This window comes from Opisthocomus hoazin, chromosome 5 (assembly GCF_030867145.1).
Source record: "Opisthocomus hoazin isolate bOpiHoa1 chromosome 5, bOpiHoa1.hap1, whole genome shotgun sequence".
NCBI lineage: Eukaryota > Metazoa > Chordata > Aves > Opisthocomiformes > Opisthocomidae > Opisthocomus > Opisthocomus hoazin.
In genome coordinates, this window is record NC_134418.1 from 21,485,255 (window position 1) to 21,539,127 (window position 53,873).

Below are 53,873 nucleotides of genomic sequence, written 5' to 3' on the forward strand. Positions count from 1 at the left end.
AACGCTGTCGCAGCTCGGGAGCGCGCGGCGCCGGTGCGGTCCGAGAGAGCGGGTCTGTTTTTGTCGTGTTTTTCTCCTTATCTGTATCGTTGTTCCTGTTCCCTCTGTTTGCTGTTCTGTTAAACTGCCCTTATCCCGACCCACCAGTTTCTGCCTGTTTCTTTCCATTCTCCTCCGCACTCCGGCAGGGGGAGGGGCGGCCGCGTTGCGCTTTTGTTGCCGGCGGCAGCCGAAACCAAAACAACCCATTATCTTTTTTCTCTCCTCCTTCCCTTCTTTCAACTTCTAACTTTTAAACTTTCATTTATTATGACCTTTATGTTTGCCTATAAATGATTTTTTTTTTTTTAATTTCCTGAGCTTTACAGTGACTCGCTATTATTAGGATGCAAAATATCTTTCACACATGGGCCCTCAATTCTTTTTGCATTCAAGAATGATACACATCTGATATGGATAACAATAAAAAGGCTCTTGTTTTCTCTAATTTCTGACCACTGGGTGAATATAAGATATACATTTCTAATCTTATCCTGCTTCCTTTGTAGGCTTGCTCACCGGACTATTAGTACTTGGTGTTAAACATACAAAATTTGACATGCTGGTTGCTAGGGAAAATTTTGGTCATTTCTCTTGGTGTGAAGAGCAACTGCGTTAGCTAAGTGAGGTGTAGCTGCAGGCCCCTGTCACATGGCCACCTGTGCTCCAAAGCCAGCTCTGCTGCTGAGTTGCTCAGGTTATCAACGCCTGATCTTTTCAAGTGAAAATGAGCTCAAGTAGCTCTTGAGCCAAGCAATTGCTATTCAAATGACCTTGTCTGCAGGTGTTTGCATGGAATAGCTGTGGTTGGAAGAGGATGTACAGTCAAGCCTTACTAGGAGTTACTCATCAACTAAACTTTCTGGGCTCACATCCCACAAACCTTTCCTCTTGTTTGAACAACAGTGCAATTCCCAGCCCAAGAAACCTTTCTTTCAGAAGTTTTATCGTCAGAAAATGTATGAATCACAAAGAGTTTTGACAAATCAGCATTCCCTAAGTAGTGGAAGGTCCCAAATACCTACCTCTGACTCTAACCTCCTTTCCTGACTCTTTGGGGTTTTAGGCAATGCTTCAGAAAGGCAGCTGGAGTGATCTGCTCCCATTGCTCTTGAAGTGCTCAAATGGCAAATCCCTGAAGATATGGCCAGTGAGACACTGGAATTTTATGTTGCTCCATCAAGCTGCGATGAGTGGCTTGACATCTAATTTCAGTTCCAAGTTCTTGATTACCTTTTTATACTTTATTGTTGACTACAAGCCCGTGTTTACTGTCCTATCCCTCTACAAAATAGAAGTGATAAATTATACAAGGTGTTCTGAATCAAATGTAAGAAAACCAAGGTTAACAGAAAGGGCTTAAAGGTGGAGGGTGGTAAGGTGGCTTACTTCTTCTCTAGGGTCCCTGAGATCTGCCATGCTGGCTCTTCTACCCAGTGATTTCTGTATTGGGAAACGCTCAACTTGTGCCGGCAAGCCCGACCAAGTTCCCAGGAAAGGTGGAGGGCTTTCCTGTAAGACTTCGCAGCTTCTTGTTTTGTATTCAAGGGCTATGGAGTGGTTTCCTCCTCCTCGGAGGCTTCCTCTGTCCTGGCCTTTTCATCTTGAGGATGGGCACAGCAGGCCTGCTGCTGCAAGGTTAGCAGCCACCCGGGGCTGGCTCTGTTTGCGTGTGGCTTGGGCATTGAGCAGTAGCCCTGAACTCAGCAGGCACCTTTCAGAGGTGCGAGCTGTGTGACTTGGCACCAGATGAAGTCTATGCCAGGTGCTGTGCGTGACACACGAAATAAAATTTCTCTGCTGTCAGTTTGGAAAGCATTATTTACTGTAATGACTGAAAGCATCCCCCATTGTGTTTCTCAGGCATTTTGACACACTGCTTTGTATGTCACTGCATTTGGTGAATAAGGGTTTCCAGCGAGTTCCCATGCTGCACATGCGATCCCAGATACAGTGTGCTCTTACGTGTTATTATTTGATGCAACAGCAGCTGAGGTGATGACATGCTCTGTAAGGCAGTTCTCGCCTCCCAGATCTACCCAAAAAAAGAGAATTTTAAAAAGTGATATCACTTTCAAAAGCCTAGAGCCTCAAAAGGCCCATGAGTGTAAAACAGAAAAAATCCTCCTTGCAACACTTTTCTGGCCGTGGAAATGATACGTGTGTGGTTTGTCTTTAAATAGCAACTAATTTGTCTTTACTTATACACCTAGCATGGAAAGGATCTACTCCACGATGGGCTTTAGGTAACTAGATTTGTTAAATGTTGCTCAAATGGTTTCTTTCTTTTTTTACCACTAGAAGACATTTGGCTGTGCGGGTATCTGTGTCTTCTGTTGATCACCAAGGCAACAGTGCGTCTTAGATGGGAAAAAAGGAGAAGACTACTCCTGGGGGAAAATGTAGGGTAGATATTAGGGTCAGAGGTGTGGGAATATATGGACCACATCTGAAATGGCAGCAAGTGCTGCAGTGTGCTGGGGAGGCTGGTTGCTTGTGAGTCAAAATTCTGAAATAATGGGCGGAAGGAATTGTGGGTCAGATGGCTTGAATGTCTGCCTGTCCAAGAGGGAGACAACAGGACTCTTGGTGAGTGTAGCACGTTGTCCGCGTCAGAAGGGAGAAAACGGGATCAAACCAATACAGGTTTGTTGTAGTGTGCAAGGTTTTAGAACAATTTTTAAGGCAAACAAAGTAAAGTGCAGGTAGGTTCTACTAACCCACAAACTTTTTGAATAAAACCATTTATTTTCTAGGCCTGCTGATTTCTTTATCTCTGTTCCTGTGAAACTGTGAGTATATTCTCAGAAACAAAGTAGTGTCTAAATCTGGAGAAGTGTTAGTGTGAGAAGTGTGACATTGGTGAAGAACTATCTGGCAGATGTATATCAGTCAATCAGTATTGACAAGGTTCAGAGTATCATACCAAAAAAACCTGAGGACTGTGATGCTAGAGATCAGTCTTAATATGTATAAAATACAAAATGAGCGGACAGCAAGAATCTTAGCAGTCAACTCTTGTTTACATTAGCTGGAGAGGTAAGTCTAGAGAGAGTAGCTTACCTAGTCAATTCTTGCTCCCTTCTCTTCTGTAGCACTGAAGGAGTCATCTTCCAACTCTGGGAACCCCACTGTAGCTCTAATACCATGTTTTAACTTCTTGACTCTCAAGCCAAGGCTAATACTCCTTTAGTGAGGCTTGTTCCACCTGCCAGAGTTAATACAGTGGCAGAAATGGCCTTAGCATTCAGACCATCCTAATTCAGAACAGAAAAAATAAAGAAAAGGTGGAGCTGTACCTTGCAAGCATTTCTTGTAGTCCCTGCAATCCAAAGCTCACAAAAACCTATGCATTTTCTTATCTGTGAGCAGTTCTACTGTATCGCTGGGGTCTGTGGACTAGACAAAGCACCAGCATGTTACGCTATGAATCTCCGGGTCTGTGAACCTTCTTTCCTTCTGGCTGGCTGTAAACTCTTCAGGGCAGACGAGAGCTGCACGTCTTACCCTGGGCGTTGGAGCCGGTGAACTTTTCTGTGTGGCAACAAATGACAGCACAGCTGGATTTGCTGGTGGCTGAGAGCAAGGAGCAGCTCAACTGTGCAGCGAACATCTCGGCCCTCATCACCCTTCCATCCCTCTGTGCACGCCTGTCCTTGCAAACCACAGCCAAACTGTCAGGCAGGCGGTTGATGGAGCTGAGTGTCACTGCGGTGCCATTCCCCGGCCCTGCCAGCTCTTCCTCACCACCGAGCTGCGAACCCCCAATTTCTCCCCAGAGCATGGTCCACCTCTGCAGGCACCGGTGCATTACGCTAGGACGGCTGCGCAGGGTGGGCAGCCCCGATGTGCTGGGCTGATCCCACGCCCCACGGACCAGCAGCTGCCCGCCGCGTCCAGAGCGGTGTGATCCCCGCCACTGCTCCTGCCCGCAACGACCTCACCTCTTCTGCCAGCATCGGAGAGCTGAAGGGCGGGCTGCCCTGGGACCTGGCATGGTGTGCTGTGGCATGGCTGCCTGCGCAGAGGAGGAGGAGGAAGAAGGTGTTTGGTGGGGGGACGCTCTGCGCTGGTGGTGGTCTAGGGGGTCCAGCCAAAAGCAGAGCGTCCCAGCAAGGGTTGTGGCTGGGGCAGGAAGGTTTCCACCATTTCCTCACAGCTTGTGCAAACTCAGACGTTGTCTCAAACGGCGGCAGCGAGAGGTGGGGTGCTGCAGGCAGCCTGACTGGGTGTCCCCAGGGCCTCAGGGAGCCAGGGGAATGGCTCCATGGGTAGAGGCGGCCTGATGCTGTGACCTGCCTGACAGAGGTGGCACATTCTGAACAACTCAGCAGAAAGTTCTTCAGCTGTCGCAAACTGGCCACCCCAATGTTCCTGTGCTTACTGGCATGGATAAAACTGCCACTAAACCACTTATTTTAAGAATCCATTTTTAAGGGGAGGAAGTTCTCAGAAATTATTGTTCCAAATGAGCGTCAACCTGTCCTCCCCTTCAAAGAACAATTTGAAGCTCGGGGACTACCTGCAACCTGAAAAGTTTAAAACAAAGATACAAGAACAGAGGCGTGTTGGTATTTCATGTATGATATGGTATCCATCCCAGGCAACATTAACTTGTCCTTCACTAGGAATTACTCTTAACCATTTATACCTCTCTCAATCTTACATCTTCAACATGCTGTAATAGTTTAATCCCCTTCAATGTGAAATGCGCTATACAAACATCAGATGTAATTATTGTACTACTAGCAGACATAATTGGCCTTATGTATTTTGTTTACAAAACACACCAAAGGTGTCGGAAGCTGTTCTGTATGCCCCCTCAACAGATCGTGCTGGATTTGCAATGATACAATTTATGGTCTGCTTTAATCTTCAAAGTGCAAGACCAGTAGCTGAATCTGCCACACAGTAAATACTACACCTTTCAGAAAGCGGTGGGACTGAGAACAACAAGAAGCAGTGACTTTCCAGAGGAAATATCAGTAAGTTGTAGAAGACATACAAAAATGTGCTTGATTACACGTAAATGGGTCGTAGGAGCTCTTGCTCCTTCCTCACGCTACCCTTTGCTGTGATGGTTTGCTGTCTTCATCTCCGTAATACCCTGCTAGGCAAGAGTGCTGCATCTTTGCAGGCAAGTGGATGACAAATCACAGACATGAGAGTCAAACTGCAACTTGTAACAGCATTTATGTGGACTTCTTCTGTCGGTAAAAGGGAAGGGAGCTGGATCGAGTCCTGTGCACTCGTTTGTTGTGTGCAATCCACTTTAACCTCCACTGGAAACCTCGACAGTTCACCTTGTTCCCATCTTCCAGAGCTTGTATTTCCTCACGCTGCTTTCTTGTTCATGAGAAATAGCCATGTGTTTCCCGAGGCACCACACCTAGAAGGTGCTGTTCAGTTGCCCCCGGGCCCTGGTGTAGCCGTGGGAGCGGGCGTGAAGCATCCTGGCAGGAGCAGGCATGGCTGGGCTGGGGCAGCGTGTGCAGGCGGGCACAACCTTCCCACCGCATCCCCAGCACCCTTCGTCCCGGCTGCGGCTCTCCCTTGGACAGGCTTTCCTCCCCAGCACAGTGCGCCCGGTTGTCCTTAACGCACCTGGGCTGAAAAAAGTCCCGGTCAGTATTCCTGACGCTGAGTCTCAGTGAAAAGAATAACTGCAAGCATGGAACAATTAAACCTGATCAAGAGCTTCAGTGTTATGAGAAAATAAACATAATAGCTTATCTGAAACGTCTGTTTTGAAATACCTCTGAATAGCCCAAGTTCTATATTTCATCCTCTTTCTTTCAATTATATTTTTCAAATAAAGCAGCCTTATGGACTTTTTTCAAGCTCACGTAATAACAAAACAAAGGGCTACTGTGGTAGATGGCGTGTGAAAACCCTCGCTGTGCCTGAGAGGGGAGAAGGCTGGTGAGTCAAAGCTTATTTCCTGTAACCAGCGACAGATCATGAGGCCTGTGGAGAACAAGCCGACAAATAAATAGCAGACCAAGCATGATATGGAGATCGATCCAGGACAGCACATAAAGTATTTGTAAATGGACTATACATAATTTATTGAAATTAGCATAAAGTTACAGTTTTACAACTCTGTGAGTCTTGAGTTACACATCAGCTGTAACAGAGACACCTCTTTAAATCTTAATGTATGCAAAATGACACTTGTTACCTTCAGGTTAAAAAAAAAAGTCCTTCCAGTACAATTAAGATGCAATTCTTGCCTTCTTGCTGCACTAATTTATGCTTGTTACTTAAACAAAGAAACTATTTCAAAGTAACAGAAGTCTTACATTTGCAATATTGTCATTTTTATTGATTCTGCAACATTTTTAATGAAAGTGCATTAACTAAGTAATAGATTATTAAGTCTGTGTTCTCACAGATTGGTAGAGATACTTAGCCAGACCCAGCTTATCTGGGTCATATTATGCCAGGATATATATGGTTGTCAGTAAGCATACTATTTGGGCTTAAGTTTGAAGAGGGCTTAGAGAGCAGCCAAACTACAGATCCAGAGGTTTACCAATCAGTCTGTTTTAGAGAGGTAAAATGATATTTCCTATGCAGAGGAATTGTTCATAATAGTTTTGTACTTAACAACATCCACATTTTACAGCAAGAAGATGGTCTCTGCTGTAGTATTACCTCTTCTGACTTGAGCGATCAGCCAAAGTTTGGATCTGTTTGCTTTTCTAGGAAAAATAGTTAGTGGTGGAGTCTGGTGTCCTTGAACTATCCCTCTGTATTTCCAAGAAATGTTCAATTCCCGTTCCATTGATTCATCTTAAGAACAGGGCAGCGAACATTTTGCTGTGGTTTGATTTTTAAATCCCTTGTTTGCTTTTCCCTGCTTCATCACTCCAAGCATCTTCCTGCCAGCACTGAGCCTGGGTTCAGAGATTTATTCAATACCTTTAAGTTCTGCCTCATGTGTCCCCACATGAAAGGGTATCATATGTTTTCCTTGTAAAAAGATGCAATGGCAGTAAAAACACTGGCATCGGTTTCTGTTTTTTACTGGAAACAGGCAAAGAAGTCCCTGCATATTGGCTAAGGCTGAGGGCTGTGAGGAAATTCTCTCTGTCTTGGATTCCTCTTTAGGTTTACGTTGTATCTATTGAAGTCTTCCTTTGCAAAAGCAAATATTGGTCTCATTAGTCCCTTAATTACCCCTTATAAAGCCAAAAGTATTTGTGTAAAAGGATGAACTGTAAACAATTAAAAAGCAGCTACTGCCTGCGTGCCTTGGTCCATATGATGTCTTACATGCGTGTATGTATGTACTCCTAAGTCAACAGGAACTGTAATTATGTGTCTGTGGTAGATTTTAACTTTCAACAGTTTTCAAGAAGCTATGCCATTGTCACACAGAGACTGTTGTCTTATTCCAGCAAAGCCACTCACTGCACGCATCTTAAAGACCGGCACCTGAAGTCTGTAGGAAGCCCACGGGAATAGGATTATGCTAAAGAAAAAAAAAAGCATTACATTTCTCCGTGTGTAATTTGTTGTGAAGGCTGAGGACCAACACCCAATTTAAACTGCAAGGAGACTGGGGATTGTTCCCGCATCACGTCCAGTGTCTGTCGTCTTTCCCGGAGTAAAATCCTCCAGAACCATCCAGAGTTTTTAGAGGTGACAGTAGGATTGGATCAAAACAGTTTATGTACGTGGCACAAGCGTCACTGGGAGAAGTTGCTACGACAGGAGGAGAAAATTTTTCCAGCGTGTGGCGCGGAGAGGTCTTCTAATTGCAAGATCTCACAACTATGCAGCAAAACTAGTTTGCCTAATGCAGTAAGAAAATTACTGTAGTGCTCACTCTGGAGAGGGCTGTCCTTGCACCCGACTTGACCTGAGATCCTTTACTGATTATTCTGGCAGAAATATTAGATGATAATCACGGGTAATTGCTCATGAGCTATATATTAAGGAAAATTACTGTATTTGAGATTTCTTAAATACCAAAGAGTTTAATTTTGCTGTTAATTTTTCAGATTTAGTTTAAAGATATATACAGAATTAGCGTGTTGGATAATTAGTTGTGTGCAAAATAAGTTCAAAGAGAAGAGATTTCTTCTGTCACCTAGAGTTGCCCAAAAGGTGCTTCAGGGGTGAAGACCCAGAAAGGAGACACTGCCAAGCGTTTCACAACAATAAGTAACAATCGGTGTCACTGACAAAATAATTTGCAATGTTTAAACTCGAGTTTGCGGTGTTTAATGCTTTATTGGGAATGCACAATTCTGTATGGAAATAGTGCATGGGAGAGTATTTATTTGGGCAAAAGTCCTCATTTTAAATTGTTCTCAAACCCGTCTTTTAGGCAGAAGCCTTTTAGGTAGAAGAGAAACACGGGTCGTGCCGTTGTTGTGTTGTACACTTGGCTGTTGCAGCCGAGCAGCCCCTCCGTGGGCAGCGCGTGGGGGCCCGCGGGCTGAGCCTTCTCTTCAGTGCAAGCATGCCCAGCTGGCTGGCCGGTATCTACTCATCCTGCTACCGGCAACACCATGCCCAGTGTCAGCCAAGGGTTGAGAAATTGCGTAGGAAGAAAACAATGGGTTTCTTTAAAAAAAAATTATTTGAACTGTCTGTGAATAATAAAGGAGTCAACAACGCCTACTTTCCTGAAGCACTTTGAGATCCGTAAATTAAGGTTTATGTAAAAGTGTAAATATTATTATTTATTTAAGGGCTCTCACATTTCCCTTCACTTCTTCTATTCTTGCTCTTCCCCGTTACTTGTTTGTTGGGAAGATGCTATTTGCATTCATGAATATGTGCCCAAAGTGGGAGGCAACTGGAGGATGTGGAGTATAAGATTGGTTGAGAGAGTGAACAAGAGCGGGGAGGAGAGGGGGTGTGGGGTGGGGGTGAGGGTGAGGTAAGGGGAGAGACTATAAAAAGAGTAAGAAAAGGTTAGTGAGAGGGGAATAATATTGGGTTTCTTTTGTGATTAAAAATTTCGTACCCTTAAGCATCAGCAGATCTTTGCTTTGGGTTTGGGATTTTTTAGTGGACATTTCTTGAACCTTTTAGTTAAACAATAAAGGTTTAGAGCAGCTGTGATAAAATTGTTTGAAAATGTATATCTGGGCTTTAGTTTTCAATGCACGTGATACTAAGTGCTAAAAATTTGTGTTTGTAGCATTCTGGCTGAAATAAAATTCAGACTAGTACAGGCACACCTTTTTTCACATGTGCCATGTTTTAGTCGGTGCCTTTTTGCCTCCGAGCCCACGGTGGCCCTATGCCTGTGCTGCAGGCTGTGGACGAGCAGTCCCTGACGTTTTGGTAAATGTTGAGAATGGGCACTGATATATGTTAGTAGCAAAATATCGAGTAAAGAAGAAGTTGAAATAAGATACTCCAGGAAGAATAAAAGCAATTTTAATATGTGGCTTTAATAGAAAACATGGCTATCACGGAGGATGTGAAAAAAATAACCCCACCAACTTGTAGCCCAAGGGTGCATTTGTATTGCCAAAAGCATTTGAGGCATGGCTGTAAGGAGAATAAGCTGGTTCTGTGGAGAAGGGGCTGCTCGATTGTTGTCAGACCAAAACAGAGTCCCGTTTTCCTTTCAAACATGGCTATCTGCCTAAGCTTGTTGGCCATATTATTCCTTCATAAAAACTCTTTCTTGTATTGAAATATTTGTTTTCCTTTGTATCTGTGAAAGCCCTTCCTGTAGTTTTTGTGACTCCTTCACTTCACATTTTATTTCCCCTTCCCGTTCCTGGCACTGGCTGTGTTGAATGCTGCCTCTTTACGACTCTATTCATTACCCAGCTCTGGAAGTATGTTAAATACCGTAACTCCATTAATTTTTTTGCGTATCGTTTGTGTGAGACGAAGTGGACAGTATTGTAACACACAACCTTGTGACACGATCCAGGTTGTTTATACATTAAATTAGGTGTTTTCTTATTGCTGTCTAAGTAGTCTTAGGAGTTCTTCTTAACTATTTCCAACTATAGAAGAAATACAGGGCAAAAAATCGGTCTGAGGATGCATCCCAGCCATGCTCACGTAAAGCAGAAGAGTAGCGGATAGCCAAAAGGAGACAATATCCTTGTAGGCATTGGAGCTTCGAAGACAAATTCACACTTCTTAATGGAAAATAGATTAATTAATCAATGACAAAGTTGTAGCATTTACATTCTGTTCCAAAATCAAAGCATCCTAATGCCAGGGTCAGTGTGCTACAAACACTGATTCCTAGTAAATGCGTGGGCGTATATCAACGTGGAATTTAATATTCACGAAACATATCTGACTGGGCTTTTTCATTAACAAACTGCATTGTTAACATGTTTACATGCAGAATATGTTTCAGACAACAGAGAAAGCCAGAGCTTAAATTCTTCCAGGTAACTGCACAAAGAAGGAAGGTGTTCTTCAGCTGAGAAGGGGTAAGTGCTTAACCAAATAACTGTTCCGGCTGTAATTCATATTGAAATCAGCGCTGGTCTCTCACTTTAATCATCAGGGCTTTGTGTTTTCTGTATCCAGAAGAGGGAAGGCTAATGTACACTCAAGCAGTTCCCAAATGTAGCCAACTAGATTTGTTCAAGGTTTCTGAACAAGTTAAAGTAGACAATGTTGTTTCCAAACAGTGGAAACAATACCAGTTCTCTTCAGTAAAGAGCCGCATAGCTGTTTTCTAGAGTCCCAACATCTTGAGTGCACAGTAAGTGTTTAGCTGTGCATTCTTTGCGTTTGTGGAACATGAAAAATTAAATAAAACTGTAAGAGAGAGAGTTTCTCTCCTGCTGTTAGCCGAGAACCTTGCTCAGGCATGCTGTTTTTTGAAGCTGTGTCTACTAAAAGAGCAAACCTCATCATGTGAATAATATTGTTAGGGAACGTATGTCTTGGGCTGCTCTGATACCTCTGCAGGATGGATGACCATTTCCTTCACTTCCCTTTAATTATTTTTAATTTAGTTGTAACTTAGGTGCACACAGTTTACTGTACTAGGGCCTGCGTCTAAAAGAACAATGGGGTTGGTTCTTGCACAGCGAGTATCCCTTCAGTGTGGGAGATCTGTAAGCGAGCTTGTAGCACAGGTCTCTGTTGTGTAGACATGTTTCTTGCCTATGTTATAACTTCTTGCAACATATAACAGTGACTGGACAGAGTTCACCTCTCACAGAATTTGCACATGCCAGGAATTTTTTCTCCTTCTGTGTCTGAGACATTTTCTGCGGCTGCACCTCCAGTTAAACACCAGACTATAGCAGGTACTATTCCGAGTAGCTGCAGAGTAATCCAGCACCTTTGTTTTAGGAAATCAGGACCCTTTGAATTTTCTTGCTTGCTTTGTTTTATTAAATGTTCCTTATCTGAGATATTTTTTGAAATTAGGTCAGTTGCTTCAAAGTAAACCCTAAAGGCAGAAGAAAGAGCATTGGGTTATTCTTCCTTAGTAACATCATCTTTTGAATCTGTGCTGGATGCACGAAAGGCACTCTGGACTGTTGCTGTGACTGCTCTGGTGTCCCAGGAAGAATTTCATCCCGTTCTCCTCTGATCCTGAATGACGGAAAGGCTTCTGAGACAAACAACAACCACCTCCATCCCTCGTGGCTAGCTCCTCGTGGAGACTCTTCTCGACTGCCTCTGCAGAAGGGCCACCCTGGGCTTCCAAAGACAGACCGTAGATCGCCTGCCTTTGTCTGAGTGACTGGTTTTTCTTCCCTAAAGGCTTTTTTGGGAATACGATGGGTCTGATCTAGGATTGTTTCCTTCCTAAAACATTAACGTGGTCAGCGCATAGGATTGTGCTTAGCAAATGGAATGAGCAATGTTGGAATAAAAACGCTGTGGAAGACGTCACCACGCGCTGGCTGAGCCCTAACTGGGTACCTGGAACATGCCCATCTCGTACCTTCTCGCTGTCAGAGCTGGGTTTCAGAAACAGTGACTCAGAAGAGAACAAGCCACAGCTCAAAGAAACACAAGGAATCCCAGTTACAAGCTTCATGTGATTTCCCACATGCAGGGCATCAATGAAAGCTTACTATTTTTTGATGCAATGTTAAAGTGCACTTCTGTTAAGAAAACTGAGTTTGTGAAGCACCAAGGTGGACCTTGGGTCCATTTTCCATCACTTCTTTCCGCTTCAGACTGTTCTCCACTTCGCGCAGAAGAAAAATCTGTCTCCTTTCCGTAGCCTTCTCTGTGCAAGCTGCAGCTGGGAGGCAGGCTTGGCTGACGCTTTCATCCTTGGGCTGCAGCATCAGCTGTGCCCAGGGTAACGAGGCGGTGGGGTCGACACCAGCAGAGCCACCGCAGCTGGGGAGGTGCTTGCTGGGCCCGCTGCCATGGTGTGATGCCATGCACAGGGCTGCGGAGGCTTTCATGATCACCACTTATTAAACATTTCTGATGCCAACGCAGGTGAAGAGTAAGTTCTGACTCACAGCTCCAAATGCTGGGCACCTCTGCGGGACCAAAAGGTGCAAAAAGCAAGAGTTTTATTTTTCTAGGTTACTAAGTCACTAAGTTGCTGGGAGATATGACCGTGTACACGCAGACAAAGCAGTTCTGCTGATTAGGCTGCTGGTTTACAGCTTATTTTCTCAGTATAAGTTGCCTGCTGAAACAGAAAAAATTCAAAGATAATAAAGCTACAGTGCCTAATGCAGCTCCCCTGCCCCCCCTAACCCCCCATCAGTAGAGCAGACAGCAGTGCTAGTGGCTCTTTGTCTAATCTGTAACACCATACTGTATTTATTGAATAACTTCTCTATTTATCATACCGTCTTCTTCCTCGCTAGCATTCTGAATGCAATTATCAAAGGTGTCCTCACATCTTTAAATCTCATTTAGAAGGACAGCCACAGCCAAAATGCTAATGAGCTCGCTTTAATTGTAAACATTGAGCACTGATAAGAATGAAACTCCATCCTCTGTTCTCAAAGAAGTTCTTACGTGTTTCCTACTTACACCGCTTTTTATCTGATTCTCCTTCACTTCAGTTCTGAGGCAGATTAATAGGCACTTGAACTGACAAATAACAGTACTACATCTGCTTCCCAGCCTTTTGACAGACTTTTGAGATTGTGAAATATTTTGGGAAAATTATTATTGGAAAAAAGATTACTGAATGATCAGGTGGACAGCAATTTTTCAGGCTGGAACAAACCGTTCCCCAGCATTCACATGAACACATTGGTAACTTGTACTTAAATGCTGATGGGACATTTTTTAGAATGTGATAAGTGTGAAACAGCCTGGAGTTTTATCAGTCTTGGTTGCTGCCCACTCCTGCTAAAAAAAGGTTGATTGTGATCATTAAGCTGCAGGTAGGCAGTGCCTCTGGACTGTAAAATAGGAATGTTAGTGCGCAGTGATGAAAGCAAACTTTGCTCAACACCTGTCTATATATATTGCAGGTTGCAGTGGCTGCCCAGTTGATCCATTTGCTCTGTTGTCTGGGAAGAAAGAAGTGGTAAGTAAGAACAGCTAAGACCAAGTTTTCTTTTCTTCTTTTTTCAAACTTATTTAGATTACAGCTGCTTTTGCAGCTCAAGGAATGGCAAGAGAGAGCTAACGTGGGGAACTGGCGTGGCATGTGAAATGTCACCCACTTGTTAGCATGTTCAGATTGTATTCTTTCAACTGCATTTCTATTTTAAGGAAGTGATAAAAAAATCGTGGTTCTAAAACCAAACTGGGCTACTTTTTGTCTGCAAATAACTAGATTTATTTTTGTGGAATATGGTGAAGGAAAAAAGCATGGTATTAGAGCTGTCAGAAAAAAAATACAGAAATGACTGCCTAAAGCATAACAAAGTACTGTTTTAACTGTTATTTGGATTGAAAAGAAGTGAGATTTTACGTCATGATATTCAGTGGTATCGGATACTGGAAAATGTCGAGGATATGATTAATGAAACATTGGAAGGGAATACTGTCAGTTCATGTGTTAGCACAGATAGCGTGTAAGGTCTGTGTGCTGCACTGTGCCTGTGTCAGGCGATTCTTGATGGAAACATTTTCTTATGCCAATTCGGTTTGATACACAGAGGTAAAAGGAATACATTAGTCCAATGTAGTTAGCTCAACTATTGTGACAGTACGCAGAAATCAACTGGTTTCTCAGTAACTTATTAGCAGCTCTTCCATTCGATCAGTAAGTCTTTTTCATGTCACTACTTCTTCCTCTCTCTATTCTTTACTATGTGTTTTATGTTTGGGATGGGGTCGATTTGTTGTATTTCCTTGTTGGTGGGATTATTGGGGTTTTTTGCTGGTTTATTCTAAAAAAGTAATTGTTTTATTTGAATACCTAGTAGGCATTTCAAGTAGTTCACTGATGTTTCCTGGCTCCAGCTCTTCAGTGGCACTGCCCGGTGCTTTGCTTGGTTGTGAGTGCAAAAATCCATGTTTGGGACTCCTTTTCTCTCTGCACTAGCTTAGAAATTAATTCTCTTTATTAGTTTGTTTTATCTGTTATTTAGTTTTGCTGTGTGTTAAATTCAAGCTTGTGAGCAAGAAGGCTCAGGGATCCATAGGAATTAACAGTGAGCACAGTGCTGGGGTTTTTTTAGCTTTCACGTATTTATTTTTTCCTTTATTACTAAATTAGTTGAAAATTTACATCCTGGCTAAGCCTGATAACTTCTTAAGAGAAAAAACCCCAAGGAAGTGGCTGGTGCCAGAGCAAAGGCAAGACCTGCTCCTAGCAAGGCTGAATCATTGCTGGTATTTATTTAAGTTGTTGCCTGTTCTGTTGCACCTCGGGCTTTGTGGCTGCCGTGGAACAGTTTCTGGGGCAAAATTATCAGCTCACGTAAAGCTACTGAATGAATTTGTGCTGGCTGAGGGTCTTTCCTTTCCTGTCTCTACATAATGTGCTTCTGTGTCAGAAATTATTCATTTTGAGGGGGAAAACCCCCACGTTTCTTCAAGCTGCATATGAGGATTGCTCTGTAACTTGGTATTTACTCCTGTGAAGTATGTGGTACATATTCATATTTACCAAGTCATACAGTTAGATATCAGGTCAGCTGATAAATCCCTTTTTGACATAAAAGCTGTAGCACAGTGATGAATGACAAGAAAGTGATCTGTGTTTGTAGAAAAGCTGATAGAGAAGGAGACAGTGAGATAGAAAGTGGGGGGGGGAGGAAGCCTGGCTGAACCCAAAACTTGTTTTGGAGCTGCTTAAGCAACCTGTAGGCACATGTACGGTCACGTTGGTGGTTGTTGCAGTTATTACCAGCTGGTTTTGAAAATACTGCTGTTTTCTCGAGTGCTTTTATTTCATCTTGGTTTGACAGGGTCTGTTCCCCTGGAGGTGAGATTTTTTTAAAGCTTGCTGTTTTGTAGCTCTTATTTCAGGCACAATGTGGCCTTTCCGTGAGCTGTCACGGGTGGAGAGGTACAAACAATACTGTCCAGGCATGTGCAAGTGGTAGTTCCTATTCTCCTTGTTAAGCCAAGCAAAATCAATAGATTTACGACTGTTTCTGGTTTAAAACTGAAAAGCACCGACAGTCTAGCCCTGCAACTCCGGCAGTGCTGTTACAGTCCAATGAGTCACTGAGGAATGCAAAATAGGGCAACTGCATGACACCTAGTGTTGCTCAGATAATTCCCCGGAAACTTTAACTCTTTGAAATGCTGCAGTGAGAGACTGAATATCGTTATAAAAACCAAGGGAGCCCGCTTTGGCTTCGATTTTCTCGCATTTTATTTCAGAATCTGAATGCCATTGATTTCTGTCTGTCTCCCCCTTAGGAGCGGGAGGTTTCGGTTTCTTCTGGAGCTGGAGAGGATGTCACACCTAGTTAGTATTTTCCGAAGGCGAGGAAAGACTATACTTATAACGAAGGGAGCAGACACGATGGTGTGAGAGGATTTGCCGCCAGGTTCATGGAAACGGACTGGATTACAGTTTGCGCAGGCATTAGTTTTCAGACCTTTGCAATATGCATAGCGTATTTTGACTTGCCACTTTCGGGAGGAAGCTATCTCCCATTTCAGCACAGCTCCGCGCAGGCGGATATCCGAAGCGCCAACGCTTCCCCGAACGCGAGCTCCCCGGCTGAGCACTGGGCGCAGGCACCCTGCCCAGCACCCTGCCAGCTAGGGAGGGGACCGGGCACTGCGGCACCTGGGCTGGCACAGGGACGCGCAGAGCGCATTGCTCCGGGCGCCTCATCCGGCAACGGCAGCTGTCCTGCCTTTGGACCCGGACCGGTGTCTCCAGCTGAACAGAGCTCCTTGTTGCGGCGCGAGTCGGCACTAGCTTGTCCTCTGCCCGTCAGCTAACACGATCCTTCCCCGCGTAGTTATGTCTTCGGAGTTCAAAAGTAAACCACTATTGGGGTTTTCATTGCCATGCATATCTGGCGTCAAGTGATGCTGGTCTTTTACAGCGCGCCTGTCGTCAGCCTTCCCACAGGCGCAGCTAATACCAGCTGCTGGGGAATGACGCAGTTAGCTGTGTCACCCCACTGCTCCGCTCCTCTGCAGCACCCAGGTTTTCTTCTGAGTGTTTTCTCAAGATGTTAATGTCTGTATTTGGGCCAAGGTAGAATTCTTTGAAGGGACAACTGTAGCATGTAGATGATCCTTGTTGCCCAGCGATTAATTAACAGTAAGTAGCTGTGGCCAGGGCTCTAGCAAACAGAGTATCAGGTGGCTGTAAACTATCTTCTCAGCTGTTCCTCTTAACAAGAGTCTGGATCTGGAGAAAGCTGACAGCTTTGGTAGCACTTCAAGGATCTAGACGGTTCTGCTTTCATCAGTCCTTGATACCAATCATGCAGGATGGGCTGTTCTAGTAATACCTCTGCAAACCCAAATGTACTAGGCAAACGCTGTAAAGACCTCCAGTATTCAAGCCTACCTTCGCAAATCAGAGGTTGACTAGGGCTCATATGAGTAATTTTATATACATACCTATAAAAAACTTCCTCCTCACAGGTGGTCAACTCTTATTCTATGCTATTTAGTCACATAAAGCAAAACCAATAATAATACAGGACGTACCTGTGGGATCCTGAGCACCTCAGGAACAAGGGAGATGTTTATTACGAAAAAATGTCCTGCTGAATTCTTGAATGAGGAGAGTTTATTTAGGAGACATAGAGTTCGTTTGTCTGCTGAAGTTTTCAAGCTCCATTTTCTCCAGTGAATGCATCACCATATAGTAATCATGCAGGCAGAATCCTTCGTTTCCATACTGAGCGTAACAGAAGAGCTGTAAAAGTACTGATGGCATCTGTAGGGCTGGTGGTGTCCAGCTTATTCTGTGTCTCTCCATGGTGAGAATATGTTGCCAATGCAACTTCACATCTGAATTTCCAACGAACTTTCCTGATCGCGTTTCACTTAAGAAGCATTTGTGCTGAGCAGTTATTTTCTTTTAGAGCTCTTTAAATGCTGAACATGTATAAATAAAACTCGTTTAACAAGATGGAGGTGTTCTGGCATGGGTGGGGTTGGGAGGTTGTTCTGGCATGGGTGAAAATATGAGAATTTGCTCCAAGCAAGAGGAAACCCTTGTTGAAACAAGCAAGAGTGATTTTCTTCCATATGTTCTGAGATCTTTGTGTATCTTGGGATCTGCTCTGGATCTCACGCCACAGATAAAGAATATATAAAAGCATAGTTTGTGCTAATGGAATTACAGAATAACTTTTCCTGCTAACGTGGAAGGGGAGGTACTCTTTTCTTTGTGGAGCGCCAGAAAATAATATCCTCCTCTGCTGCAGTAAGACATGAGTGATTTCGTCTGTGACTTTTCTTTCCCAGCAAGAGGAGGAGGAAGTGCGGCTTATTGACGTGGGCAGGGATAAAACATTTTCACCATCAGCTATATAAAGGATTATGATTGAAGGAGTGATTAATTATACTCCCTTAGAGTGGCTGCTAAGTGCAGGCGAACCTTGTTTACAGGAGCATCATACCAGCTCCAGGTGACCCTGCTTCAGCAGGGGCATTGGACTAGATGACCCACAGAGGTCCCTTCCAACCACTACCATTCCGCGATTCTGAGCTCTGACACTGACTTCTGGAGCCTGGGCATGGGTGCCCTGTCTATGAGCGGCATTGCAGGCAAATTCTGAAACATCTGGCACTGATGTTTCAGCCGCGTGGGTGCCAGATGTGACGGCTGCGGGGCAGCTTCACCTGCAGCGCTGACCGACCTGTGTGGCAGAGGGAGTGGAAGAGACAGACCCTATGGTGAGGCTTTTCTGGGTAGGATTCACTTCTCCCATCCTTTCCACTGAGTTTTTGGTCACACTGGCTGAGCTAATCAACAGCCTTAGAAGCCTGGAAAGGTAGAAGTATTATCCTTGGCTCCCCATGGTCACCTTCCCCCTTTTAATGTCCCTCCCTCTGGCTTCCGATATTGGTGAAGCAAATAAGTAGGTCTCTTCTAGGTTTTGGTTTAACGAACAGCTGCTTCCTCCTCTTGTACCTGGGCTAGGTCTGTCACACGTGCCTGGACCTGTGCTGGCAGGATTTAGCCATATAATGTCTTATTTTCTAAGTTATTATTTGTTAATATTACAATACATGTCAAATGTGCTCAAAAGGGGTCAGGAAGGAAGAGGTTCAAACAGAGAACCTGCATGAGATGGGTGAGCCTGACCTCCCTGCCCCTGACTCAGCTTCGCCTGCAGCACCAGCTGCGATAGACCTGCAGATGCCCACTGCTGTCTAATTACACTTACACTCTTGTCAAGTCATTCAGCAAGCATCATTCTGGAGCTTGAAACTCTGGGGTCTTCCTCCACCTTGTCCAGGGTCACGTTCCCCTCCATGCTTCCACGGGAATGAACCAGTAAAGACAAGAAGAAGATTGTGTTTAGCACACATGACCCAAATTAGGCAATGCTTTGGGGGAGAACTTTCTTTACTAAGGTCTGTATATTTGATTGCCTGTTTGGTAAAGGCAGTCAGTTAAATCCAGAAGTGGAAGAAAGTAAAACAGTCCTCTGACTTTTTGCTGAAAGGACATAAAATGAATTAAAGAAAGGAAATGCCTAAGGTTTGGAAAGAAGAGGAATCTTTGCTTTCACAACAGTTAAAAGTGAACAAAAATACAGGCATGAGATGGAAATATTTTTTTTTTTACTGTGTAAATTGCACAAATAAATCAGCTGTGCATTTTAAAAAATATTCAAGAAATCAACTTTGCAGAGAAAGGAATAATTCATAAAGATTAGTAAAAAGCTGTGTTCAGGGACAAATTACTTCCATTCCATTTCCATCTCTTTCTCTCTTAACTTCATCATATTTCTCACGTACCCTGTTGCAAGTTGAATATTTTGGCTGCACGTGTATTCTAATCAACATTACTTTGTTAGTCACAGATCATGGCTCCCTGGCCTGAGGTGGAAAAGCCTGAAACCAATAACTATATTGGGGACTCTTCCAAACAAAACCAGAACATGGCTGGGAGAGAAGGAGAAAATCACAAAGGTAACGCGTGCTCAGTTGTGAGTTACAGAGACACACAAGTTTTGGGGCTCCCTGAAGAAGATGAAAAGTAATTAAACCATTTTTTTAAATGTTCTATTTCATCAGGAAACGTGGCTTCACTTGGAAATAAAGGGGAAATTCAACCTGCGTTCTCCACAATAGCCTTGATAGATGAGACAAGGCCAGAAGAAGATGACCCATGGGCTCTGCCAGAACTGCAGGACACTGGCGTCAAGTGGTCAGGTAGCCATTTTGCAGTGAATAAGTTACCTGCATTCATTTTTTCCATCACTTCTGCTCTGTTTGTCTCGGTTATTTTTCTGAAATGATATTTGCTGCAGAACTGCATTTAAGATTTGAGGATTTTTCATATGCAGGCTTTACACTCTGTCTCACCTTCCCCAACAGTGAACAGGGATGTAATATTTAGTCATTTAAGAAGAATCTGGAAATCATGCTGCTTACCCTCCTTAAAACACAAGGAGATAACAAAAACGATCCAAAACTAATAGGGTTTTATACCCAGGCTGCTCTTGGTCTTTCTTTACTCAGCAGGAGGACTGTGTAAAACCAAGGGTCAATCTCAGACTTCATAAGGCTTTTGTCATATACCAAAAGTTTTTGCATGGTGAAACTAGGTAAACAAACTACCTGCTTCTGCAGTTAAAATTTGATTAAGAAGAACATTCTTTTGGGTTTAATCACACACTGGGGTCACAACACTGTCTTTGACTCTGTTGCCTGTGCTTGTGCGCTAGACTGTTCCAGAAAGAAGACCAGACACATCAAGCAAGTCCTTTATGCATAATGTATTTGTTTTGCAGAACTGGATAGAAAAGGAAAAATCATTCGTGTACTCTACGGGATAGGGAAGTTTATTATGCTACTTGGATTGCTCTACTTGTTCGTGTGTTCCCTGGATGTACTGAGCTCTGCTTTTCAACTGGTAGGAGGTACGAAAATGCCTAAAACATCAAGAATCAACTATGAATGAGGCAGTAGATTTCATCTGAGTGACTAAATTACAAGTATCACTCTTCAAGAACATTCTCCATAGATTTATGTGTTGAGCTATAGATTCAGAAGGAAGTAGCTCTAACTGAAGACTGACCTTCATTTGTTTGAAAGGGCCTTTGTTTCTCAAATTCCAAAGAGCTTTTGATGTAAGGATTATTGGCCCTGCTTTCTTAGTAAGGTTACTTTAGTGACAGTTTACATGAATACATCTGTGCATAAATCTATCCCATGTGAAAGACATTTCAACAAGGTGAAATATGAAAATTGCACTCTTGATCAAAGCCTCCAGCACTGAAATGTCCCCCAAATCCTTTAAAGATTGAAACTATTCAATATTCTTTGTGTTTACCTGTCTCCAAGGGTTGAATTCTACTGATGGATTCAGAAGCAGTTATCAGAGAAATATGCAAGCTTCTGTGGAAGTATTTGGGATTTTTGGCAACACAGAAACCTACAGGAACCAAACTACTTAGGACTTTTAAAGCAGTTTTCCTTGATGCAGTGACCAAAAATATCAAGGCAGAAATAGCATTTAAATCTATGCATGTGTGAGGTTTTGTCCTACAGTCTTTCTGCTGATGGCTGTGGTTTTATATGGTTCTCTGTGGAGTTCAGTAGAGCTTGTTCAGTCACTGAAATGAGAGAATATAAAGTATTCTCTGACAACTGAGAAGCTGAGAGTTCAGGACCTGAATTTGGGTCCTTGGGCTACATCATCTTGTACATCTTTTGGCTGGCAAGTGTGTCTCTATGCATATTAATTAAATGGTTGAATGATCTTTAATTAAACGCTCCGATAATTCCTATGGACTTTACCTTGCACTTCCCTTACTCTGAGAACATGGTTTTTGTAGGTAAAGCAGCAGGGGACATTTTTCAAGATGATTCAGTGCTGTCTAATCCTGTTGCGGGACTGGTGATAGGAGTTCTGGTGACCGTTATGGTCCAGAGCTCCAGCACGTCTTCATCCATTGTGGTCAGCATGGTGTCCTCCACACGTAAGTCTGCTTGCACTGTCTTCCTAGATATCACTCATAAATCTTGATCTGGTGTGAAAACATTCCCACCTGTGTTCAAGTTGTAGAAGCTTTGGATGTAAGAGCATAGACTGCAGGAAAAGATTTTCACAGCTGTTGCCCTGATATAAAATAAAATTTTAAAAAGTAATAATAATAATAATAGCAGTAGTAGTAGTAGTAATAGTAAGTCCACAACTGCCATGAAATCATTGGAAGCCTTGGCATTGAATGCAAAAATTTCGGAAGTATCTGCATACTTTTCTCATGTTATCCAGTTACTGACCTTCATTCTTTTCTGTGGCATCGTTACAAAATTCTGTAGTAAGTAGGAAAGCGCTTGGGAAAGCAGAGGTTTTATCTTACTCTGGCCCTCTAACATGTGGTGGAAAGGGATAACCATGGGCTAAAGTTTCAGTGGTGATCATGGGACTATGAGAGTACCACATTCACAGAATCACAGAATCACAGGATAGTAGGGGTTGGAAGGGACCTCTGTGGGTCATCTAGTCCAACCCCCCCGCCGAAGCAGGGTCACCTACAGCAGGCTGCACAGGACCTTGTCCAGGCGGGTCTTGAATATCTCCAGAGAAGGAGACTCCACAACCTCCCTGGGCAGCCTGTTCCAGTGCTCCGTCACCCTCAGAGAGAAGAAGTTCCTCCTCATGTTCAGACGGAACTTCCTGTGCCTCAGTTTGTGCCCAGGGGACTTGGTTAAAGCAAACATCTGGATTGGAGCGCCTAATCTCAGTGACATCAAGGGAAGTCAGGGTTCGCGTGACATTAATAGATGTTAATTTTCGTTGGAGCAAAGAGCTTGCTGACGATCTGATTTTTTCATTCAGTGTTTCCTTTTCTGCTTTCTAGTGCTGACTGTTCAATCAGCTATTCCTATCATAATGGGGGCAAACATTGGCACCTCCGTTACAAACACTATTGTGGCACTCATGCAAGCTGGGGACAGGAATGAATTTAGAAGGTATCGTACTTAAACAACATGTCTGAAAAGCTGCTTTTCTTCCTTCTTTGTAGGCTTTCTTCTATATTCCCTGTTACTTCTACAGCCATTCAACCTTTCTACTGACCAAAATTTGAATGTCTAGTTAGGAAAGTCACAAGCATGGCCATGGCCAAGGTATAATGCTGTCTAGATCTATGGCTTCATAGACTTGAAGAAAAGCATACTAGGTTCCTTTAAAAGATTCATGTTTTTGTAAGAATCCACCATTTTTAACTGGATCTTTCACAAGCATACATTTTCAGCTACTCCCACTATACCACCTACCTTTGATTATCTCTTCATTATGGGAGGGCTGTACAAGAATTTGATTTTACAGTAATTTGGTCTACTTTCTTTAAAAGAGACTTCAATGTTGAAGGTTTTTAAACTCTACAGTAGGCAAGAGCTGGTGACAATAGGGAAAGGAACTGTTTTGGCTGTCAGATATACACAGTGACAACATTCAAACTGTCACTTGACATTATCACTGAGAGAGCTCATGGCTTGCTGGAGATGAGCAGTAAACTTGGGATGTATAGGAGACTTTGGTACCTTGTCATTTATGGCATACCAGACGTATGAAATACGCTTAGCCAAAGCCTCTGAGGGAAGAGCTGTAGTTCTTCAGGCTGTGGAGGAGAAGCTGGACCACCAACAGTTTGCAAGAACATGTTGGAGGGCTGCAGAAAGTCATCTTCCCCCATGAGTCAGGGAGAACAGGTCCCAGAGGCAGCGCCTGGCTGAGGATTAAAAATATACCAAAAATGGGTGAGAGGCAAAACAAATGTAGGCTGTACAGCCACTTCTTTCTTCAGACAAGTACTCTTGGCAGCCTCATTTTAAGGATCACTTTTGCCTTCTCTAATTTGTCTTGTTTCGCTCACCTGGCTGGCTCTTTCACTTGGTCAGCGGTGTGGAGACAACTTAGCACTCTGTAGCAAAGTAGCCATCTCCTGTGACCCCAGAAATGAAATGATTCCCATCCTGAAATGGGCTTCATCCCTACTTCTATGATTTCATATTTAATTGACGTTATGCACATGTTCTTTAATTAAAAGCAGCTCTGTTTTTTAATTTCTTCTCGACAGGGCCTTTGCTGGGGCAACAATCCATGATTTCTTTAACTGGCTTGCTGTGTTTGCACTATTGCCCATTGAAGTTATTTCCGGCTATCTTTACCATCTCACCAATGTTATAGTTGAGTCCTTTCACCTTGAAAGTGGTGAGGATGCTCCTGAGCTACTAAAAGTTATCACAGACCCCTTTACAAAGCTCATCATTGAGGTAAGATCTTCCTGTCTTCAAGGAAGCTGCGTGCTTGGTTCAGTCACAGCTAATCAAAATGCTCTGAATATGGGGGGGGGGGGATACCACTCACTTCTCTGTGTCCTCAAGCTCATTAACTGAGGGATTCCTCTTTTTATTCACACTTCATAGAGCCCCAGCTCTGCATTTCCTGTTTCTATTTCCTCCACTTTTCACCTTAATGATGGTAGACCTAGCCAGGAGGACTGGAAAGGCAGGTGAGGACAAATACAGCCACGTGGGATGGATGAGATGGCAGCCTGTTGCCTAGACTTTGGCAGATAGTACTAGCTGGGACAACCTAGGACATCCAGAAGATCTGCATAGGACCTGAAGAGATGACACTGAAATTACGGGAAACTCGCACACATCTGGAGGGACAGCTGGAGGCCAGGGGGCATGTGCAACAGCTCCTAAAATGATAGTAGATGCATTCAGGCAGTTGTGTCAGTGTAGCTGTTCAAACAGAAAGGGTGAGATGAGGTGGTGGATGATCTGGGGAGAATGAGACACAGTGTCTGTGCACATAGAGTTGTACATTTTTCTGGGAGTAAACTCCCTCCTACCTATTGGGCAGCAGCTCCAGCATTAGAGATGGTCACGCAGGCTTGATGTGGTTGAGCTTCCAAGGGGGTTATTTGAGTAGATCTGAACAGAAGCGTGTGATGCAAGTTGGAATAATGCTTTTTTCCCTTCTTTTTTTTTTTTTGTTTTTTAAAGCTTGATAAATCAGTAATAAATGCAATTGCTACAAATGATGAATCAGCAAAAAACAAAAGCTTGGTAAAGATCTGGTGTGTAACTGAAAGCAATGTGGTGAGTATCATGTTAAAATCACTGTCAGGTTCCTCAGGAAATTTATTACTGATCTGTAGCTGACAGTCTTTATCATTGGATTGTGAAATTAGATTTTTAAATGAGTATTTTTTTTGCAGCTGAAAAAGAATGAAAACAATTTAATACAGTTTTTGTTCCGCTTAAACCAAGGATGTCATACTAGTGGTGAGCTTGACCTGGTTGCTTTTGGTACCACGCAGGCCCTTGCTTATCAGAACTGGTGGTTTCAAGCCAAGCTTTTTTCTCCTTTCACATCCCAATGCCTTTAAACACCAATACTCCTACCAACTCCCTGAAAGTAGAAAAAATCTGCAATATAGGCCAAAGAAAATATCTTTTTGCCTGCCATTTATCTATTGATCTAACCACCTTTAGTCTTAGGTGTGTTAGGGTGATCTGGTGGCAGCTGGTTATTTGCAGCTTTCTTGGAAAACTGTCCTTGGAGAAAGCCTCTGTGGGGCTATGTGGGGCTATGTCCCGTTGGTCTTCACCCAAGCAACCCTGCAGCTGGAAGGAATCTGGTGCCCAGGTCGACACCAATGAGTTTTGGTAAACTGTGGAGCTGAGTCTTGGTTTGAGTTGTTCAGCTAACTAACAATTTGAGCATTAAATACCACTTGGAACTCCAATTAGACTATTCTACTTGTTGGTAGTACAGAATAGTAATTCCTGAAGTCCTGAGGCAGGAGATACTTAAGGACAGGCAGCGGAGGTTAAAATTAAGTGCTTGGGTTTTTAGAGGAGCCCAGCTCCTATTGAATGACGGTCTGGATGGCCAGTGAAACGCTAGCTAGGGAGATAGTGCCAGGAGCAGAGCGTGAAACTCCGCTCAGGTTACACCGCTGAGGAGCCTGGTGTTTCGTCTCCGGGGAGGCACGGTGATGTCTGGGCAGCTGTTCTGCTGCCGGGCCCCAGCCCGTACTCGGCTACCCGTGCTGCCCAGCAGGACCAGCCTACCTCTCCGTGAGGTCTGAGCCCTGAGTCCTGCATTTCCCCCACTCTTAGCAGGCAAGCAACTACACAGAAAGTGTTGCTGAGGGTTGCATTTCCATACATGCAATTTTTTCTTTGTCTGTATTTTGGCTGTGTGACTCCTGTCCAAGCATATAGTCGAATTACAAAAACACGTGAAACTCCTACACTTGAACTTGGTGGGGGAAGAGGAAGAGCGTTTAAATGATTTACATTCCTAGCGGGTTCAACTCATTTCTGGCAAAAATGATTAAACAGACTGATGACAGGGATAAATCCATGCAGATCCCATATGCTTAAAGCAAAACATAGGGATAAACATTTCCATCTAATGCAGCTACCTTCAAGCTCAGATGTCTGAAACAAATTCAGGAACGCGAGAAACAAGATTGCATTGTGTTTGTAATGGCTGATGTGTTGGGGAGGATGGAGGCCAGCGCTCCCCAAAGATGTGGGGGCACTGGATCCACCCCCAGCTTTGCCCATCTGCACCAGCTGGAGGGGCAATGAGAACATGGGTGTCTGCAGGCAGTGCCCGGCAAGAAAACAGGATTTCCCTTTCCCCATTTCTGCAAAAGAGAGTCACTCAAACACATCTTAAAGATACCTCCTGTTCAGCAGTGTGGTTCAGAGTTTGGCTGTGAGCTGCTCTTGTGGGGAGGTACAGTTCAGTCAGCAAACTCTTCCTTCATCTGCACAAGGACTTCGCAACCCAGCATCAGAATGCAATGTGTCTGGGCTAGGAGCTCTTATAAAGAAGGGTTTATTGCGGTGTGAATAGATATTCAGGCTCAGGTCAGTAATACTAATGGTAATCATAGCGCTAGTAATTACCTCGTCGATAGCATTTGATCTTTACAAAGGAAAGTAGTAGCAGCAATTCTATTTCTATAGGCAGGGAAACTGAGGCACAGAAAGGCAGCGTGAGCAGCTTGTGCTCATCCAGCTACAGAGGCTACACTAGTGTTGTAGTCTCCTGAATCACAGTCCTGTGCAGGGCTCACGAGACTATTAAGAGCAGTTAAGATGACAGTAAACCCAAGGAAGCTGCGGCATTGGCTGGAAAAGAAATGTCACCGTCCCCCAACTGCAGTCAGACATGAACCTAATTGCACAAAACCTGACATGATTAGTTAAGGTTCTTAGCTACTGATGACTTGGTGCTATATTTTAATATTTTAATCTTTAAATGTTGTATTGATTGACTTGGGTAACAGCACAACCATTTATTTTAAGAATGTGAAAAATCTTGTCTTCTCATTAGTGTGGTGCCAGCTTACATTCCAGTTTACAAATCTGCCTTTAGTTGATGAATACTTGGTTATAGTGAAAATCTAGAACTTTGCATGAGCTCTTGATTAAGGATTGTAGGTGACTGAACTATCTGCTTTGGCAATGTTTAGACACAGCAGAATGTCACAATTCCACCTTCAGAAAACTGCACATCTCCTGAGCATTGCTGGACTGAAGGAAATGTGACATGGACCATAAAGAATATAACTGAAACAGAATATATTGCTAAATGTAAGTAGTGGAACTATTTCTCCTTTGGTAATATCTTTACAAATGTGTATAGCTTTCTAAGGGTGTTAACAGACCGCTTCGGAGAGGCCCTCGCCTGTATCTGCACACAAGGCACTACCGCAGGCGCAGTCAGAGCAGCCCCTGCCCTGTTATAGCTGCTCGGCTGGGGTTACCAGCAACATCACGGTGTCTGGCTGCACATGGATCTCTTTCCACCCTCCCTGATATCAGCAACTGAGGTCTTCAGTATCATGTCACCCTCGCTGTTCAAGTGACTTGGAGCTACAGTTACTTTGCTGTAAGGGTTGCTTGGATATCGCCGTCCCTGTGCATGCCCGTCAGGACTTTCAGCAGCCCTTCGGAGGCATGCAGCCACCTCTGGGAAGAGCTGACCTGCCATCTGGCTTGGAGTACACCAAAATTTCCTCACGCCCTTGTATTCCTCTCCCTTGCACATGGTCATGCATCTCCTGCCTGCCCCGCAGAGGTGCCTGCTCTGTACTTTATAAGTGTGTCCATACAAGAGCCCCTCTTGCTCCCCTCTGACATGGTTTTTGTGGAGCAAGGGAGGTGGCTTTTTCACTCTTTGCATCACCCCCTCAAGCTGCGTGTGCTTTGGTCCCATTTTCTTAGGGGCGTGTATGAAAACCAGAGCTGGGCTTGGGATCCGAAGCTAAAATGTGGCTAGGTCAATTCATTTTCCTCTTCTTTTTTCAGGCCAGCATCTCTTTGCAAATGCAGACCTGCCTGATCTTGCCATTGGTCTCATCCTTCTGGCTTTATCCCTGCTTGTTTTGTGCTCCTGTTTGGTGATGATTGTTAAGCTATTAAACTCTGTGCTTAAAGGACAAGTGGCAAGCGTTATCAAGAAGACAATCAACACTGGTAATTATCTGCTTTTCCTGAACATTGTTTTCAGGAATGACAAGGATACTGAGCACATTTATTGATACTTCCTGTTTTGGCAGATAGTATAGAATAGTTTAAAGAAAACAGTATTAAACCAAAATCTGCCCCCCCCCCCCAACATTTTTATTCCCAAGCATGTTATTTTCTTTCTTTTAAAAATCTGCTATTGAACAGCTTGCTTGAGAACTGCAGCAGATTAACACCAGCAGAGACCAAAGTCCAGGCTCTGTTTCTTGATGTGTAATCATTAGCTGTTAGAAATGTAATGTTCCCATCCTCAAAAGATAGCGCTGAAGTGCTGGAGTCGTGATTGACTGCTCTGGCACAGAGCCTGCCTGTTTCTTCTGAAGTAAGTTGAAAAAAAAATTTGTAGTGATTAATGATCTAATTCCCTTTGCTTGCCCTGTTCCACTGCTGAACCCTCTCTTCAGTAAGACAAGGCAGCCCTGAATAGTGGTGCTTTCTGTCTTTCCCTGTGTTCTCCAGGTTTTTTTTCAGCTTGGATCCATTGAGTACAAATGTTTGGGGTTTTTTCACTTGGCTGCTTTTTGTTCATCCTCCCTTGAATGGAGAGGTTAGAACCTGTAGCAGAGAAAAGCAGTCCTGGTACGTCTCCTGTTGTAGTTGAAGAGAGGGTTCACAGAAACAGGGAAGGCAACAAAGTGGTGCCCATGCTGTCTTCTCTTCTCCTGGGCAAAGAACACTGCCCAAATCAAAAACGAGGGGTAGAAAGTGATCAGCCGCCAGTTACTGTACATTTGTGATCTACTCTGTATTCCTCTGTGTCTTGTCAATTGATCAGGTCCTCACCTCATGGCTCACTTATAAATCTGCAGGCTGCAGGGGGTCATTGTGCCTAGTTTCTCTGATCAGCTTGATTAGCTTTTCTTTGCAAGAGTTAACAAGTGAGGTTTTAGGAGGTGATCTGATCTGCTTGAAACTAGTTAGAAGTAGCAACCTGATTTTCTCACAACATCTGCAGACTACAGGGGACCATTGTGGCTAGTTCCCCTAATCAGTGTGATTAGCTTTTCTTTGCAAGGGTTAACTAGTGAATTTTTAGGAGGTGATCTGCTTGAAACTAGTTAGAATAACCAACCCCAGGATAGTCTTCAGAGCTTTCTGGAGATTCGATCCATGCAGCAGGTACCCAGTTGCCGAAACCAAGGCACTCAAGACAGCTAGAAGGCTTTGTGTTGACCTCTGTGGAAACATTTCTGGTATCTAATTGTTTTACAACATACATACTACCCTGGGTCAGGACAAATGTCTGCCTAGTCTAGAATCCATCTCAAAGTGTATCCAGTGGTGGAAGGCTGGAGAGGGAGTACAGTGAACAGGGTAAATTAGAGTAGTTAAACTGACTCTGACCCAAAATTATCTTTTAAGAGACTATGTGCAAACAATATAACTACATTTGAAATGCTTAATAGTCTTTTCACTACTGTTTTACTGTTACGTAGAGCATTCTGTTATCCTAAAGACAATGTTCTCCCTCTATTTTTTCAGATTTCCCATTCCCTTTTACTTGGCTAGCTGGATATCTGGCTATGCTTGCAGGGGCTGGTATGACCTTCATTGTCCAAAGCAGTTCTGTTTTCACATCTGCTATTACACCCCTTGTTGGTAAGTTGTCAACAGTGTATTCTTTATCCCCATGTTTCATGTTCTCCGTCATTCTGAAACCACTCAGTCATGTTTCTTTTCTCCCAGGCATTGGCGTTATAAGCATTGAGCGCTCTTATCCCCTTACCTTAGGAGCTAACATTGGCACAACCACAACAGCTATACTTGCAGCTTTAGCAAGTCCAGGGAGTACATTAAAATACTCATTACAGGTCAGTATAAACCAATGCTTCCTTGACTTCATTTAGAAGTTGTAACTTTTCTGAAGGAAAAACCTGACAAAATTGGCTCCGATGCAAATGTGCCTTGGAGGTCGTGCCTGATTTTGTGCATGCTATTAATGACAGCTCATTGATTTCAACTTCCAGAGCAAAAAGATTATATTAAACATTCCTGGAATGTCACTATATAGTAAAATCTTGCTTTCATAAATTGGGTTTGATCTGATTGAATTAATTCAGAACTGAGACAGAGCAGGCCACTTAACCCCCAAGTGTGGGTTCCCTGCAGCTTGGAGTTCAGTGACAGCCCTCTTAGGCAGTCCCCTGTGAGGGTGACTAATTTCTGTGAGTTCCCTCCTCAGGACCCGAACTCTGTTCGTGCAGTGTACAGGGGCTCCTGTAACCGAGGGGAAGGCTGTACAACCCTTAAGATGGCAAGCCGTCTCCCTACCTGAGGTTGCAGTGAACATCACGGCATCTGTTTTCTCACTGTAAATCTATTCTGAGTGTGTTTTATTGAATTCCTTGCTGCCTTGAAAAGCAGGCAGCCTGGCTTTGGGCTCCCATTTACCACCCAGTAAAGAACATTCCAGGGAGCAGATAACATTTGAATGCACCCCCTACATCAAAGAGTGAAAAGATAATAACATTTCCTTTGTGAATAGGATGAATGTTTCTTACCAGCCATAATAAATCAAGAAAATTACAGAAGTAATTTTATTGTCCTCAGGCGTGATAGAACAGATGTGATCACGAGAAGATACTATCTTCACTAGTCTCAGATTTCACGATAACTTGCTGATTTTATAACATACTTTAAAAATAAACCCCTGCACTTTCATATTTACTTTAGTCTGATAACAGTTGTAGAATGAAAATAAGATAAGGTGAGCAAGGAATGTACTGTTTGGTTCAGTGTATGCTTATTCTGTCTAAGCGACTTCTGAAAGATTTAGCAAGTTGGTGTCTCTTTGTGCTTATTTTTTAAAACACGATTGTGAAGTATGTGAATCAAATGAGTATAAAAGACCCAGACAAAGTCGTATTCCAGGAATCTCCTTAGTGCCCTATAAACATCTAGCTAATTTTTAGAAAATCCAGGTTTGCACCATTAACAATTTCTCAATAGCCTGTATGCAATACCTAATTTACACTTCCCGTGTATTCATTGAAACCTTGTGGATGCAGAACCCACTGATGAACAGTTGTGATGTGGTTCTCATCCCTTAGTAACAACAGGACTGTTCCCTGATAGCTGTTTGGTTTGGCAGCTTTATTTCTGATGGGCTCCATTTCTTGCAGTTGAAAGTTGCATTTTAAGACTTCTCCACCTGCAGGGAGATATGCCATCCCCTCTAGGCTTGCCTCGCGTCCAAATGCTGTCCCCTGTTTGTAGGCAGGGAGCTTTACAACGTGTGAGGTATTACCCAGTCCTTGCTTCGTGCTAGGAAAGGCCCTGCAATAGCACGAAAACCAAGAAAAAACAGTGAGGAGCAAGAGAAGGGAAACTATGGCATCTTACTGCCACTGGAAGTTATTTTTGTGTGGGTAGGAGCATTTAAAAGCTTTTTAGCTAATGAACTTTCCAAATGTGTTTGCTTTCAGATTGCTTTGTGCCACTTTTTCTTCAATATCTCTGGGATTATTCTGTTTTACCCGCTACCTTTTACCCGGCTGCCAATCCGCCTGTGCAAGACCTTGGGAAACATAACAGCAAAGTACAGATGGTTTGCTATATTTTATCTTCTTGTCTGCTTCTTTCTTTTGCCTTTGTTTGTATTTGGTCTGTCACTGGCAGGCTGGCCAGTCCTTCTGGGTGTTTGTCTTCCCCTATTCGCTCTTTGCGTTGCTGTGATTGTAATTAATATTATGCAGTCAAAGCGACCACATTCACTGCCTGAGAAGCTCCAAAATTGGGATTTCCTACCCATCTGGATGCACTCCCTAGAGCCCTGGGACAATATAATTATGTCTTCTCTCTCCTTTTGTGGGAAACACTGCTGTGGCTTCTGCAAGTGCTGCAAAGTCAATGCAGAACAGGAGGGTGCCAAAGACAAGCAAGTAAAAACTATGGAGGTTTATGAAAACGCCATTGCGATGGCTGATGAAGAAAGAGGTGGAAGAAGGGCACCAGCTTCAGCTTGTGTTGAAAAAACAGGCACAAACAACACGGCCTTATAGTAGCGGATCAACCCATACTAGCAGAGATACAGCATAGGACAGTCAGGCTCTTGAAAACCACCTTGGACAATGCACTGAGGACAGAGTGAACATTTTGTTAGGTTCCTGCAGCCAGTGGTATATCACTCATCAAGGAATGGAGTCAAACAAGCTTGACAGAGTCCCTAGAAAATCTATGATCAGTTGAAAAGCTAATGACAGATCTGCTTACAGAGGATCTACTATGCAGTACCTTCATCCAATGTTACCAGTAGCAAACAAAGAAATCCTGATGTAGTTCCATGAAGAGAGGGATGAAAGGAATGGTGATCAATTCATACTTAATTAAAAAACAACCAACCAAACAATGCATTTGTAGAACAGCCTTTCTGACCTACTGGCTTACTTAGCAGAATTTACTTTATAACAACTAAAAAGCGCTGGAAATGGAAAAAAAAAAAGGGAAAAAATTCCTAATGTTTTCATTGGTGTGTGGTCAAAATGGAGAACAGTAGTTTTCCCAGTATGTACAAAATTTCTTCTGTGTGTTTGAAGGAAAACAAGATGCCGAGACATCCTTCAGAAGCTCTCGGAGTCCTGCTCTGGCACAAGGGTGTGCATAAGCCCATTCTGAGCCCTCTCTGTCTCCTTTAACACCGGGGACAGGAGTTATAATCTTTTATTATCTCAAGCAAAAGGCCATAAAAGTAATTTCTGATGCCTCTGCCTGCTGAAGGTTAAGCACTGGGTATGGAGATGCTGAGTGGTTACCAAAGGGTGTGATGAACTCAGGATGGGGTTGCGTGGCCATTCCTCTCTCTAGATAGTCCTCTCCAACCCTGTTCACCATGTAACCCCACAATCAGAGGAATGGTGCAGGAGAGGACAAATGGCCAGGGTAGGGGATGAGACAGCCACCCAAACCTAGTGTCATGCCAGGAGATCTGTGTGCAACTGTGACTTTGTTGGGCTGAGCCACAAAATGACTTTTTAGACTAGCGGTGGAGACTGGCTTTAGACCTACAAAAGAGGGAACCTGGAGAGCAGATTATGGCTAGCACAGGACACGTGGTAATGTTTACTGAAGAGAAAGGAGTGTTCACTCTGCACCATCACTTTGTGGTCTGAACCACCCTCCTTGGAAATAATGTGAACTGTACTGGCAATTGTATGTAGCAATCCAAATCCCAAATAAAATCCGTAAGTAGTGTAGTCACTACCGTGTGCAGTCAATCCATAGGTAGTGTAGCACCTGGTGGGAAGCTGCTTGTGCTCGAATCTCACCATTACTGATGTTTTAGTAAGTGCTTGTCAGGCTGTTCTGAATCCTGGGTTGACAAAAGGAATCATTTCAATGCCAGAAAAAGCATTTCAAAGATGCACTGAGTACTTCCGCTGGCCTTCAATAGCTCAGATATCAGTGAGTAGAGGGTAATATCTGAAGTCCAACAACTAACATAAAAAAAAAAAAACCAAACAGGTGGCTCAGCATAGGCCAAAAGTCATTTAAAGACAGTTTACATGATGGAGTTGTAGATTAAATTTGTAATGGAAATGCTGAGAAGACCCTTAGTTTAACATAGCCACTCAGTGTTACTAGAACGCATTTACTTCTGAGTAGCTGTCTGTTTCCTGCAGAGCTCTGGAATTTGGTAGGCTGAATTTGGCTATCATCACGCTTAGAATCAGACTGAATTTCCAAAAGCCTCTAGTTTTGGTATAGTTCTGCTCTTCTGGGGCTTTGTAACAGAGAGCAGAGTTATGCCGAACTATTGTTTTAAAAATTATTTTCCTCATTCTTCCTATAGCTGAAACAGAATTTTGTCAGCATCTCATTTTGAAAGTGGAATTTTGGTATCTTCAGTAATCCTTCTTCATTTTAGTCTCACAATTCTGGATGCTTTCAGAATCTTTTTCTTTAAATCCCAGTGTGCATTTCCCATTCTGTTTCTTTGGGAAAAATACGAGAAAAATATCCAGAATTCTTTCCAAGTTATCTCAAGTTTCCATTGACCACCCATTGAAACAGGAAATGTTTTAATCTACTTCTACTCATTTCTTCAACAATGTGCACACTATTTTGCATCTTGAGGTAAAGCTGTCAAGCACAGTGAAAATAACTGTGGAAAAGCAGTTCTTACAAAAGAATCAGGGTAATAATAAATAGTCAGGCATATCAGTACTTTATGGTTCCTCACCGTTAACATTCCCGCTAGGATACATTCAGTTCTTTCTCTCCTTGCTCCAGGCCATATTGTGCCATTGGTTTAGGCAGATTCCAACAAAGATTTCTGTTTAATACTTGACAGCACAACATGTCCTGGTGTATTTCCCCCCCTGCTCTTACCAAAAGATATTTACACTTTATTTATAATTATTTGAGTGTACAGAATTTTTCGTAAGTTATACAGAAAAAGGCTTGTGATCGTGTTATATATTAAATATTCGAAATCTATGCAATGTTTATCTATAAAAATGTAAAAAGGAACTACTGTATATTTTGTAATATAACTTTTCAAATTGTTTGTAACTGTATACTGCGTATTATGGAGGCTGTTGGCTCCATCAATAGGTTACGTAAAGGTTGTTAGCAATACAGAGACAGATTTCTTAAAGTAAAAATGAAAAGCACCTACATACTTTCACAACATGTGTTAATGCACAAGGATACAGAACTCTACTTTTCTAAAAGATCTGAATTTTCTTTGATGAGGAATTTTGGAAATACAAGGTTTCTAAAATACTTTTTTTAAACTCTTAAACACGATATCTTTTAACTGTTTTGAGGACAGTATATGGCTTTATACTTTGTCATGAATATTCACCTTGTCTGTCCTTGTGCACTGAATGTAAAAATAAAGAGAAGTTTTAAAAAAGTAAGATCTTTTCATAATATCTGTTTATATAAATATTGTAGAAGCTTGCAGAAAATTAAGTATGCAGACAAGTTCTACTCTGAGCTGATACAATGTACAAGAAATGAGGTTAGCATCAAGCACTAAAGAAAACCACCAGAGGACTGTGCATCCAACGTTTTCATATGAATGAGAGATTTTCATATGGGAAAAATAAAAAGCATTGCTCAGTGCAAGTGTGTGGGTCCAGATATTTTCTGGCAGGGTTCTTCAGACTGTCCTCAGTGAAGGTAAGCATGGGAGAGCAAAGCCAGGGCTGTTGTAACATCAGGTTGCACGATCAGTTGTAACAAATGATCTGTAATGCTCTGCTAGGCTCAGATTCTCCCCTCTACATGAAAGATGGCAAACAGATTTTCCAAAACCCTCCGTATAATCCCATGACCTGAATGATGTCTGGCTTATCATTGGGCAAAAATAGCCATCTTCTTATTTTTTCAATCACACATGACCTATGGAGCTTAAAATTAAATAGAGAGAGAAACATAAAGCACTCCTTAAGTACCTTAAAGGTGGTTTAAAAAGGTCGTTAGACTTCCTAACTACGAGCTTAACAGTAGCTGAGGAACCAGCCCCCAAAGCAACTATCATTTCCAACTACATCATATTTTAGTGAAATGAAGATAGCAGAAGAATTTCTTACAACACAAATATTAATGCACTACAGTGTAAACTTGTCTTCTTCTAAAAATGCAGTAAGCAGTAAGCACCCTCGGCCCATGATTTAAAACTTGCAGGTTCTTACACCCATGCAGAACTACTGTGACTCTATGTGCCATCAGCCTCCATGACTCACTGTCCATCAGCAATCAAAGCGCATCCAGGAAGCACGTGCAGGTTCTGCCATCCCCCTCTCCATTTCCAAACCCTTTGCAGACCTACCTAGGGCAAAGTTCAGCAGTGCCCATAGGTATGTACAACAGATACGTCACAGAGTGCTGCGCTTCAGAAGAAGAAGCCTTCGAAGCCTTCGAAACGTTCCCAATAACGCTTCAGCTAATTGCCTGGTTGGTCCCGCGACTGGTCCCAGTCCTCTTCCTCTTTGCTTGCGCCTTAACCGTGTTGTCCACAGCTGCTCCTGGTGTTCCTGTGCTCCTTTGCCCCGTGCTGAAGTTTCACGTTCACTTCTCCCAGTTTCAAATTCTTGATAACACTGCATTTAGCTGCACCAGGCCTGGCACTGAAAAGGGTTCTCTTTAGTCAGAAATGCAAGTTAAACGCTTCATCATCTCTTTCTTCAACTTACCATGCTGTTGTGGGCACCCAGTCAGGTCCCCAGGAGAGCCGCTGGCCATGCCGCTGAGAAAGGCTGTTCTCTGATTGACCGCAAATTATTTCGGGGTGCAGACTGATGTGGTACTGCTGGCAGTGGCTGAACCAACACACAGTAGCAAAGGATCTGATCCGGTCAGTGAAAAATGGATAGTGCGGAGCACTGAGCAAAATTCCGCTATTTCTAAAGCTGTGTAAGGGAGGATATCCTCCGTGCAGATACCAGGGAATGCCAGGCCACACTTCAGTTGCGTAATTTTAACAGGCTGTGCTTCCATGCAAGCGCTGTACCTGCCTTCTGATGTTTCTTTCCCTAGCTAATGGCCAGCCCTGGTGCTGCCACATGCCAAAGGCGTGACACTGTATGCGTAAACCCACTCACGATATTTTTACAGTGAATACTCTATAGATCTTAGTCCCCTTATTACAGTTCTGCTACAAAGGAAACATGTGATTCATACGAGAGAGCTGAGTGCTAACTTTGCATATTGGATAGTAGTTACCCTGCTCTTCACCGAGCTGTTCCCTAAGCAGGTTTCCCCTAACAACTGAGATCCGAGTGTTTCAACAAGCTGGAGAAACAGAGCGAAGGCTAGCATTAAAGTGTCACAAACATTCCATCTTACTCAGCACCTGATGAAATTCCCTAATTGCCATTTACACTTTTGGAGTGTATAAATCTTTTTACACTGCTGAACGTCTAAGGACTCCTTACCGTGGCATAAACAATCACAGTAATTGCACGAGAAGATATTTTGCAACCAACACCGCAGTTGATAGGTCCAGTTTTTTTACACAATGCAAAAAGGATAAATTACAGGGCATGCGAACAATTTATGGACCAAATGCTGCCCTTTGTTAGACAACACGCAAACCATAATTGACATTAGGAAAATTGATGCACGTGTGAACTAGGGTAGCATTAAGCCCTATTTTAACTGACTAATGCAACAGCCTCAGGCACTGGATCTCAAATGGTTGCCAGCAGAAGGCTAGCTCTGATGTTGCTATATAATACAAATGTGCGGTACTGACTCTTTCTTTCCGCTTCCAGCTGTTATACTGCCTGAAAAGATATTTTTAAAAGTACCTATGTACGTAATTTCTCTGTCTTCCTTGAAGACTGTGCTAGAACACAGTCTCAGACACTCCCCAGCAGTGGGAAGCATACTGCTACTCCTACGCACTAGGTGCAGAGCATCTTTTGGCCCGTGCTTGAGGACAGGTGTGACACAAGGAGCATTTTGGATGGAAATGGATCAGGTCGTGGACTCGTATGCTGGAAGCTGAAAGAAACTTAGGAAGTCAAAGTGTGTCCTAGGGAAATGTGCTTAGCCTGGTTGCCACCTTTCTCCAGGCTGGGCATGTCCTCACTGCCCTCAGAGCTGACAACTCTGATGGAAAGGGGAAACAGGAAAGGAGCAGGAAAAAATCCCAAGCAGCTCATTGTGGCTCAGGTGGGATTCCATCTCTGCCTTCAGTCCTGTGTACTTGAGACAGCTCTTCTCCTCTCCCCTCAAACATGCCAATGCTGCTGAACCAAGGAAACCCCAAGCTGATGGTCACCCAGACTGGGAAACATAGGGGCAGGGAATGATATTTCACCTTGTCCCCTCCCTCCCCCACATTGCAAGCCTGGGATGCTGGGGGTTGAGGGATCACAGACAGACCAGGAGTGGGGCTGGAGGAACAGATCTCCAAAATAGGGCAGGACTTCTGGGGGTCGAATGAGGTGAAATTGATAGTGGCGCCAGGTGACAGGTTGGACCTGGTGGTTAAAAGACTGCATGTACACCAGAGCAGGCAGAGATCACTTTGGATACATCAGCAGCAATTTCGACAGTAGCTTGAAATGCAGGAAAAGAAATCCATTTTACTTCCTTGGAGTAAAACCAAATACTTGATGAGCACAGTGAGGTGTCCTAAAAACAAGCTTATGGAGCTGGCAGTCCTTCTCCAGGTAACTCATGGTCATGGATGTGATGGAGCACCTCCTGTCCATACCTCCTAGTCAGATGGGAGACCACCAGCCATGCATTCACAGTCTCAACAAAGCCCTCAATAAAGCGGACTCAAAGCATTCGCTGAGGTTGCTGAGGAGAGAAAGCAACCCAGTGTTCAAGGGGATTCCCATCGCAGGGCTTCATCTTGGGCACTGCCTGGGGAGGGATGGAGAGCTTTCTCCCTCTGTGGGACAGCAGCCGGGCCATCTCTCCTTGGGTATGCACACACATGGAGAGGTGCTGGTGTGTTGGGTGCAAGCACTGATGGTACATTTAGGACATACATCTGCAGTTGGAAGAATAACCCATGTGAAAAAGTAACCAGGCGCCAGTGACTATAAAGCTGAGATAGATGCAGCTAGGAAAACAACACTACTGAAATCACTAACTGAAACAGAGTCGGACAGATTAATTGTGTGGGCCATTAAAGCTCATCGTTAGCCCCTCCAGAGAATGAGAGGTCTGGTTACCAGTGAATTTGGAGATTCTGCTTGTTAAGTGGACTTCTACTGGTGTGACTAGTTGTCCTGTGATGGATATGGATAATGCCGGAGAGCAGCACCTACACGTCTCTGTTAGCAAAACCAACTTGTTCCCAAGCCATACCCACCTGCCCCCCTTGGACGTGAGTCGGAGAGGTAGAAGGCCTGAGAGGCAGCTTCTAAAGCTGTTAAGATGTCTCAGCCATGTGTAACAGGTGACAGGGATGAATTACAGCATACCTCAGTTCAGTGTGAAGCTTTGGGGCTTTCTCATGTTGTATCAGCTTGTTGCACAGCAGTGCTTTGCAGGGGAAGACCTGTCACGCCATACAGGGAGGAATGTTTGAAGCTATGGTTACTCAGCCATTAATAATCTAACACACCACAGGGTAATTTTTGAATAAAAGTAGCCACGATGTCAGACAGATCCGTTTTGCGAAATGCCTTGCTGCTCACTGAAGAGTGAACACAGCACTTACCTCAAATTTAGCATTTAAAAGGTTTAGCAGCCTTTTAAAAGACGACAAGGGAGACTGGACAGCAGAATTCCTTCAGCATACGTACAGCATCTTCAACAAAACAAACTATGTTTAGTGGAAAATATCACAGTGCTGAGAATGAATTTCACGTCTGATGAGCAGAAAGGGCCATTTCAGCACCATCAGTTGAAATGTCGTGGCCGTTGTCCTAGATACAAATCCCAGAGGGATTTGAAACTGCTTCACTTTGGCGGAGCATCTCGCTTACCTCAGGAACAGGCCTTGACCTTGGCCTCTGTAGGGCACAGCTTTCCAAGTGTGTCTGGTGTTTCTTAGGCTTCAGTCTGCAAATGACTAATAGGATAATTGGTGCTGTGCAAGGCAGCAGCAGCAGCTGCAACTGTTTTTTTTTAATATCCACAGGTATTTCCACACATGCAAAAAAAGCAAATTATGTAGAAATGAAAAATAAATAAACACTCAAAAATTTTCCTAATGGCTATTGGGTTACAAATGAAGACCATTCAAGGTGGGCTGGGGAATTTATTTCCCCCTAAAAGATTCAAGCAGCTCTTCAGCTTAGAAAGGATGAGAACAACTGCCCTAGAGAGACAGAGCATCTCAGATAGCTAAATCAGGGCTCCAGGGGCACAGCCGGTGATGCTTTAAAGCAAAAGGGAGTGACTGAAAACTGAAAAGTGACTGAAGAAGAAGAATCTTGCTATGACCAGTCAGTTTTGGGTTTAAAGGTATGAGCTAGAAACTGCTATGTATTTAAGCTTCTGCAGATTACCTCATAGTAGGCAAAGAAGGTCTTGGAGAGACATAGTCTAAAACTGTGGCTGCTGAATGAAGAGGTGTTTAATTTTTTTATCATTTAGCACCAGTTAGTCTGTCTGAATCCATTGCACTATAGCAGAAGGGAAGGAGGTTTCTATTCAGAGTGAGTGTTTTCTTGAAGCATAGGAGATTTTGGGGGGGAGGGAAGGATGCTTTTGCATCAGTGATCTTCTGCAAGATGTACTCACTGAGGATCTCTTCTTTGATTTTTGTTCTGCAAGATGTACTCGCTGAGGATCTCTTCTTTGGTTTATATTGCAGGAATGTTATTAAATTCTCCCCCTTCCCTGGTCGTGAGCTAACTTCTGTGCAGGTTTTATGTACAAATAAAATTTATAATTCTGCCTGCTAGCTGCGTAGTGGACACAAGGGATAAATGCTAGTTAAGACTTTATTCTGTCCCTAGGAGAGGAAAAACAAGCAGGGCAATAGATATCTACATGTACTTATGGCTCATTACCGATATAATGTTTTAGGAGGGATGGGGCTTCTGTGCTTTAGGTGCTTCTAAATACAGAGCAGACTGTTCATCTTTCTGAAGAAAGCTTGCACCTTTTATTTTGGGAAAAAGAGGCATAAAATGTGGTTATCACTGGTTACCTTCACTACACAATGAGGCCAACTTATCTAAATGAATGTTCCAGGAACTGAAACGCTGAGAGTTTTAGTTGGGGATGGTTAGAGAAACCTCCAGAAATATGGCACGTGAAGGCTCTGCAGACGGAGGTGAAGCTGTACACAGTGCCTGGGTGATGAGGGAGAGAGGACATGGTGGTGAGGAGAGGCATTGGCGAGGAGTACCTGGCCATAAAAAGCTTGTTGCTGGCCTGCCATGAGATAACCGGCAGGGATGTCTCTGGCATAGGAGGAGACACCTCTGCAGCTGAGTCAGAGCTGTGCCCCAGAAAGGGTAGCTCAATTTGTGTTTGCTAACAGGTTTTCTTTTTTCTTTTTCTTTTGAGATAAGGTGAAGGACAGTGGAGTGGAAGAGGCAAGTCATGACAAGAACAGCCCCTTGTTATGTTTTGTCTCTGAAACCAGACAAAGCTGGGGGAAGGAAGGGTAAGGAACAGGGAGGCTCATCAGCTACTGTTGGTGAAGCCTAAGTAAGGTATGGTTGCTTATGTTGGAAGTACCTGGCAGTAAAGCTTGGGTAGAAACCTTGTTCAGAGACCTGGCCAAGGGGGACTTCAGCAGCAGGACCTGCTGACTTGTGTCTGGGGAATAGTCTGGAGGGAGCCAGACTAGGATTTGAATGTCCCCAGTCTCCTGCACTCAGTAAGAGGGCCTCTGGTGAGGAGTGCTTGTGGGGTTTTTGTTTGGTTGTTGCTGTTTTTGCTATTATGATTTATTTTCTCTCTGGATTTATCCACCTGTTTGGATCTAAGTGTGAGAAGTTAGATATGACAGAGTCATATCATCCCTTTCCTCCTCCATCATCTACCAGGAGTCCTGGCTAACAGGGGAGGTCCCAGATGACTAGAGGATCACCAGTGTAATGCCCATCTACAAGAAGGGCCGGAAGGAGGATCCTGGGAACTACCGGCCTGTCAGCCTGACCTCAGTGCCGGCAAGGTTATGGAGTGATTCATTCTGAGTGTGCTCACTGGGCATGTGAAGGACAACCAGGGGATAAGGCCCAGCCACTGTGGGCTCACGAAAGGCAGGTCCTGCTTGACCAACCTGATCTCCTTCTATGACCAGGTGACCTGCCTAGTGGACAAAGGAAAGGCTGTGGATGGCATCTACCTGGACTTTAGTAAAGCCTTTGACACTGTTTCCCACAGCATCCTCCTTGAGACACTAGCTGCCCACGGTTTGGATGGGTGTACTCTTTGCTGGATGAAGAACTGGCTGAATGGCCAAGTGCAGAGAGTGGTGGTGAATGGAGTTAAATCCAGCTGGCGGCTGGTCACAAGTGATGTTCCCCAGGGCTCAGTTTTGGGTCCGGTCTTGTTTAACATCTTTATCAATGATCTGGATGAGGGGACTGAGTGCTCCCTCAGTAAGTCTGCAGATGACACCAAGTTGGGTGGGAGTGTTGATCTGCTTGAGGGTAGGAAGGCTCTGCAGAGGGATCTGGACAGGCTGGATCGATGGGACGAGGCCAACTGTATGAGATTCAAGAAGGCCAAATGCCTTGGGTCTTGCACTTTGGTCACAACAACCCCATGCAACACTACAGGCTTGGGGAGGAGTGGCTGGAAAGCTGCCCAGCAGAAAAGGACCTTGGGGTGTTGATTGACAGCCAGCTGAACATGAGCCAGCAGTGTGCCCAGGTGGCCAAGAAGGCCAGTGGCATCCTGGCTTGTATCATGAATAGTGTGGCCAGCAGCAGTAGGGAGGTGATCGTGCCCCTGTACACGGCACTGGCAAGGCCACACCTGGAGTACTGTGTTCAGTTTTGGGCCCCTCACTACGCGAAGGACATTGAGGTGCTGGAGCGTGTCCAGAAATGGGCAATGAGGTTGGTGAAGGGTCTAGAGAACAAGTCTTATGAGGAGCGGCTGAGGGAACTGGGTTTGTTTACCCTGGAGAAGAGGAGGCTAAGGGGGGACTTTATTGCTCTCTACAACTACTTGTAAGGAGGTTGTAGTGAGGCGGGTGTTGGTCTCTTCTCCCAAGTAACTAGTGATAGGATGAGAGGCAATGTCCTCAAGTTGCATTAGGGGAGGTTTAGGTTGGATATTAGGAAAAATTTCTTCACTGAAAGAGTGGTCAGATGTTGCAATAGGCTGCCCAGGGAGGTGGTGCAGTCACCATCCCTGGAGGTGTTCAAAAAACATGTAGACATGGCACTTCAGGACATGGTTTACTAGACTTGGTGGTGTGGGTTTGACAGTTGGACTTGATGATCTTAGAGGTCTTTTCCAACCTACGATTCTATGATTTTATGATTCTCCTGGCTGAAGGCAGGGACCCTCTATTCCTGTTGCTGATCAGAATATTTGCTGTCTGACCCTTGCAGTGCCAGACCATCAGTCCCCTCACCAGGATCAAGTGAGGTGATTTCAGTTCTTCTGTGTCTGGGAGATCACTGATGGCCTTCTTGTGTCTCAACAGCCTTCTTGGGTGGCCCCTTCTTAACAGCTGTCTTCTCTCTCCGTTTGCATACACGGGCTTCCAGCTGAAAGGTGGGGTCACCATCCCACTTCCTCATGTCCTCACCCTCGTCACGCAGGAGGAACCAGAGCACACCACACAGCATGTGCCTTGGGCTCCCCTTCCCTCTGACCAGGGCAGGAGAGGACTGATTTCTTGGGGCATCCCCAACACCCAAGATGCTGTCCTGTCCCTACAGGGATGAGGATGTATCCAAGTTCTGGAGCCACGAAGACACTCTCTCCACAGTTGATGTATCCATATCTGGGAAATACATTGCTGCCAAGCTGCAAGAATATGACACTGAGGCAATTTGAATCACCTTCCTCCACAAGGCCCATGTACACAGGACAGCCTCTGGATCTTGGGAGACCTCGTTGTGATCAGGAACACTGTAGATGACTTCCAACACTGCTAATTCTCTCAGGTACTGGATGCCTTCATCTGTGGTAGTCCACTTTCCTGGGGAGTTCATAAGATCTTCCTTGCACAGGTATCTTGCCCTCACATTTCAGAGGAGCCATCTCCAGAGACTGCAAATTGCTGTCTGTTTTCCAAGCCTTCTCTTGTTTCCCCAGTTTCTAGCAAGGGATCCTAGCTGTTGGGCTTCTTCACCTTCCAGTTGCTGACTGTTGGCCCTGTTACCCCACTGTTGGAGCAGCCAGGCAGCAATCCACTCACCTGGCTGGTGGTTGCAATCTTTCTGCATGTCTTGAGATGCTGACGAGGTCGGGGACTGGGTAGTTTCCACTTTCTCTCTGAATTCTCTCACTCCTTCCTCTGCTTCCCTTGTTGGACTGTGTTCTTCTTCAGACCTTTCCCTTTCTTCCTCCTCTCTTACTGATCAATGATATCGATCTGTTGTTCTCCTAGCCCACTGTTTGTTCTTCAGAACTGGGGCAATTACTGTAGTTGTTGTTGTTTGGGTCCCTGCCTCAACCACAGAGTCCTCAGACGCAGTTTGGGTCCCTGCCTCAGCCACAGTCCTCTGAGAGTACTGAACTGTGGCTCGATAGGCACAGGCTGGGCGCCAGTACGGTGCTAGAAGCTGCTGGTTTTCACTGGGGTAGGCAAGGCACCCTTCTATCTGGTGCCACGTCAGTTTGCCTGGGTTGTTTGCCTGTTCAGGTGAAAAGTCCCAGGCTATGGGAGGTGATAACTGCCCTAGGAGCCTGCCCAAATCCTTCCACACACCCTGCCACCCAGGGACCGGCCGCCTCAGGGCACATTTTGGTGTTGCCTCACCCAAAAGTTGTCACCTTTTACACCAGGACGAGACCAGATTCCACAAAACCCATAACATGCCAACAGTGTTAATTAGTAGGGTAATGTTCATGTATAATCAAACCATCCACATCAGTCCCGGGTAGGGAGAGGGAGATGTATCCCTTCACCCTCTCCCCAAGACAGCTCCCGCAGCACAGCAAGGCTCTCCGTGGCAGGACAAAGCACACAGCCATTGTTCGTGCTAACGTGCTCCCAGGTTCCTTCATCCGCCCCACACAAATCGCTCCCCCCGGCACAGTACAGCTATCAACGCCAGGGCAAAGCACACAGCCATTATTTGTATTAACAATTCCCAAGCTCAGCAAAATAAAGAGATAAGGAGTACAGCCAACAAACTCTGTGACCCCACACAGCAGCTTGCCACTTAATAACTACTGCAGTTATGGTACACTGAATACTAAACACGAGCCCGGCATCGGGTGCCAAAGATGGCTGTGGTGGGTTGGCCTTGCCTGGACACCAGGTGCCCCCCAAGCCGCTCTATCACTCCACTCCTCAGCAGGCTGGGGGGGAAGAAAATAAGGTGGCGAAAACTCATAGGTCAAGATAAAGGCAGTTTAATAAGGCAAAAGCAAAGAGCTTCCTTCTACAGTAAGGACACAGCTTGGTGTCAGCTGCTCTCACTGAGACTGAACTTCTGAATAAAGCAGATGAAAGGACACTGCCCACGGCTGTTGTGTAGGCATGGTGGCTTGTCTTTTAAATCAGTAACTCTGAGGAAGGTCTTGCTGCCTGGGTAGATGGTGCCTACCTGCTCCTGAGGGTAGGGGCACCTGGATGTGAAGGGTACAACTCATCAGGGCAGCCCTGGAGACGGGAGGCTTTCCTGTGAAAACAAGGGGTGCTGCAGAGGTTGGGGGTACAAGTCCTGTCCATCTAGCTGGCGTCCTGCAGAAAAGCCTTGCAGTTTTACCGTGTGATAAAGCGCTTCAAAAGAATGTGGCTTTCTCAGCCACGAAGTGGTTAAGAGGGAGTGCTGGTTTCTCCAAAGAACTGAAATGCATGTGAGCACCTAACCGAGGTTGCAAAGCGCTCTTTAAAATCCAGTTTAGACACTCTCTGCTTGGCTGGATTGGGTCAGGGTTGTGCTGTGCAGGGCTGATAGCCGGCAGGAGAGCCCACAAGCAGACTGGGAAAACTGCTGGGGGACAGTGGTACGTACGGGTAAAAGGCCAGAAGTACTTTGCTGGCAGGAGCTTAGGCCAGATTCTGGCTGAACCATCTGAGAATGAGATAGCTACTTACTGACACTACTGTTCTAAGCACATTACACACACCAAGATAAAAGTGCAGAAAATATTACTGTAGCAAAGGTCTTGATATGCTGGAGGATCGTAACCTGTCATTTATTACCTGAAAGTCTCTTCAGTAAAAATGTATGCAGCAAACTGGGTCACAGCAACAAAATGGAGTTGACGAACACTACATTATGGTTAACTCAAGTTTGTGAGGCAATACAGCACTTAATATAGCAAAAATCCCACCTGTTTTGCTTTGCCTTGAGTGGCAGAATTCCTGTCGTAGAAGGAAAGCTGAAGGACCACAATTCTTGGCATTACATTGCCTAGCTTCAGGGAGCTGAACATCTCTGTGGAAAGCAAGAAAAGTTAGGCAGCTGAGAGAGGAACCCCCACGTGGCATGGGAAGCCATCCCTCGGAGAGGATAACAAGGTGAGGGTCAGTGCAATGAGATGCTGAGATGCTCCAGCCTAGCGACAGGTAGGTAGCACTGGAGCTGCAGGGGCACAGTCTATATGCTGCACGGCAATACTGTGTGTGTGGATTGTCACCTCCATCATGACATGAGGTGGCAACACTGCCTCAAAGATTCCACCTTACTGTGAGCTAGCCTGGGTGTCTTCAGCCCAGGGTTGGCTCAAAAGCTCTGAGCAGAAAAGAGATACGAATTTAGACTGCTGAATTTAGGAGCTATTGGCATAACAGGCAGGTGGTGGCTGCTTTTTTTCCTGTTAGTGTTCTGGAAAGAGCATTAGGTGCACATGTCCCAGATCACAGAATCACAGAATCACAGAATGGTAGGTGTTGAAAGGGACCTGTGGGGGTCATCTAGTCCAACTTCCCTGATGAAGCAGGGTCACCTACAGCAGGCTGCACAGGACCTTGTCCAGGTGGGTCTTGAATATCTCCAGAGAAGAAGACTCCACAACCTCCCTGGGCAGCCTGTTCCAGTGCTCCATCACCCTCAGAGTGAAGAAGTTCTTCCTCATGTTCAGCTGGAACTTCCTATGCTTCAGTTTGTGCCCGTTGCCCCTTGTCCTGTTGCTGGGCACCCATCCTCCTGACACCCACCCTTGAGATATTTATAAGCATTTATAAGGTCCCCTCTCAGCCTTCTCTTCTTCAGGCTAAACAAGCCCAGCTCCCTCAGCCTTTCCCCATAGGAGAGATGCTCCAGTCCCCTCGTCATCCTCATAGCCCTCCAATGGACTCTCTCCGCCCGGAACTGGATGCAGTACTCCAGATGGGGCCTCACTGGGGCAGAGTAGAGGGGGACGAGAACCTCCCTCGACTTGCTGGCCACACTCAGGCACCACCAGCAAAGAAAATGCCCCAAACCCCCCAAAAAACCCCAACGAATCAAAAAAAACCCTCCAAAACCAAACCAAACCAAACGCAAAAAGCTGGGGAATCATCCAGCTGTGGCCATGTGTAAGGTTGCTGGTAGGCTGGACAGCCTTGCACAGCCCCTTGGCACCTTCAGCAAGCTGGTGGATCTGCATGTAGCCACCCGTAGAAATCTTAGCCCTGTAGTGTTTTCCACAGGACAAGGTAGCAACCGAGAAAACACTCATGAACATCAGCAGTGCCCAGAATGCTGGCTCTGGGTTAGAGTAGCACTGGAGTGTAAAACAACTCCTGAGAACGTTTATAGACTAGACAGGTTATGAAGCCAAGTTCCCACTCCTATCTCCTGTGTTACAAATGCAGGTGATGCAGACAGGACCTTCACCTTTCTCTCTGTTGTGTCAATAATTTGTAGAGGCAGGGCGATTTCCTGTGGAGTGAGAGATGTAGACATGAACCTCCTTGGACTAAGACTCTGTTGAGGGCTGCTTCATCCTGGGTAGGTTCTCCAGTCACAAAGCTGTTTTTAATAATAAAAAAGCTGCCTTTTTATACAAAGACAGTAGTATAATCCCATAGCACTATCAGTGCATTAGGTATACATCTTCTCTTTTATTTTTACATATATATATATATAAGGCAGCAGCAGAGTAGCAGGTTCTTGGACATGCTAGGCACTGGGGCACCTTCACACAGACAATTTTTGGCATTTACAGTAACTAGAAGCTGTAATCAAAGTCAGTCAGAAAGATGTACCACAAATATCTCTGAGTTTTGAGTTCCTTGCTGCTATTTCTCTGAGTCTTAAAGAGTGCTGGAGCAAAGTAGGCAAAAATAAGGACAGGTATTTCAAATGGTTTTGGGGGCTTATAATTTCAGACAAAAATGAGATGTCTAAATTAAGCCTGTAGGCAGTAAAAGGCTTGGACTGAAAATTAAACTATTCTGAATTCATAAATATTGACTACCTGAGTGTTACCTTCATGTGGAAGAAACTGTTAGAAATAATAATTTTTAATGATGTTGGACATTCAGCTCCCGAATTTGCCCTTTATCTCCTGAATACTCGCACTTGCCAAGGCCTGTGGGCCTTTGTCCCACGGTCTTCGAATAGGAAGAAGATTCTTGTAAAGGCTTATATTTGCAGTCAGGTCTAGCAGAGTAATTCAGTTTTCTGTCATAAAACACAATGACAGTCATTTGATATTTGTTTGTACAGTAAGGGGAACTGTTCCAGAGCACTGTTTTATTTGAGTGGCAATATAAAGTCCAGTCTTTCCGCAACAATAACCCATTTCTACCAGAAACTGTCCTGCTGAATGTGTACAATACTTCATCCAGAACTCAAATGTCCAAGGGAACAATCATCTAACTCATTACTACATTATTGGCAAGACACAAATCCTGAAGATGCGTTCTTATGTCAGCTTCTAGCAAGCAGAAGCCTTGGAGGAGGGCACTGCAAGAGCGACTCAATGTTCTTAATATGATGGTGATAAAATAAATTTGTTTTGCAGTGTTGACTATGCACCTTGTGAATTTATTTTACTTGTGCCAACAAATGTATGTTGATATGGACTAGCCTTGCGTGACTGAGATATATGTTGGGGCTGGTGAAACAGAAATGTGGCAAGGCCAACAGTATGGAAAATTTACAGGGTACGAGCCCCATATCACAGTCCAGCCATGCCCTGGACCAGTTAGGGGCGTTCAGACACTGTGCCGCTCCCTGTGGCATTATGACTCTACACAGTGATCTAACACTTGAGTACTGTGTTCAGTTTTGGGCCACTCACTACAAGAAGGACATTGAGGCGCTGGAGTGTGTCCAGAGGAGAGTAATGAAGCTGGTGCAGGGTCTAGAGAGCAAGTCTTATGAGGAGCTGCTGAGAGAGCTGGGGCTGTTTAGTCTGGAGAAGAGGAGGCTGAGGGGAGACATATCACTCTCTACAACTACCTGAACGCAGGTTGTAGTGAGACGAGTGTTGGTCTCTTCTCCCAGGTAACAAGTGATAGGACGAGAGGCAATGGCCTCAAGTTGCATCAGGGGAGGTTTAGATTGGATATTAGGAAAAACTTCTTTACTGAAAAAGTGGTCGGACATTGAAACAGGTTGCCCAGGGAGGTGGTGGAGTCATCATCCCTGGAGGTGTTCAAAAAACATGTAGATATGGCACTTCGAGATATGGGTTAGCAGGCATGGTGTTGCTGGGCAGATGGTTGAACTTGATGACCTTACAGGTCTTTTCCAGCCTTAATGATTCTATGATTCTATGATAAACCCAAGCAGGGTTCAAGGGCTATTGCTGTCTGGACCTTTGCCCAGTGCTGTCGGCTGAAAAGGGACAGTTATCTCCGCACTGAAGAGCAAGGAGAGGTTAACTTGCTGATAGCACCTGGGACAGCCCATGCCGGGAAACACCCCAAAGAGTCAATCCTTGAACGACTTTGTCTTGACTGGTGCTACACATGGACTTGCAGGAGAACATTCTGAGCACCTTCTGTGCTGTTGTAAACAAAGTCACTGTATTTGCCAGAGAGCTGCAGTGGAGACCTAGAGAATGCTCTTTGTTTCTGGATGGAAGAGTGATGGAAAATAAAAGGCTTTGGAAGACTGTCAGGCATCCAGTGATTGTGGGGTTTGGGGTTTCTTTTGTGTGTCCTTCTCCATCCTTCTTTTTCCCTTGCTTCATTTTATTCACAGCAAAGCAAAAATGGCTTTTTTTCCTTCAGCTAGTCTCAGTTTAAAGTACCAGACTCTGGCATGATGGTTTTGTGTGTGGAGGAGATCAAGGGCAAGACAAATATCTAAGAGTTTTTAGATGAATAATTCTTCAGTTAAGTCGCACTGATGTTGTGCAACATCAAAAGTTGCACCTTATAAGCTGGACTTCTCTTTGTTCTAGGCATGTAGTTGTGAACACTAGCATAACCTTTTAAATGTTTCAAAGAAAATCCTTTTACTGGGTTGTGTGAAAGAATCTACTGTAGGTATCTTTATATATTTGAAGAAGGGGCCTTTATTAAACCCAGCCTCCCACCTTCAGCCCTTCAAATAGTTCTGGAATGATATGAGGCAGGTACACAAAGCGGTGAGTAGATACCTAAATTTCTGCTTTCATCTGCAAGTGGTGGTGATGGGGCAGATGGGTGCCTGGGGAATTAACCTGATCTTTATAGGCAGACTTACGACCATAAAAATTATTCCAACCAAAAGAGGGATGTTATTTTATGAACATACCCTTAAGAGAATCTAAATGTTCCCCAGATAATGATATTGGGGCACAAGGTACAAACAGGTACAAGGCAGAGGTTTGGAAGGTTATCTTAATAACAAGCTGAGCCTGATTGTTTTTATATCTTTTTTGTCTTGCTAACTGAATTAGCAGATGCAGTAATAAAGCCTTGTCGGAAAGGTCCATGGGTTTATTACTCAAAATGCTGAACAAAGTGTTTTCCACCCCTGACACCGGCACTGGTGTAACCGACTCTGTTGTAAGCTGTTCCTCTGCACAAACCCGTGTGGTGCTGACCGTACCGAAGCAGTGAGGAGCTCCTGTGCATTCTCACCAGGTACGCAAGATCTGAAAGGGAAACTTTTTGTTTCCTTTTAACGCTGGAAGGCACCGAGGTCATGCTTGCAGAGCATGATGTAGTGCCATGCGGGACAGAAGCGCTTGCCCTAGGAGAGCCTGGGAAACAGGCTCTGCAGCAGCTCCGCTGCCAGACTGCCCCTGGCCCCAAGAGCCTCTGAGGTCACATCTGCGCTTGCCACCATCACCTCTGCGTGGCTCTCACGTCTGGAGTGGGTTTCAGCTCCTCTGAGAACATCTACACGCTTTTAATGAGTGTGGGAGACCACTTCTGTCAGAGCTGGGGATCTGAAGAACTTGGCCAGAATTACTCTAGCCTATGGAATATTCAGATTCACGTCTGTGTTTTATTGCATCTTTCCAGGTCAGTAAATTAACTCCTAAATATTGGCCTGTTGGTGCTTCTGAAGGTTGCTGGTCATTTTAATATATAACTTATTATTGCTTGGGACCAGACACAGCTGAGCAGTAAAAATTTAAAAATATCTGGAGGAAAGCCCTCTGATTCCCCACAATTTCTCACATTTGTTTAATGTAGACAACTCCAGCTGTTTTCATTGCAGTCGGTGTAACTGGGGTTCCCCTACTGGTGTTGTAACCAACCAAATGGGAATGGTTAACTCATTCCGGGACTAGTGTGCTGTGGTTGGCTCAACAATGAAATCGGAAGAGCCATCCACATGCAACTGGAGCCGGCTTGGGAGGGCAATGTACCACTGACAGCAGATGCGAGCCTGCAGCGAGAAGCGCAGGCGGAGCTGGTAGGGGACGAGGAGGCAGGGACAACGTTCCTGCCACTCACCAGCTCTGCAGAGCAGAGTGGGAACTACGCTTTGGCCCTCCTGGCAGAAGGTAATGCACGAGCGGAGGCTTTGGCTTATCTCCGTCAGCCAGTAGCGGTGAGGTTTGGAAAGGCTGTGCCGTGGTCTCCAGACAGCTGCTGAGCACACCGATGTCAGCACAGCAAGCCTGCCGAGCAGCTCTGAGCGCGGGGGCACGGGAGTGGAGCGGAGTTCGTCTCCACAATTAATCTAAAGAAGGCTGAAAGGACATGCTTGGGCACTGGCTGATGGTCATCCCCACTCCTCGGCAGCGTGCTCCCTCACCTGGCTGGAGCCTGGTCAAGTTGTACCCTCCTATGCAACGCCCTGGCACCATTCGGGGGATTTTATGGATCAGGACTGGTACCAACAAGCAGCACATGAGGCAATCGGATTCTCAGGAAGAGTTTAACTACATGCAGCCAGACAGTGGAGCCTGGCCTTCGTTAGTTTATTCACACAATCTAATTTGCACAATTAAAAGATACTCGCTGTGTAAATCCATGACTCAAGGCCATACCGTAATGAACAGATAGACAATGCCACGCGGGTATCTTGGTTCCTGCTTTGGGCGACCGTCATAAAACGGTGCTCGGCTCTGCTAAGGGACTCGGGCTTTCTCCCGCTCGCCTGACAGAACTGGTAAGCGCAAACAGCAATGCTGAGCACGAGGAGCTATCATCTGGAAGGCTGATGAGCGATTAAGGCTAGCCCAGCACAGGCAAACGAGGGAGAACAAGAGGAATCGGAAGATGCGAACCTGGGAGTGAGCAAGGTCAGGGAGTACATTAGCAGAGAGGAAAGATCACTGAACAGAGAGCTATAAACGAACCTGCTGCAGCCAGTTTTCTTCTAAGGGGTAATTAAGACGCCCAAAGGTGGATGGGTGTCTGATAGCACTTACCAAACAGCCCAAGTCCCTGAAGTTAATGGGCGCACAGCACTGCTGTAATTTCAGTTTGGAACTTTCTTATTGGGTTCTGACGCTCACTTACACGAATCTGTACGCAGCTGCTTTTAACGCAGATACCTCGTACTTAGGCAGAGACTCGCTGTTACTTTTTTTACTGTAAATAATAATTTTGCCTTCTGGCATAGGAATTAGGTCTTTTCATAAACATCCAAGCTGTGATGCATTTCCAGCACATCTAAGTCCCAGTGACTACTGTTTCTCCATTTACAACGCTCTTAATTATTCAGGAATTGCTCCTGTCACCTAGATCTTAGAAGACAGCATGGGAAATCACTCCATGCTTAGACTTCCCTTGTTGTTCTTTAGCTTCCTTGCATTTGGGCTTGTTCTTCAAAAACCCCAGCTGTTTCTTTCACTTCTGTTCTCTTTCTACGTCCCAGTCTCTGAATGCAGTTCATGCATTTACAGGAGGGAGGAGAGGGGGTGTGGGTGAAATTCCTCAGCCGAAGCTTCTTCAACCTGTTTCGTACCTTTGTGCTGCATTTCATCCACAATTAGGGTCAACAGCCAGTGTTCAATGTCATAGTCCATTACACAGACAGGACCCAGCTACAAAACAAACCTCTTTTCAGATAATCCATGTTTCCTGTGTGCTTTGAAAGACCATCTATGCCTTCCTCATAGCTCAAACGGGAATTCAAATGTCCAATAGTGGATACACTTCTAATCATATATATAATCACAGTCAATGTACCAGGACTAGTTTCCGTGAATTGGCCCTTTTTTTATCACTGAATAAATTTCTATTGCAAGGTATGAATTTTCAACATGTATTAACACATAACCTTAGGCACGCGCTCATGCCTGTGTAGTGGGATGTAATGCCCATCACTGTGTGGACCAGGAAACAGCATCATGCAGTGCTCACAAAATCGCCCACATAAGGAGGAGCTTCTTTTTCTGGGTGTTTTTTTTTTTTTTTCTTTTTAATGTGGATGTAGTAGAATTGTGTAGCTGCTTTGCTTAACCAACCATCCTGTGTTTCTCTCCAGGAGTGCTCTGATTCTCTGGGTTGTCAAATAATAGCCTCCTAGATCTTACAAGAAGTGAAGGATAATAACGCAGCTATTATTATTTCAGCCTTAAGTATTGCCATTTTATTGTGAAGAGTTGCTTATCTTAACATACTTCAGCTATTCTTAGGTGGAACTTCTGATGTAATAGGTAACAGCAAACAAAGACCTAACTATTAACTGCTGGCGTCAAGAAATATATTGCAGCTTCAGCAATTGTCTTCTGAAATACAGATGTGAAATCACATTTCTGGCAAACTGCCTCAAATTAGGTAATCACCAAAGATGAGAACACGGGCTTACTTTTGGAGAGGAAAAGGCAGTCAGCCTGACTGCTAACTCTTAACTCTGGCTAAGCTCCCCAAGATTTCAACACACAGGTTGCAATTATGCCACCACCACTGAACTTCCCTGGGA

The 53,873-nt window shown here is 44.4% G+C and overlaps 1 protein-coding gene across 1 annotated transcript; it reads left to right on the forward strand.

Moving 5' to 3' along the window:
• Nucleotides 1-12,436: 12,436 nt before the first annotated feature.
• On the forward strand, nt 12,437-34,948 carry SLC34A2 (solute carrier family 34 member 2). The gene is made up of 14 exons (XM_009934309.2): nt 12,437-12,515; nt 13,455-13,510; nt 19,389-19,503; nt 19,609-19,746; nt 20,328-20,456; nt 21,375-21,518; nt 22,404-22,515; nt 23,625-23,820; nt 24,562-24,657; nt 27,054-27,174; nt 27,892-28,059; nt 29,593-29,709; nt 29,797-29,921; nt 31,536-34,948. Exons 1-14 carry the CDS (start codon nt 12,488-12,490, stop codon nt 32,109-32,111), a joined length of 2,121 nt encoding a protein of 706 aa, XP_009932611.2. The 5' UTR covers nt 12,437-12,487; the 3' UTR covers nt 32,112-34,948.
• Nucleotides 34,949-53,873: the final 18,925 nt, after the last annotated feature.

Coding starts and splice junctions, on each gene's coding strand:
- SLC34A2 (XM_009934309.2), top strand. CDS start 12,488: ATGCTGGGCACCTCTGCGGGACCAAAAG. Junction 12,516..13,454: donor CACCTCTGCGGGACCAAAAG/GTGCAAAAAGCA, acceptor TATATATTGCAG/GTTGCAGTGGCTGCCCAGTT. Junction 22,516..23,624: donor GACAGGAATGAATTTAGAAG/GTATCGTACTTA, acceptor TCTTCTCGACAG/GGCCTTTGCTGGGGCAACAA.